The sequence below is a fragment of the Lactuca sativa genome, chromosome 5, assembly GCF_002870075.4.
Source record: "Lactuca sativa cultivar Salinas chromosome 5, Lsat_Salinas_v11, whole genome shotgun sequence".
NCBI classification, from domain to species: Eukaryota; Viridiplantae; Streptophyta; class Magnoliopsida; order Asterales; family Asteraceae; genus Lactuca; species Lactuca sativa.
In genome coordinates this window covers 170,221,093-170,293,181 of record NC_056627.2, presented here as the reverse complement: position 1 = coordinate 170,293,181, position 72,089 = coordinate 170,221,093, and the positions used below count along the sequence as shown (strand labels likewise).

The window sequence follows — 72,089 nt, the reverse complement described above, 5'->3', positions numbered from 1 at the left end:
GGGTAGTTCTTTTCATGCTCTTTGAATTGTCGAGATGCATATGTTATCACCTCTTCTCTTTGAGTTAGAACACATCTCAACCCAACTCTCGACATATCGCTATACACTACGAAGTCTTCAACTCCATCGGGTAGAGAAAGAATCGGTGCTTCACATAATTTCTTCTTTAGCTTCTCGAATGTTTCCTTATGCTTCTCATTCCAAGCATAAGTAGCTCCCTTGTGGGTCAAAGCTGTCAATGGAGCATCTATCGAAGAAAAGCCTTGGATAAATCTTCATAGTATCCACCTAATCCTAGAAAGCTTCGGATCTCTGTAGGACTCTTTGGTTATTCCCACTTTGTTATAGCTTCAATCTTAGCTGGGTCAACCATAATCCCTTCTTGGTTAAACACATAATCTGGAAATTGGAATTCTTGAATCCAAAAATCACATTTGGAGAACTTTGCATACAACTTCTCCTTCTTTCATACTTCTAAAACTTCTTGCAAGTGTCTTCCATGCTCCTCCTGGGTTTTCGAGTAAATTAGAATGTCATCTATGAACACTATCACAGATTTATCTAGGAATGGTTTACAAACCCTGTTCATTAAATCTATGAAGGCTGTTGGCACATTGGTTAGTCCAAATGACATAACCAAAAACTCGTAGTGTCCATATCTGGTTCTGAACACAGTTTTCTCAATATCCTACTCTCTTACCTTTAGCTGATGATTTCCTGACCTAAGATCAATCTTCGAGAAGTAGCTCGAACCTTGCAATTGATCAAACAGGTCATCAATTCTTGTCAACGGGTACTTCTTCTTTATTGTTGTCTTGTTTAGCTCTCTGTAATCTATACACATTCTCATGCTCCCATCTTTCTTCTTCACGAGTAACACTGGAGCACCCCAGGGTGGTGAACTAGGTCTAATAAAACCGTTATCTAACAACTCCTGAAGTTGCATAATAAGCTCCTTCATCTCTGTCGGTGCTAATAGATATGGGGCTTTTGCTATTGGTATCGTTCCTGGTAACAAGTCTATTCTAAACTCCACTTGTCTATCAGGGGGCAATCCAGGAAGATTCTCAGGAAAAACTTCCAAATAGTCACACACCACTAGTATACTTTGCATATCCTTTTTCTCCTTCTTAGCATCGATCACGAATGCCAAGTATGAGGTGCATCCTCTAGATAACATTTTTTGGCTTTCATTAGGGAAATGATTCCATATTTTACTCTATGCTTATCTCTGTATACCATAAACGACTCCTTTCCAGGCGGGTTTACCCTTACTATCTTTTTCTTGCACAATATTTTGGCATCATTAGCGCTAAGCCAATCCATCCCCAGAACAATGTTGAAACCATTTAACTCGATGGGTAACAACTTCTCTTGGAATTAGTTTCCATTCAGGTCGATGAAAATATTCCTAATACAATCACTAATAGGTAAGAATTTGCCACTAGCAACCTCTACAATTAGGGCATCATCTAGCTTTTCTATAGGCAATGCTAGTCTTTTACCAAATTTATGTGATATAAAGGAGTAATTCGCTCTGGAATCAAACAATAAATTGGCAGGAAATCCATTCACAAGAAAGGTACCTGAAGCGACATCCATTGCATGCTTTGCAGCTTCTAATGTCATTTGGAAATCTCTGGCTTTTGGCTTTGGTGGAAGATTGGGCTTCGCTGCCTCTTTCTTTTTCGGGCAGTCCTTTAAAATGTGCCTTTCTTCGTTGCACCCATAACAGAGTTTCTTAACAAAGGTTCATTCATTGAAATAATGTCCATGCCTTTCACATTTGTAACAATTGACTTTCTCGCTACATTTCCTAATATGTTTCTTCTTACACTTGTCACACCATTTTGCTTCGGCTCCTCCTCCGAATTTTCTCAAACCAGATTTCAAGAACTTATTCTTTTTGTTGGAACCTGAACTTCCTTCAGACTTTCTCTTTTCGCCAACTTCAACCTTGCTGGCAGCTCTCCCCTTAATCATATCTTCAACAGACTTGGCAACCCAGATAGCTGCCTCCAGAGTAAGCGCCTGATGCACTGGCACTGCATACTCCCATGGAAGTCCCTTTGTGTACCTGTCAATTTTGGTCAGCTCACCTGAGACAATATGCAAAGCAAACTCCATTTTGTCTTTGAAGTTATTGGTGTATTCATTAGTGGTCATACTTCCCTTCTTTAATGTTAGAAGTTGGTTTTCTAACTCAAGAAGATTTTGGGCTGAGCAACACTTGCGCTTGAATTGCACCAAGAACTCTGCCCAAGTAAGTTGTAGTGGCACATTAGGGCTTAGGGTCTTCCCCAGAGTGCTCCACCAACGAACAACGCTACCTCTGAATTGACACACTGCAAATATTGTTTGTAACTTGCCTTGACAGCCACATGTCATGAAGGCCAATTCTATTTCCGAGATCCAATCCATTACTCTGACATGATCTTCTTTTCTAGTAAAAGTTGATGTCTTCCAAGTCATAAATTCTTTATACTTGCATCCATATTTCTCAAGTCCATCCTCTTGATTGTTTCTCCTAACCACAAGTGGTTCATCTTGACCAACAGATCTACTGTAGTTTCCTTCCTCCGACTGATCGTCATTTAATTCAGGTTGTTGAACAGGAATTGAAGATTCATTCCCGTTGTTCAACAATAGTTGCCTCATTTCCTCCATTTGTTCAGCCATCATTGCCTGAATCATGGCTTGTACTCCAGCCATGCTGACGGGTTCTGGTGCAGCTCCTGCTATTGGCACATATTCCACCCCCTAGGGTTGAGGTTGTTGGTTCCTATTTGCATTTCCAGCTCCACTTCGAGTTCTTGCCATTTTGATCTATACACCAAAATTAGGCGAATTTAGAACTTTATACACGATAGATATTTAAATTCTCCTTAGTACTCCGAAACATTTATATGCTAGTTCTAATATCATAGTCGTATGCTAAGAATCCTAAACACATAAGGTTTCCAGATCCGGTCGGCCATAGACCATAAATTCGAACAAATAATGGCATATATGGTAAACATATAGCATTTAGCACATAAAAGCATTTTAGGCATATCTCCTAAAATATGCTAGTTGCTCGTGTCTAAAATATGGTAGACACTCATCTCACGATCATCACTTAGCATTCTAAGTTTAAGTCTAGAAATCCTACACATTCCTAGATCGCTTAAACTAATGCTCTAATACCAACTATGACATCCCTAAATTTTCTCAGCTAAAAAAGACCGATTTAGTTGATGCTTTTAAAATAAAATCAGAGTAATCTTTTTAAAAGATGTTGCGGAATTTGTCCCCAAAACAAAATATGATAAAAAGAAATTTATCAAAGCATTTCTTAAAGAAATGTATTTTCATTATATAACCAAACCTCGGGATGTCATGTTCCGATACGCACCGAAAGCATAAAGAACATATTATAAGCCTTACAACAGATATTTACAACTACTGGCCTATAATTCAAAAATCCATCGTCATCATCCAACTATGCTCTGGGTCCACTATTTGTAATATAAAAAGCTGAGTGGGTAAGGCTTGGGAGCCTAGTGAGCATATAGGGTTTTCAACCCACAAATAATAATAGATTTATTAATTTCATCAACCAATAATAAATTTATTAATTTCATCAACCAACAATAACCCTGATTACCCGTTCCCATTATCCTCACTTTAGGTCCCTAAACACCTATCATAAGGGACCTAGCCTAACGATCATCATTGGGATGGACACTACTGCTAAGGGGATTTCTCAGCCAGACATGTCTTTAAGGCAACCATGAGAGGGATGGAGTACACCAATCAACATATAGTTCACCAACACCATAGGTTGCAAACCTGCTAGTGTTCCACTGGACTGTCTAGAAAGGTGTGTGGTCGTCATCGATACTGCGCTAGATGACAACAACAACAACAACAACATCATCATCGAGACCTCTCACCATTTTAACACACGACAACTATTTCATCTACCCATGTCTTACCCAACATATTTGTAGATAAAAATACATATACAGTTTAAAACTTGTATAATACATCTATTCAACACGTATCTCAAATAAACAAACAATATAATTATACATAGCACGTATTTTATAGAAAATACTTTATATTTATGTGTAAGAAGAAAGTGACTACACACTCACTTGATAAGATGATAATTGGGCAGCACCTCGTTAGTTAAATTAATCTTCTCTGATGAAACCGGGGTGTTTTCTCAAAAACCGGGTTTCATGCGGACAAAGTTTCAGCTTGAAAATATAATTTTCTCGGGATTTTCGGAGCTTCGGGACTTGCTTCGGGTGTCGGGGATGATACTGGGGATTTGATGGGTTAAAAGTAGGCTAAAATAGAGTAAAGAGTGAAAGAGAATTGAGTTTGTAAACAAAAACCCGTAAGCCATCGGGTGCTATTTATAGGGGCTGAACCATCAGAATACTCTAGGCGTAAATTTAGAGTTCGCTGGGCGTACACTCCTCTTCTAGCAGTATGCTGGGCGTACATCATGGTACACGGGGTGTACTAAGGGATAACTTCAGAGTCGGCAAGGCTATGACATGTGGCATTTATGCAAAGGAGTAGGGGAGGTGATGGACTTCGGGTCACGTACACGAGTACACTGGGCGTACTCCTATTTTCCAAACTTCAAAAATTCATAACTTTCACATACAAACTTCGTTTTTAACGTTCTTTATATCCACACATAGGTGAGACTATTCTCTACAGCTTTCCTTTAGACTCTGTCGGCTAATTTTGAATTAATTTTTAAAGTTATATTTTTAACAGGCTAGGACAAGAAAAGTCTGTTAAAAATTCATAACTTCTTCATCCGGCGTCCGTTTTCATCTGTCTTTTTACCGTTGAACTAATATCGACGAGATCTTCGATTCTCGTTTAGATTGTTTCGGCTAAAAATACTCGATCTATATTTTGAGTTTTGGGTTGCATACTACTAAGTCGAAACTTAGAAAAATCATAACTTCCTCATACGAAGTAAGATTCGGTCGTTCTTTTTATGCACGCTCTCGGTTTAACGAATTATACGACATTCATTTAAATCACTTAGGCTAAAAAGCACTTTGTCGTAAATTCACTTTTTATGTCATATTGCATCGTGTCGGTTCTGTCACTAAACTTTGACAGGTCATAACTTCTTCGTTATAATTCGGATTTCGGTATGCTTTATATCTCCGGAATCCTTGTTCCAACCACAAAAACTTCATTCTTAGATATCAGGTTTATCTAACGTTTATTTTCGACGCTTATTTTTATTCTTAACTTATTAAATCATAATAGTTAAGCAATAAACACAAAATAATCAAATAACACATCTTTTTTATTTCAAAACAATTTACAAAGGTTGACCTAGAATATTACACCATCATTAATGCCTAGCCTAGACACACAGGCGTTACATGAGCCATGCATGGGATTTTGGTCATAAACTCCATTTTGACATAATATGAGTCCAAGACATGCATTGGTCATGTATTTCGAAAAAGCACCAACATTTAAGTTGCTTTTAGTGTTATAAGCTTTTCTGGAGTGAATAGGTGAAAGACTTATGCGATTAAGTGCTTCATGGTTAAGCCCAAGGCATGTTTTTTCCTTTTGATCTAGGAATTGAGATCTAGACCTCTTGGAGAGTCTCAAGGGATACATTTGGAAACTGTATCCATTTATACTACATTAATGACCAGATCTTAGCTTTGGAACCTTTAGAATTGGAGGGTTCAACTTAACCCAATAAGATGTTTTGAACCCAGTGCTCACAGTATAGCCATAGGTTACAAAGACATGACGACTGGGGGAAATCAAGTATGTTTTGTCATTTGATGGCCACGACTTGGCAAGTCATTTACTAACCATTGACTTCTTGACCAAGGTTGACTTTTTGTCAATTGTGAGGGTTTTGGTTCTGATAAGGGGCAAACTGGTATTTTTCCCAAATTATGGATTAGACTCAATTTTGGAATAGTTGAGTATGAAAATTACCTTAATTGTTAATTAGGGTTTTTTGGTGTGATTAATAGGCGGAGTCTAGTTCCAACATTTCGAGTGTGAGTTCTATCAGTCTTCTATGCGAGGTGAGTCTTCTCACCATACTAGTATGTGTGGTAGTATACATATGTGCTGAACCACTGGGTCTATTTGTTGTGATATGTGCTGCTCTATGTACATAGACTTTTGGTAGTCTCCCGAGTTGCTGATAACCCATAGGTTGTGCTATTTGCCCATTGAGACTTCTGATAGTCTCCAGAGTTGCTAATAAGCCATAACTGTTTATTTATGTTGTGTTGTATGTGCTATTTTAGAGAGCTCAGTTAACTTTTGTGCTTACATTTGTTGATTAAATGTGTTTCAGGTACTTCTGATGATCGCAGGAAGGCGAAGACTTGATTGTATATTCGCCTATAGTTTATGATTCTGGATATTTTGGGACACTCTAATATTTTGATGATGATTTGTATTTGATACATGTGATTTTATTGAGATGAATTTTTATGAATAATGTTTCCAGTAATTAAAAATGAAAATTTTGGTTTGAAATTTTGGGTTGTTACAAATTGGAATCAAAGCCTTAGTTTGACGGATTTGGATGAACACTTGTGGGATTCCAAACTCAAACTGAGGATCTAATATTTTTTATAAAAGCTTTTAAAAAAAACACAGAATTTCAAAGGAGAAAAATTAGATGAAGTAGTGTGTAAAATTAGCCAGAGCTTGAGCGGTACTTTCCAAAAAATATCTCTACTTATTTTATGTGTTGTGTTGATCTATTATCTTATGAGTCGATAAAACTGCATGCTAGTTGATAGGCTAAGGATCCCTCAGGAAGTGTGTGATAGAGTTTCCTAATTTATGATGCCTCTATCCTAGGAGGTTGCTTTTACAAGATTAAACTTATGTTTGCTATTTGTTTGGTGAATGCTACATCATTGTACAACAAAGGTAGAATCATTTATTTGACTGTCTATCGAGTAATGTATTGTGTACCATTGGCATGAACGAAGCAGATGGCGAGCATAACAAAGATGATTGCAAGATGGAGAGGTGTTTGGTGATTCGTCTAGGATGAGTGCCTATATGCTTAGTAGTAGTTCTAGGGAACCTGCAGGGTGAGTGTACATATACCCTTGAGTAATATAGTTCTTGTGACTTAGGGTCTTGAGAGGATGACTTGAGGAAAATACGGATTGGTGTGGAAGGTAGTATTAGACCCTTACTACTGAAAGCACCAAATTTGTACGCGACTCAAGAAAGAATTGTAGGGTACTAAGGAACTTGCAGGAGTGTGTAAGTGTTTGTGTATGTGATTTAGCCTAGTTATGATAGTTTTCTTATGTGTGTTTTAGTACGGTGGTTAACCGAGGTTCAGACTCCAACGACACCGATAGGTCGAGTGCCACTGATGATGAGATCCGTAGGATCGGTGCCGCCGAGGTGACCGAGATGATCAGAGAGGTCATACCAGAGATGTTCAGGTCTATTAATACCATGCTAATTGAGACTTTTGACTATCGCTATGTCTCTATCACGTAGGTTGCTACTTCTATAGCCACTACAGTTGTTGCTGCTACAAGAGCGCAAGGGGTGATTCGATATTGAAGGTTTGTATTTGATCGGAGAGACTTCAAGTATTAAAAAGAAAAAGCAAAACTAATCTAAGCAAAATAACCAACATAAAGTTAGTAACACAAAAGTTCTCAAATTGTTCCTTTCACCAAGAAAAGAGTTTTTGTCTTCACCAAGAAGATGGGTTTATCACAATGATGATTGACACAAAGATACGATCACTAATCTGTGACTACTACATTAGGGTTAGCCCTAATGTTATGTGTGTGTGTGTATATATATATATATATATATATATATATATATTTATATTTATATCACTTAATTAAATGGATTGCGTCTAATCTATACTAATGATCAGATCCTTATCACCGAGATTACAGATCTAATATCTATTCTATATTTATCTATAATAACGGCCTAATATACAAAAGATTACAATTGGACAGCTATACTAAAGTTGATGTTGTTGAACTTGAGATGTTGGCGTTGACTAGTGGTAGACGTTGACGTTGATAGATCAGCATATCATATGTTTGACTCCTCAGATCATAAGGTGTGACCTTATAATCTCCCCTATCTGATGATGTCAAAACTAAACTTCTATTGATATGTAAGCAGAATGTGGTAACTTTTGGCTTGTGCTCCCCATTACAATAATAATGAAATCTTGATTTTTGCAATTCTAAAAAAATGCCCCCCTCCTGAGAAGATAAATTGTAGCAGACGTAAGAGCGTTGACATCAGCTTGACTCACTCCCCCTTAGAACGTGCTTTTTTGAGTTTCTTGCTTTAGTAATATTTCTTCCCCTTTTTGACATCACCATGTATCCTAGTAAGATTGTGATGTCTCCTAATAGCCTGGGCTTAAACTACCATTCACTGACATATGTTTGTGAGATTTAATGAGCATGTGGTGTCATATGTTGAATCATAAATCTCTTTTATTAGAAGAGATATGGTAAGAGTGGATAGGTGTGTGTAATATATCACAGAAAATGATATACCCATCAGCATAGATTTTTCAACCTCTCATCAGTGTATGGTACATTACGCCAAATCATAAAGCTTTAAAGAAGAACATAAGGGCAAGAATGGATTGATGCGTGTGATAGCCTACGGTACATAGACTAACCATCGGCATAGACTTTTGAACTTTTATCAGTGTGTGGTTTTACATAGTGAATAATCAAGCTCAATTAAGAGGAAAAAAGAGATAATGGATTGTTTCAGTCAATCTGAGATGAAACCAACGTGAATCATTAACAGTTTAACTCATCAACAACAAGTGGCTTAAACTTATGTATCATAGAGTAATTTCAATATAAAATCAATGATTCACCATTAATTCAATGGTACCGTGTCTACCTCAAACTAGGAGGTTTGGGACATGAACAACCCTTTGTCATTTAAGGACCCGACAAGTATCTTTTATGCTGATGACTATGCAATTAGGGTAAGCCATTGGGTTTTGTTCAATACTTCAACAAAACATCAGATTAGATGCATACGACAAGCATGCTTCCAGGGATAGGGTCAGGTAAAGATGATTTGTAACAACCCAGAATTTCAGGTATTGTTATATTTATGATTTTGGGTGTTTTAAGAGGGGACTCGGCGAGTTGGAGCCTAGACTCGCCGAGTAGGATCGCGGATCTGGTCGCGGGTTCGCGATTGGACTCGACGAGTCCGGATATGGACTCGGCGAGTCTGCACTGTTTAGCGAAAACCCTAACCGTTCAGGTTTGGGACGTATATGAGGGACTTTATGGCCGTCATTGTTCACCCTAGTCCTCTAAGAGAAACCCTAATTCGATTGTGAGCGTCTGGAGCAAGGTTGAAGACCATTGTTGATTTTGGAAGTGTTGTTTTGCAAGGAAGAAGAGGCTTGGTCAAGGGAACAACAAGGGAAGTCACGTTCTGAGGATTGGGGACACAGAGAGCACGTTATTCAGGTAATATTTCGAGTTGCATCCTTTTATGTTGATGTGTATATGGATTTAGGGTTTATTGAACCCTTTTGTGGCTAGATTGAGTGTTACTTTAGTCCCCCAAATGATTGGAACTCTGTATTGGGACCTTTGGAAGTCCAGAATGTCCCATGCCTGAACATTTCGGGAATCAATAGAGGTTTTGGATTGGAATCCTTATGCCTTAGGTCAAAATGTAAATTATGAGTCATGGGGTGTATTATGAGCACCGAAATGAGGACCTTACGTGATGAATCAGTCTAGGAAGGCCAGACCTATGAATGGTCGGAGCAGTTCTGACCTTAGAAAGCAGTTTGAGCGGTTGCATGGCATGGACTCACCGAGTCCGATGAACAGACTCGGCGAGTAGTTTGAAGATTAACTGGGACTCGTCGAGTTGTTCTTCAGACTCGGCGAGTTGAGTCGGGGTGGCCCCGCGATTCTTCCAGGAGAAACTCGTCGAGTCAAGGAGGATACTGGACGAGTAGAAAGGGAATCTTAGAGAATTGGTGAGGACGTCTAGACTCGCCGAGTCGCCCTAGCACTCGCCGAGTCAGGTCAAGTTGACCGTTGACCAGAGTTGACCTATGTTTGACCTCTTAGGGATAGTCAAACTTAGAAGATAAAAGTGTTAATAAGAGATGTATGATGTTATAGGGAGATTGTAGCTCGGCGGATCGAGTACGAGTGACTTCGGGATTTGCTAGTTTTCGACATTCACGAGGTGAGTCTTCTCACTATACTGTACCCGGAAGGGTTTGAATGTGTGACCGGAAGGTCAGATATGATATGTGATATATGTGCTATATGTGATAAGTAATTGTTATACGTGCTATGTATGTTATGGGCCGGAAGGCATTATGTTATGGGTCAGAAGGCATTATGTTATGGGCCGGAAGGCGAATATGTTATGGGCCGGAAGGCGTTGTGTTGTGGACCGGAAGGTCGGCGTGGGTAGGACCGGAAGCTTTACCCAGCAGGGACGGAAGTCCCCTGAGACACATGGACCGGAAGGTCAGCGCCTGGAAAGGCGTATGTGCGTAAGTTGTATATTGGGGAACTCACTAAGCATTTATGCTTACAGTTGTTATGTATGTGTTTCAGGTACTAGCGAGGACCGTAGGAAGGCGCCGGCGTGATCTGTAGACACTGGAAGATGTTTTGTGATCTTGGGATTTAGATGATTTGTATTTTGACATGACGCTTGAAATGTTTATGCCTTGTTTTGAATGAAAATACTATATTTTGAAACGAAAAATTTGTTTGAAAATTCACGGTGTTACAAATTGGTATCAGAACTAGGTTTGAGGGATTCGGGTGCACCTTCGGGCGTAACTGAACTCAAACCGAGGATTTGAGGAAAACTTTTAAAAATAAAGGCATAAACTTTTATAAATGATTTTGTGGTAAACAAGAAAGAAGCAGTGTGTACGATCAGTCAGCGCCCGAACGGTAAAGATCCCCAAAATACCTTACAATGTTATGTTATGAAATAAGTTATGATATGAATTGTTATGCATGCTAGAAGACTAGGTATTCATGATAGGACTAGAGTGGCCTGATTTGTGATGCCTTTGTCTAGGGAGGTTTGTCGATATGAGATGCTTTGATAGCGTGCAGATAGATAGTGCATATCAGAGGTAGAGTACTCACTATCCGGGGTTTGGGGAGGAAGATTTGGGATGAATGCTGATGCGGTGTGGTCGGTAGTATTGGGCCCGTACTACCGAAGACACCGGGTCAGTGGGAGACCCAAGTAAGAATCCCTGGATATCGAAGACTGAGTAGGGTTGCGTTATCGAGTGCAATTATACTCGATGGAGTCTCTGATAGTTTTATGTTATATTTCAGAGACATCATGGTTAGACCACGCCACGAAGCGAGTACGAGCGGTGTGAGTGACGAGGAAATTCGTCAGATGATTCACGAGGAGGTGGCTGCAGCGATCCGGGCTGAGATTCCGGAGATGTTTGGGTCTATTAAGACCACCTTGATGGAGACTTTTGAGGAGCGGTACGCCGCATTGACTGAGGTTGCAGCCGCTGCAGCTACCGCAGCTGTGGCTGCTGCCAGGCCACAAGGGGGTGACACGTTGCTGTTTCGGGAGTTCAGCAACACGAAGCCACCTGAGTTTGATGGGACACAGGACCCGATTGCTGCGATGAGGTGGATCGCTGATATTGAGGGGTGCTTCTACACTTGTGCATGTCCGGAGCATCTGAGGGTACGGTTCGCTTTGAACCAGCTCTGTCTGGGAGCAAAGGATTGGTGGACGTTCGTGACGGCAAACTTCACTTTGGCAGAGTTTTTAGCAGTGACATGGGAGGGGTTTACCTCTATGTTCAGAGACGAGTACGTTCCCCCGGTGGAGAGGGAACGATTGGTTCAGGAGTTCTTGACCCTCAAGCAGGGTACTGATTCGGTTGCGGTGATCACGCGGAAGTTTCATGAGAGGGTGATGTTCTGCCCCGAGTTGGTGTCCACAGAGCAGGCTCGGATGAGCCGGTACTTGGGTGTTTTGAGGAGGGATATCCGGGAGTTTGTGTCAAACTCCACCTATCATACCTTTGCTGAGCTTCAGGCGAATGCCAGGAAGCGCGAGATTGAGTTGGAGACCTAGGCCAGGGAGGAGGCCGAGTCTCAGCGGGTGGACCGGCGGCAGGCTCAGTCTCAGCCGGCAGCCAAGCGGACTAAGTCCGCTGATTCGAGGACGGGAGGTCCGAAGGGCAGCACTTGCAGAAAGTGCAGCAAGGGTCATGATGGGGCATGTCGATCTGGTGCTTGCTACAAGTGTGGCAAGGAGGGGCACATTGCTAGGGAGTGCCCCAAGGGATTTACGGTTTGCTTTCATTGCAACCAGACAGGCCATCGGAAGGCCGAATGCCCCCAGCTTCTTCAAGGATCTGCACCTACTACCAGAGCTACTGCGACTCGACCGGTGAAGGCCGAGGCCCCGAGGGCTCGTGGGAGAGCCTTTCAGCTGACTGCGGAGGAGGTCCGCGCTGCGCCCGGCATGGTGGCAGGTATGCTGTATTTCATGTATTTATTTTTATGTCGAGATGTTATGCTTATGTTATGATATGCGTAGGTACTTTCCTTGTGAACTCTGTGCGTGCTTTAGTGTTATTTGACTTGGGTGTGAGTAGGTCCTTTGTATCCTTAGCCTTTAGTCAGCATATCAGCGTTAGTCGTGAGTCGTTGAGTCGGCCTCTGAGAGTTTCTATAGCTGACGAGAGAGTGATTTGTGCCACGAAGGTTCTCCGGGGATGTGTGTTAGAGATTTTTGGGGTTGAGTTTCCGATTGACCTGATTCCTATTGCGATGGGTGATGTCTGTGTCATTGTGGGCATGGACTGGTTGAGCCGATTCGGCGCTGTCATCGACTGTGAGCGTCAGCTGGTGACTATACGAGACCCTAGTGGGGGAGTTCTTTCGGTGTACGGCGAGGGTACCCGTTCGGGATCAGCTTTTTGTTTGGCCGCTAGGGCGAGGCAGTGTCTACAGCAGAGCTGTAAGGGTTTTGTGGCGTATGTGATGGATACGCGGGAGGTTTCCGAGAGACCGAGATCAGTTGAGGAGATCCCAGTGGTGCGTGAGTTTCCAGATGTGTTCCCCGAGGAGCTGCCGGGAGTATCTCCTGTGAGGCAAGTAGAGTTTGGTATCGATCTGGTTCCGGGGGCCGCGCCTATTGCTAAGGTGCCTTATCGTCTTGCACCTCCAGAGATGCAAGAGTTGTCCTTGCAGCTTCAGGAGTTGTTGGGGAAGGGATTCATTCGGCCGAGCAGCTCGCCGTGGGGAGCACCTATTCTGTTCGTCAAGAAGAAGGATGGTTCACACCGGATGTGCATTGATTACCGGGAGTTAAACAAGTTGACGGTCAAGAACCGTTAGCCGTTACCGAGGATCGATGATTTATTCGATCAGTTGCAGGGAGCATCTTGGTTTTCCAAGATCGATCTGAGGTTAGGGTACCATCAGGTGAGAGTGCGGGATGAGGACGTCCAGAAGACAGCGTTTAGGACGCGATATGGGCATTATGAGTTTGTGGTGATGCCTTTCGGGCTCACCAATGCCCCGGCTGTGTTCATGGATCTCATGAACAGAGTATGCAGGCCGATGTTGGATCGGTCAGTGATTGTATTTATCGATGATATTCTAGTGTATTCGAGACCTAGAGAGCAGCATGAGGAGCATTTAAGGGAGGTCCTTGAGGTATTGAGATCGGAGAAGCTTTATGCGAAGTTCTCCAAATGTGACTTCTGGTTGCGGGAGCTCCAATTCCTAGGACATGTTGTTAATCAGGAAGGGATATTGGTCGATCCGGCCAAGGTTGAGGCGGTGATGAGTTGGGAGGTGCCGAAGTCACCTTCTGAGATCAGGAGCTTCCTTGGGTTGGTAGGGTATTATCGGAGATTTATTAAGGACTTCTCGCAGATCGCAGTGCCGCTCACCAGATTGACCCGGAAGGGTGTTGTATTCTCTTGGGGACCCGAGCAGCAGACCTCCTTTGAGACACTTCGCTAAAAGTTGTGCGAAGCCCTGGTATTAGCCCTCCCGGAAGGGATGGAGGATTTTGTAGTATATTGCGATGCATCAATTACGGGGCTGGGTACAGTGTTGATGCATAGGGGTCATGTGATAGCTTATGCATCGAGGCAGCTGAAGCCTCATGAGGCGAGATATCCCACACATGATTTGGAGATGGGGGCAGTAGTGTTCGCTCTCAAGATTTGGCGTCACTACTTGTATGGGGTTCGATGTACGATATACACGGACCATAAGAGCTTGAAGTATTTGATGAATCAGCCCAACCTAAATATGCGTCAGAGGAGGTGGTTGGATGTGGTCAAGGATTATGATTGTGAGATCCTGTACCACCCAGGTAAGGCTAATGTGGTAGCCGATGCATTGAGCCGCAGGGCGGAGAGCACTCCACTGCGAGATGTATGTTTGAGATTGACTGTGATAGCTCCAGTATTGGATGCTATTCGTGGGGCATAGGCCGAGGTTGCGCGACCAGAGATGCAGAAGAGAGAGCGGGTCGTCGGTTTGGTTTCAGAGCTCGTTACGGATGGACGAGGGCTTATGACGTTTCAGGGTCGGATTTGGGTACCGTTCGTGGGCGGTACGCGTAATACTTTGATGGAAGAGGCTCATCGGTCGAAGTTTTCGATCCATCCGGGGGCTACGAAGATGTATTTGGATTTGAGGAAAGAGTATTGGTGGCCCTGTATGAAGAGGGACGTCGCATGGTTCGTGGAGAGGTGCTTGACCTGCCGTAGGGTTAAGGCCGAGCACTAGAGACCGCATGGCAAGTTGCAGCCATTGGAGGTTCCCGAGTGGAAGTGGGAACAGATCACTATGGATTTCATCACCAAATTGCCGAGAACTGTCAGAGGAGTCGATGCAATTTGGGTGATTGTGGATAGGTTGACGAAGAGCGCTCACTTCCTTGCCATCAGTGAGAGTTCTTTAGCGGAGAAGTTGGCGGAGATATATGTGAGAGAAGTGGTATCTCGGCATGGGGTGCCAATCTCGAGTGTTTCAGACCGTGATGTGCGCTTCACTTCCAGATTCTGGAAGAAATTCCATGAGGAGCTGGGTACTAACTTGCATTTTAGTACCGCATACCATCCCCAGACAGACGGTCAGAGCGAGCAAACGATTCAGACGCTGGAGGACATGCTTCGAGCGTGTGTGTTAGATTTCGGGGGTAGCTGGGATGCGTAATTACCCTTGGCAGAGTTTTCCTACAACAACAACCATCATTCGAGCATTTGTATGCCACCCTTTGAGCTGTTGTATGGTAGGAGGTGTCGGACCCCCATTTGCTGGAGAGAGGTGGGACAGAGAGTGATGGGCAGTACCGAGATCATGCTTCAGACTACAGAGAAAATTCAGCAGGTTAGACAGAGGTTATTGACCGCCCAGAGCCGACAGAAGAGTTATGCAGACAGACGCCGATCCGAGCTTGAGTTTCAAGTCGGCGACTTCGTTCTCCTGAAGGTCTCTCCTTGGAAGGAGTGATTCGATTCAGGAAGAGGGGCAAGTTGGGACCCCGGTATATTGGGCCATTTCGTGTGATTGCAAGGATAGGCCGGGTAGCCTATCGTTTGGAGTTGCCAGCAGAGTTGGGGCAGATCCACGACACTTTTCATGTGTCGCAATTGAGGAAGTGTATAGCCGATGAGTCGGCAGTGGTTCCATTAGAGGATATTCAGGTGGATGCGAGCCTGAATTATGCCGAGAGACCAGTGGCCATCAGGGATTGGAAGATCAAGGTTCTGGGGAACAAGGAGGTACCTCTGGTGTTGGTTAAGTGGCAACACCGGAAGGGATCGGAAATGACTTGGGAGCCGGAGCGTGAGATGCGGGAGCAGCATACGGAGCTATTTTCAGAGTGGGACTTCGAGGACGAAGTCTAGTCCTAGTGGGGGAGAGTTGTAACAATCCGGAATTTCAGGTATTGTTATATTTATGATTTTGGGTGTTTTAAGAGGGGACTCGGCGAGTTGGAGCCTAGACTCGCCGAGTAGGATCGCGGATCTGGTCGCGAGTTCGCGATTGGACTCGACGAGTCCGGATATGGACTCGGCGAGTCTGCGCTGTTTAGCGAAAACCCTAACCGTTCAGGTTTGGGACGTATATGAGGGACTTTATGGCCGTCATTGTTCACCCTAGTCCTCTGAGAGAAACCCTAATTCGATTGTGAGCGTCTGGAGCAAGGTTGAAGACCATTGTTGATTTTGGAAGTGTTGTTTTGCAAGGAAGAAGAGGCTTGGTCAAGGGAACAACAAGGGAAGTCACGTTCTGAGGATTGGGGACACAGAGAGCACGTTATTCAGGTAATATTTCGAGTTGCATCCTTCTATGTTGATGTGTATATGGATTTAGGGTTTATTGAACCCTTTTGTGGCTAGATTGAGTGTTACTTTAGTCCCCCAAACGATTGGAACTCTGTATTGGGACCTTTAGAAGTCCAGAATGTCCCATGCCTGAACATTTCGTGAATCAATGGAGGTTTTGGATTGGAATACTTATGCCTTGGGTCAAAATGTAAATTATGAGTCATGGGGTGTATTATGAGCACCGAAATGAGGACCTTACGTGATGAATCAGTCTAGGAAGGCCAGACCTATGAATGGTCGGAGCAGTTCTGACCTTAGAAAGCAGTTTGAGCGGTTGCATGGCATGGACTCGCCGAGTCCGATGAACAGACTCGGCGAGTAGTTTGAAGATTAACTGGGACTCGTCGAGTTGTTCTTCAGACTCGGCGAGTTGAGTCGGGGTGGCCCCGCGATTCTTCCAAGAGAAACTCGTCGAGTCAAGGAGGATACTCGACAAGTAGAAAGGGAATCTTAGAGAATTGGTGAGGACGTCTAGACTCGCCGAGTCGCCCTAGCACTCGCCGAGTCAGGTCAAGTTGACCGTTGACCGTTGACCGTTGACCAGAGTTGACCTATGTTTGACCTCTTAGGGATAGTCAAACTTAGAAGATAAAAGTGTTAATAAGAGATGTACGATGTTATAGGGAGATTGTAGCTCGACGGATCGAGTACGAGTGACTTCGGGATTTGCTAGCTTTTGACATTCACGAGGTGAGTCTTCTCACTATACTGTACCCGGAAGGGTTTGAATGTGTGACTGGAAGGTCAGATATGATATGTGATATAGGTGCTATATGTGATAAGTAATTGTTATACGTGCTATGTATGTTATGGGCCGGAAGGCATTATGTTATGGGCCGGAAGGCATTATGTTATGGGCCGGAAGGCGAATATGTTATGGGCCGAAAGGCGTTGTGTTGTGGACCGGAAGGTCGGCGTGGGTAGGACCGGAAGCTTTACCCAGCAGGGACGGAAGTCCCCTGAGACACATGGACCGGAAGGTCAGCGCCTGGAAAGGCGTATGTGCGTAAGTTGTATATTGGGGAACTCACTAAGCATTTATGCTTACAGTTGTTATGTATGTGTTTCAGGTACTAGCGAGGACCGTGGGAAGGCGCCGGCGTGATCTGTACACACTGGAAGATGTTTTGTGATCTTGGGATTTAGATGATTTGTATTTTGACATGACACTTGAAATGTTTATGCCTTGTTTTGAATGAAAATACTATATTTTGAAATGAAAAATTTGTTTGAAAATTCACGGTGTTACATGATTAACTTAAATAAATAAACATATTATCCTTTTTATCAATATTTTTTTATTTGGAAATGGCTCTCTCACTTTGAGAGTTTAGACAACGCTAACCAATCAGCGTGAGAGGGTGACTCAATGTTCTTAGCAGATGGACTCGCTGATGAGAAACTTAAAGAGATTTTGTCACATACAACAACATGCTTCTAGGAATAATGATGTGTCAAAAGTTGCATACTAGGCTCAAAATTGCCACCATAGGATTTCTTTACAAAAGAATAAACACTAAGAATACAAACAAAAGAATTAGTCAAACAAGAAAATTGTCTAAACAAAAAAGTGTGCAGCTGTCACACCCCAAAACCAAGAATGGCAGAAACGTTCTAGGGCGGAGGACGTCATGTAATGTATCACAACAAAATAAAGTAGTAAACAAGAAAAAACATCATCCATTGCATTAATAGTATAATTTGAAATACATGTGTGTTCTTTCATATCATAAACAACATAATAAATGTTCAAAATAAAAGACGAGTCTCGACTGCTCCGTCTTCACAAAACCTGGTTGTCGTACCTGTCTATTTGTGACCTGAGAATACAAGTTATTTTGAAAGCGAGCATCAGCCAAAAAGCTGGTGAATTCATAAGTATTTATGTGTCTTTGTCTTGTAAAAATTGTAAAGGAAAGACTTGTAAACATTTGGAGAAAGTTTGTATAAGTATGAAAATGTTTGTAGTAATTCTAAACGTTTGAAAAATCCCATATTTCCTACTAGTATAAAAAGTAGTCTTCTACCAAGACCTAACTGTTTTGAAAGTAGCCTTCTACCAAGACCTAACTATTTTGAAAGTAGCCTTCTACCAAGACCCGACTGTTTTGAAAGTAGCCTTCTACCAAGACCCGACTGTATGACTATTATTATTCAAATCTAATTTACCTCATCGATGATGTGAATATGACACATAGTAAAGGTATTAATAATATATTAACTGGAGTTTTACATTCTTTTGTATTTGTCGTATATACAGTGTAAGTATTGTAGTATTTGTAATAAGTGACTACTTTTGTACTAATTTGCCTTAATTGAGGGTTAAGGCATAATGTGATGGCTAGATCTCATACTAAACGCTCCCCTGTCAAGAGATTTTGGGAACCAAACGCGCCCCTACATGATTGCAAGCCGTGAACATCCGCATTATTATGATCATGTATACCCAATATAACTATCACAATGTGTTAGTGATTCATTGGTATAGTTAGATCCTGTAATTGTTCCATGCTACAGCACCTTGTTATGTCTGTTCTGTTATCATGTATTGTAATCATATTTATGTAAGCGTATCTATGTAAACGTATTCATGTAACCGTATTCATGTAAGCATATCTTTGTAAACATATTCATGTAACATGTAATGGATTAGTATAGACTCATGAATGAACTGACTCTTGTGTGATTCCTTGTACTTGGAATGGTAAGTAGTATCTCCTAACTCTGCCTATTATAGTTACAAGTAATGTACGTGTATAACCGAAAGTATGCCTTTGCTACCCAAAGGTACTGAACTGACTGAGTGAACTTTTATGTCTATATATGTATACATGATATATAACTAATATTTAGACGACATTCAGACGAGCAACCGATGCCCTATGGCCACATCCCAACGAGGAAAAGGAAATAAAGCGAGCTAACCGTCCTAAGTTCTTTAAACATTATTTATATAACTATACATATCTAGGCATGTATTTGACAATATAAAAGCATAAAAAAAATTTTGTAAAACTTTTGAAAAGTTTAATACTAAGAAACGATGACTTGATGTCAGTTTATAAAACGATTAGAAAATATTTTGTTCGATAAGACAATTTAAGTATAAGGAAAACCTTTGTTTGAAACACATTTGTAACAGAGTTTGAAAGGAAACATACAGTATGTAAGACAGTTTAATAAAGAGTTTTAAACATATAAAAACGTTTAAGAGAGTCATTTGAAGAAATCTGTTTGGTAAAACAGTTAACGTATAGTAAATCCACTTGCATGCTAGTTATTAATCACATGTGATTGATATGAAAACTAGCATGATTCAAATTGTATCCCCCCATAAAGCATTTATAAACATTTAGAAACATTTAAAAGGTTAATTAAGGAGTATGAACTCACCTGCAGTGAGTGGATCGTATGGAAGTGTCGGACAAGTGTTTGGTGTTAAGTTAAGACTTAAACACACACAATGATCCTAATAACATATGAAGACATAAGTATATATTTAATTAGTGATTATAAAACTAATTAGACATGTATAAACATCCTAAGGCATGGAAAACACTTTGGTCAAAGTGTTAGGAGGCCATTGGGTTGCAACAAAGGAGTGCAAGGCCTTATAAGGGAGTTTATGGTCCATAGACCATGCTTGTTGGAGTTTACGGCCCAAGAGAGTTTACTCCTGGCCGTAAAATCTCAATTGGGTCTGCAAATGAGGCTCATAGCTATTATGACTTCAGTGGTTAAGTGTTCAAAGATTTAAACAAGAGGTTGGGTGGGTTTAAGGTCCAAGAATGCCCTTGTATGCAGTTTACGGCCTGGGGACCACTTCCCCATGAGTTTGCAGCCGTAAACACGTGGTATGAAGTACATTTTCGTGTATTGAAGTCCCTAGATCAATGGTGTAAGGTTCTATGCTATGTTCCAAGGCTTACTAAGGTGTTAGGGTGTCATTTGCACCCTTAAAATGGGTTTACTGCCCAAGAACATGTCTTGGCCGTAAACTCCTTGAATCAAGTGTTTCCTTATGTTTTCTAAGCCCTAAACATGTTAAACCTAGTGTAAAATGAGTTGGAACAAGAGTACTTACGATCTAGGAGCTTGAATGGTCGTTTTTCACCAAGAACACTAATGTGTGTTCTTGGTGTTCTTGGTGAATGAAGATCTACAAAATGAAATGATTTCAAGGATGAAATCATGTAAGATTACTAGTTCATGTAAGATATCAACTAGTTAGAACAATATACTTATGAGATTTGAAAATTGGGGACGAAGATCGGGATGATAGTTGAGAGGATTTGGGCCAAGAGGAGGAAAGGAATGAACAAAATGGCCAAGACTTCACCTTATAGGAGGAGTTTACGGCCCACATGGAGTTTACGGCCGTAAAATCCCATGTGTTGGCCGTGAACTCCTATTCAAGGTGTTCCAGACTTGTTCTTTGAGCTATAGATTCAACAGATAAAACCCGACACTTATTCCAGAACTATACAAGGCTCAAAACACTCAAATAAACTCCTATTTATGCTAAAAGATAACAACAATGAGTTTGACTTTTAATGAAGTGATAGACTGAACTAAATGGAAAATTTCGGGTTGTCACATCATCCCCCCGTTAGAGGGAATTTCGTCCCGAAATTAGAATTTAGGTAAAGGAGTAGGCATTAATAATCGAGCAAGGACGTGGGGATACTTCCTAACTGATTGGTTCTCGTGCTCACAAGTGAATTCGGGTCCTCGGTTTGTATCCCAGCGAACCTTCACTAATGGTATGCGGCGTTGCTTTGTTTGCTTGACCTCTCGGTCAATGGTCACTACGTTTCTTCCACGAAGGCGAGGCTCTCGTTGATCTTGATCTCGTCGAGTGGGATTACGAGAGTCCTGACGGAAAGGTACGTTTTCAAGTTCGAGACGTGAAGGGTGAATTGTACGTTATTAAGTTCGCGGTGCAAGTTGGGTTTGTGAGTTACAAGGCCGATTTGGGCAAGAATCTCGGAGGTCCTAACTATCTTGGATTTAGCTTACCATGCTTTCCGAGGTGTATCAAGCCTTCCTTGGGTGAGACTGTTGGATATAGTGTCTAAGTCCATAACTATATTTGGTATGTACTTGACCCGACCCGGCATGGTCCATTTGGGTTGCACTTCACCCGAACAATTTATGGATAATATTTAAGAATAGTACAAGTTATGATTAATTAATGTATTATAAGTTCTAATATATTAATATAAGATCATATTATTTAATTAGATGTGATCTATAATTAATCTAGGATTAATTTAGTGATCAAAGATATTACTAATTAAATATGGGCTTTTATATTTATATAGTGTGGGCTTATGCTTATTTGGAATGGGCTAGGCTTGGATGGAGAAGTCCATGGATACTCCTGGAGCTTTAACCCATGGATCTCATGGAAATGAAGAGACATGGGTATTAGGGTTTACATGGATGTAACCCTAATCCACCACACTATATAAAGGAGGCTTTGGCTCTTGAAATCAATCTAGTTGTATCTAGTTGTATCTAGTGGATACTAGTTGACACATGTTGAGGTGAGGGTCGATTTCAAGAGTAGTGTGACTATTCACTCAAAGTTCCAAGTTTGTGGTGATTTGTGACTTTCATTTGAGGCATCCACATTATTGTTGCTAGGCTCTAAAACTCCAAGCAATCAACTACAACTACAAGGTAAGTGTTTCTACTAGCTTTATTTGATTCAAGTTCCCCATGCCATGCTAGTTAGGATATAAGCCTTGGAAAAATAATTATTTGCATGTATCTTAGACAAACATAGATCCAAGGTTTATTAGGGTTGCATGTACACTTAGGAAGTGTTAGAATGCTCAAAACCCAACAGTGGTATCAGAGCCTAGGCTTGTTTGTTTGATACTTGTTGCAATATGCTTGGAAAAAGTCGAAATCTTGCTGTCTGACTGATGGTCTCGCCGAGTCCATGGGGGGACTTGCCGAGTCCACTTGTATCTTCAACCTACTCGCCGAGTAGGTTCATGCACTCGACGAGTAGGGTCGACAGAGTGCAGATTTTCGACTTTAGTTGCTGGAAATGGATTAGAAACATTACCCTAAACTGTTTTGGTACTTGAAAACTTGTTTTAGAAGGTGTAATGTCTTTTCTAACTCATTTACAACAACTAGTTATCAAAATTACAAAGATTAAGTGTGATTTTGATATATGAAAGTGTTCATGTTCATGATCTTGTTCTTATGATGTTTAGATGATCATAGGAATTATTTGTAACCTATGTGGTTGTTTAATTCTTGATCATAACGTGTTTTAATGGACTCCATAACTTGTCCTCAAGTTATGGAAAACCAAAAGTCTCTTGGATTAAAAAACCATTAAAAGAACACAAGAGTTAGAAAAATGAAAAGTCCTCATTTTATTACTCTATTAAACTCATAAGTTACAAGATATGAAAAGTTTTGAAAGTTTACAAAACTTGCCCTCAAGTTTTGGAACAAGTAAAGTTAAGTTAAAACTTTAGTTCCAACCCTTAGAATTTTAAAACTTAAAATTCAACCCTTATACTTATATTATTATGATTTAATAATTATATATATATATATATATATATATATATATATATATATATATATATATATATATATATATATATATATATATATATATATGTATAAGAACAAAGTCGTCTTACCGCTAGTACGCCTCATTCACGAAGCCGGTCTATAAGGTGGGTATAAGGTTGTTGCCTATAAAATGGTGACTTAATGGGTGTCCACTCTCACCCACCGCTTGCTTGACCGGTGGAGGGTCATTAGCCGAACGGGTAAGACAAGGACTTACAAATTCTCATTCAAAGTATGATGAATATTATAAAGTAACTAAATGTTTTATTAAATTCCCAATCTTAGTTACTTTAGGAAAAATGTGAATAAGGTGCTAATCCATGAAATTACACTTTACACTTTGTTTAAGTCGTTGGTGGAGCGTGTGTGGTTAACCGGCACACTAACTTGGACTTAACAAGGTAGGTAAAGGGTGACTTAAAGGTTTATTATAGTATCGATGGAGCATGTGTGGTTTACCGGCACATCGATTGAGTGATAAACTTTAAAGGGTACCAAGTGATTTGCAAGGTTACTTCACACCTCGTTTTGTGATCCTCGACATCCCAGTCACAAAACCTGGAGGGCACACTCGAGATTGAAACATGCCTTTGAAAAGTTCATTAAATCTCAAAGAATCTAGGAATTTCTCAGAACCAATCAAAACCTAATACTTAAATATTCCGGTTTTCGTGGTGGAAATTGGTGAATCGTCATTCACCTACCTTTCAAATATGGTATAGCTTAGATTACGGCATACCTCTTCTAAGTTATATTATATTGTGATTGGATCCTAGCCTTAATATTACATTTGGGTGTTTTATTAAGGACTCTCTTATATCTAAACTAATCTTGTTCTCTTCTCTTCAGAGGTCTTCCAACAATGCTTCTGGCTCTAATCCTAATGGCTCCTTTACCCTTATGAACTTATGTGGGAAAGTCACCTTTGACGGATCCAACTTCAATGAGTGGATCAGAAACATCAGGATGATTACCTGCTACGAGGACAAAGAATATTTCCTTGACAAGGAGCTTAAGGAGATTGATGAGACCACTGCAACACCTCAGGAGATCGCTGAATTTCGGGCACATGAAAGGGATGCTACGAAAGTGGCTTGCATCATGATGGCCACGATGACAGCGGAACTCCAAAAGTCTTATGAGGATTTCTACCCTTATGAAATGCACCAAGATTTGATGGAAAGATACCATCAAATTGCAAGACAAGAGAGGTATGAAATCATCTGCTCCATGATAACAACCATGATGAAGGACGGGGAATCCGTCACGAGCCACATGCAGAAAATGCAAAGGTATGTGGATCGTTTGCTGAAGCTTAATGTGAACTTCCCTGAGGATCTTGCAATAGATATCATTTTGCACTCCTTACCATCGTGCTATGATCAATTCCGCATGACATATCACATGAATAAGGAAGAGGTCACACTCAGCAAACTTCAGGGACTTCTCAAGACCGCAGAATCAGGTCTTAAGGGGAAGTCGGTTGCTATCACTCCTACTCCAAACTCAACTCCAGTTTTGGCAATTGGGAAAAATCGATGGAGGAAGAGAAAGAGGTCCTCGAAGGGTACCAAGGCTCGGACCCTTGATGGCTCTTCTTCAAGTGGAACCAAGAAAGGTTTCGTCACTCCTTCTTTTGACCCAAAAGAGGCTGAATGCTTCTATTGTCATGAAAAATCTCATTGGAAGCGGAACTGCCCAAAGTACCAACAGGATGTGAAGGATGGGAAAGTCAAACCCAACCATGCAGGTACTTACACTATCATTTCTAATAACTCACCCCATTCTAAGTCTTGGGTCCTTGATACCGGTTGTGGTATTCATATTTGTTGTGACTTGCAGGGACTAAGAAGAAGTGAGAATGTGGAGCAAGGAAGAATAAACTTGATCATGGGGAATAGGAAAGCTTTACCTGTTACCAAGATTGGAGTTTATACTTTATTGCTAAGTAGTGGGTTTAATTTAGATTTGAATAAGTGTTGTTATTCGCCAGGAATGGCAAGAAATATTATTTCCTTTCATGCTTTGTACAAACAAGGGTTTACCTTTTCATTTAATAATGAAGTTGGTTCTATAGATGTTTTCTATAATAATGTTTTTTATTTTAAAGCATTACCTTGTGATGGTGTGTATGAAGCTGTATCTGTTATAGATAACTTGGGAAATAATGTTTTGTGTATTGATTCTACTACTAATAATAACTTGGATAAAGCATCATTAATGCATTGTCGTCTTGGACATATAAGCAAGAAACGCATAGGCCAACTCCAAAAGGATGGAGTCTTGGAGTCGTTTGACCTAAAGTCAGATGATAGTTGCGAATCATGCTTACTTGGAAAGATGACAAAGTCACCCTTCACAGGCTCGTGTGAGAGGGGTGAAGGTTTGTTGGACCTTATACACACGGATGTGTGTGGACCATTCAAACATGCCACAAGGGATGCTAATCGTTATTATTTGACTTTTACTGATGATTACAGTAGATATGGTTATGTCTACTTAATCAAGCATAAGTCAGAGACTTTCGAGAGGTTTAAGGAATTTAAACAGGAAGTCGAGAATCAATTGGGCAGGAACATTAAGATGCTTCGATCTGATTGAGGAGGTGAGTATCTTAGTTCAGATTTCCTCGACTATCTTAGGGAATGTGGGATTGTCTCACAATTGACACCTCCCAGGACACCACAGTTGAATGGTGTGGCTGAGAGGCGTAATCGAACCTTGTTGGATATGGTTCGTTCCATGATGAGTCGAGCTACGCTACCAATCTCATTCTGGGGGTATGCCTTAGAGACTGCCGCCCATATTCTTAATCTTGTCCCTACAAAGAAAGTTGCCAAAACTCCTCACGAGATGTGGACTGGCAAAGTACCTAAGCTAGACCACATCAAGATTTGGGGTTGTGAGGCTTTCGTGAGACGCGAGACTCATGATAAGCTCGAACCTCGAAGCGAGAAGTGTATTTTCATCGGCTACCCATAGCAATCCTTTGGTTACCTCTTCTACAGACCTAGTGACAATGTGGTCTTTGTAGCAAGAAGAGGAGTCTTTCGAGAGAGAGAATTTATAAGCCAAGGAGACAGTGGGAGGCAAATTGATCTTGAAGAAATTCAAGAGTCAAGCGGTGAAGGAACTTCGAACACTAGCCCTCAACTTGAGGAGGAAACTCCTGTTGAGCCAGTTGATGAGCCTGTGCCTCTAACGCGTTCCACGAGAGTTAGGAATGCACCTGAGCATTATTATGGCTTCCATATTACTGCGGAAGGTGAGACACTTATTAGTGATGAGACACTAGTAGGTATGGATAAACCTAACAGCTACAAGGAAGCCATGGCAGGCCCTGAGGCTGCTAAATGGAAAGAGGCCATGGATAGCGAGATACAATCCATGTATGACAATCAAGTTTGGAACTTGGTTGAGAATGTACCTGGTCGTAAGACTGTAGGGTGAAAATGGGTCTTCAAGAAGAAGACCGACATGGATGGTAAAGTACACACTTATAAGGCGAGACTGGTTGCAAAGGGCTTCTCTCAAATTCCTGGAGTGGACTATGATGAGACCTTTTCTCCAGTAGCCAAGATTAAGTCTATTCGGGTTCTGTTAGCCATAGCTGCATTTCATGACTATGAAATATGGCAAATGGATGTCAAAACCGCTTTCCTTAATGGAAAGTTGGCTGAAGATGTTTACATGAGTCAGCCAGAGGGTTTTGTTAGCAACGAGTACCCTAATAGAGTGTGTAAGCTCGAGAAGTCCATTTATGGATTGAAACAGGCACCTCGCAGGTGGAATCTTTGCTTTGATGAGAAAGTCAAGGAATTTGGCTTTTCGAGGAGTGAAGATGAATCTTGCGTCCATATCAAGGCTAGTGGGAGCATAGTCAGTTTTTTGGTACTGTATGTGGATGACATACTACTCATAGGAAATGACATTCCAACCCTGCAGGAAGTAAAGTCCTGGCTTGGGAAGTGTTTCGTTATGAAGGACCTTGGTGAAGCTGCCTATATCCTAGGGATAAAGATTTTGAGAAACAGGAGTAAAAGGCTAATTGGACTTAGCCAAAGTACTTACTTGGACAAAGTGTTGAAAAAATTCAACATGCATAACTCCAAGAAAGGCGAGTTACCCATTCATTGTAACGCCAGATTGAGTAAGACACAAAGCCCTAGTAGTGAGGCTGAAATAGCAGAAATGAGTCGATTTCCTTATGCTTCAGCTGTAGGATCGATCATGTATGCCATGACGTGTACTCAACCTGATGTAGCCTTTGCTTTGAGCATGGTTAGCAGGTATCAGGCGAACCCTGGCAAGGAACACTGGACTACGGTAAAGAATATCCTCAAGTACCTGCGAAGGACTAAGGACTGGGTCCTTACCTTCGGTGGGAGTGATGACTTGAGAGTTGTAGGGTATAGTGATGCTAGCTTCCAGACTGATAGGGATAATTTCCGCTCTCAGTCAGGCTGGGTCTTTACCCTAAACGGAGGAGCAATCTCTTGGAAGAGTTCCAAGCAGGAGACAGTGGCTGATTCCACTTGTGAATCAGAGTATATAGTGGCAAGCGAGGCAGCAAAGGAGGCGATATGGCTAAAGAACTTCATCGGAGACCTTGGAGTTGTACCAACTATAAAAGAGCCAATGGAGATTTTCTAGTGACAGCAATAGTGCGGTTGCCTTAGCCAAGGAACCAAGGGATCACGGGAGATCCAGGCACATCAACAGAAAATATTAAAGAAGGACTCCTTGTGGCGAAGAGGGTATCATCGGATGAGAACCCGGCAGATCCCCTCACAAAGGGACTGAGTAGGGTTAAGCATCTCCAGCATGCTCGGAGCATAGGGCTGAAGGATGATATAAGTTTTAGTAGTTAGATAACCCAGAAATTTGTAAAGTGTAATTGACATTTGATGATGAATAAAAGGTTTTTTATTTATGAGTAAAGTGTTACTATCTCTTGTCGATCTTTTACTATATTTCTTTTGCATGTTTTGACTTCCAGAATAATTTTGTTTGGTATAACATATTATTCAAACCTCCACAGTCGGTCATATGTCGGAAGTAGGTATGAATCAAGACTGTCATGATGGGTTGTAGAGGTCTAAGGTGTTGGACAAGGCTACAACAATCATGAGTGCTCATAAGTTCTGAGCATTGGACTCAACCCACGCTCACTGGAACCACTTCATGGAATTTTATCTCGAGTGATCGTGAGACGGTAATATCATATAAGTCTTCAAACCTAGAGATATGATTTGTTACTTACGAGTTGGTTATGCATTGATTGTACGTAAACGCATTGGTAACTCGATGTTATAAAACGTGCCTTTGTGTGTAATTCAATGAGTGGTAGAACAAACATATGAGTTGAAGTTTATCTGTTCCTTCTTGGATTAGAAGCTGATATCTGGGCCCCTCGATGATTTTGTTTTGACCTATGTACCGGGCTCGGTCAGAACTAAATTGATGTGTTCAGTTAAGTTCTATGTCAAACAAATCGGAAATCGGGAAACAAATGTTGGACAATAAGCAAGACAATGTTCCATGTGTTTGTCTGGCTGATATCTAGAACAGAGGATTATATGATCACTTATCTAAATGGCGCGTTCAAGTTCAACAGAGTTTAAAGAGCTACGAGTGCTGATTGGTTCCTGAAGTTATACTTGCAAATATAGTTACTAGACTTATCCAAGTGTGAGACTGTTGGATATAGTGTCTAAGTCCATAACTATATGTGGTATGTACTTGACCCGACCCGACATGGTCCATTTGGGTTGCACTTCACCCGAACAATTTATGGATAATATTTGAGAATAGTACAAGTTATGATTTATTAATATATTATAAGTTCTAATATATTAATATAAGATCATATTATTTAATTAGTAGTGATCTATAATTAATCTAGGATTAATTTAGTGATCAAAGATATTACTAATTAAATATCGGATTTTATATTTATATAGTGTGGGCTTATGCTTATTTGGAATGGGCTAGGCTTGGATGGAGAAGTCCATGGACACTCCATGGAGCTTTAACCCCTGGATCTCATGGAAATGAAGAGACATGGGTATTAGGGTTTACATGGATGTAACCCTAATCCACCACACTATATAAAGGAGGCTTTGGCTCTTGAAATCAATCTAGTTGTATCTAGTTGTATCTAGTGGATACTAGTTGACACATGTTGAGGTGAGGGCCGATTTCAAGAGTAGTGTGACTATTCTCTCAAAGTTCCAAGTTTGTGGTGATTTGTGACTTTCATTTGAGGCATCCACATTATTGGTGCTAGGCTCTAAAACTCCAAGCAATCAACTACAACTACAAGGTAAGTGTTTCTACTAGCTTTATTTGATTCAAGTTCCCCATGCCATGCTAGTTAGGATATAAGCCTTGGAAAAATAATTATTTGCATGTATCTTAGACAAACATAGATCCAAGGTTTATTAGGGTTGCATGTACACTTAGGAAGTGTTAGAATGCTCAAAACCCAACAGAGACTTCCAAAAGGATTTGGTCTCTCATTTGGAATTCCAAGGGTTTCTCTTTCTTGTTTCTCTTCCCTGTCAAGGGCCACTCCTTTCTGGGTCAAAGACGTACGGGGTTTGGTAATCCGCGAAGAGTTCTAAATGAACTACGACAGTAGGTCAGCGAGACCTAGAATTTGGCAAATTTCGTAAGCATCTTCAGTGCTAACAAATTCTCAACGGTTTTGATCTTTGGAAGGTTCCTCAAGAATTCCCATATCACTAATAGTGTGTCTTAGGAATTCGACTCTTCAATTCTAAAACTCGTATTTAGAGAATTTCGTGTAAAGCTTCTCTGATCGTAATGTTTCCATGGTTTGTTATAGATACGCTTTATGATTTCCTTCTTACTACGAGAGTAGATAAGTAAGTCATTTATAAGTACAATGACGAACTAATCCAAGTAAGAATGGCGTACCCTATTCATTAAGTTCATGAATACTACGGCGTATTGGTCCTATCCGAGGGGTATCACTACGGACTCGTAGCGTCCACATCTAGTTTGGAAGATTGTCCTTGGGACCTCCTTCACTAACACTCGTAACTGGTGATATTCGGATCTTAAGTCCATTTTTGAAACGCACTTCGTTCCTTGCGGTTGGTCAACCAATTCATCTATGCGAGGCAGAAGGTAATGATTTCTAATGGAAGTCCTGTCGAGGTCTGCACCATGAGGACTTCTCAAGGTGTTACCCATCCTAGTACTTCTCTCTCCCAAGCATGCTTAATTGCGGAGTTCTGATGGGATCCGGTGCATTAGTGCTGGTATGATCGCACTCGCTGAAGTCTGTCTTTTGAAGAATAAGACTGGAGCTCTCAAAGGTGTGGAGCTTGGTCTTCTCATTCTATTGCTGAGTAGTCATTAAGCTGTCCGGACGATTCTTGTATCTCCGTTGGTGTGAGATTGTAGGGTGATCGGGTTACAGGAGTCGTATTGGGTTCTAAGTTTGTTCGCATGACGATGCGATCACTCGTAGTCTTGGGCAGTCTCCGTCCTGAAATTCATGTTAGAAGTCCTACATGGTTCATCAATCACAGTCTCGTGTATATGAGTCGTATATAATTAAGATTGAAAAGGTAGTCAAATAAATGATTCTTCTTTAACCTCACATCCCAAAGAGGAAAAGAAGTTAAAGTGGAATCATCAATTCTAAGCCTGTAGAACCATGATTATATATCACCCCTATGTATACATTCTTCAGCGATAAATCAACCGTATGGGTCTTTGGATTGAACTTGACGTACTGTACGAGTGGTACTTCGGGGAGGTTTTCTGAGTTTTCTTCAGAAAGGATAAGAAACATGAGGTACTCTATGCATGAGTACATCGGTGTTCTGGAATGACGGCTTCGCTAGAAAGACGTTTTTGGAGAAAGAGATGTGCACACGAAACTGGTATTGTGAGGATCGATTGGACTCAAGTTGTATGACAATATTGGACATACTTGGAAGTAAAGACATTAAATTTGAACATAAGGGCGTTACAGACAAAACACAATAGTGCAACTTTTAACAGAGTTAAAGTAATTTAGAGTAACTACAGGAATACTGCTGCGAACAAAGTATACTACAAAAGACAAGTATACGCAGCTCGAGGGTCCCTTAACGGACGGGATCTCGCAAAAGATAAGACTCGAGTTGCACTAGTTTTAAAAGGGTCTTATGGGTCTGTTACAACGAAACGCCTTAATTACATTAATGTGGGTCTGGAGTAGTCTCTCCTGCGGCAGTGATCCTTAGTATTCTCCCGTCCGAGTCGGAGTTCTTTATTATTGGACAATCCTTCTTGAAGTGCCCTATCTCACCGCATTGGTGACATGTCTGGCTAGTACTAGTAATGGTGGTGGAAGCAATGTGTCGGGTTGGAGTTATATGGACGTGGGTGCTTTCTTTGTTCTTTCCTTTTGGAAAATTTCTGTGATAGTGTCCTGTCTCACCACGGCTATAGCAAGCCTGGCTGGCTCCGGTGGTGGAGGTGGTTCTACAGAAACGGGCAATGTGCCCCAGTCTATTGCAACTGGTACATTGCAATACCCCGCAGGCTCCGTTATGATGATAGCTACACTTGTTACACTTCGGGAGTGTTCCCTCATAATGCTTGGCTAGTGTTGAGGTGGTGGGGGTCGTCACTGGTTGCTGTCGCATGGCAAGCCTTTGAAATCGCTTGCGTTCCTTTTGGGCTTGACGCTTCCGTTTCTTGAACTCTGAGTTGAGGCTTTGGGTCGGATCGTTACAACGATCGGATTTGTCAACCCCTTTGTCAGTCTTGTTCGTGTTGTCAGAGTTAAAGTGTGCAAGGACAGCTGTCAATGTAGCAGCTGCTACTGCGACTTGTAACGTAGCGGCATCGATATGAAAGGTAGGGGTTTCGTTGGTCAGCGGGCTATTTCTGGATGACGACATGATTCTATAATATGAAAGGAAAGGAGTTCGTGAGCTACTACAGTTGAACCTATATTATTTGATTCTTACTAAGAGACGAGTCATTATAAATGAAAACTTAGCTTATACACGTTATGATATAATCAAGATTGGGCGGATAATAAAATGTGTGATTCTACTCTAGTTTCACATCCCAACGAGGAAAAGAAACTAAATTAGAAACGTCACATTCTATTGTCTAACAGGTCTTCGTTATACATAACTCGGGAATGTATAAGCGAGGAAAGTCATAATAATAATCTCCTTACGAATCCTTTTTGATGAACTAGAATTCCTAGTAAAGGCTACCATTGACCCTAGATGTACTTCGATCGTTCAATTAAAGAGTAAGATTATGTTCTCGAAGGTTTGACCTACATCCCTATGATGTAGTCTGTCACACCCCCGAACCAGACGGCGGAAACGTCCGGGGGCTGTCGTGACTCAATTGAATACCATAACATTGAATATATATGAAACAAAACAACATTCGTCACCATTCATCAACATAATACAACCAGTAGTGTTTACATGTCATACATTGTTTGAGATATTACATTTCCAAAAATTAATATTGTTTGGTTCATTCAAAAATAAACTGCGACCGTCACTGAGCATGATTTCCCTTGACTCACTGGTTTCCTGAGAATACAAGTATTTTGGAAAACGTCAACATATGAAATGTTGGTGAGTTCATAAGTAGTGTTTGAAATCGAATGTTTATATTGTTTGAAAAACCACCAGAAAATCCGATATTTTCTGAAAAGAAAAGCTTTCAAAACGTTTGTGAAGATCCATAGGTATGCTTGTTTGTTTCTATACTTGCAAAAATTGTTCATTTAAGATGTATGCGTTTAAAATCTGTATGTGATAAAAACCCTAGGGAAACCCGATGTTCCCCTAATTCTTTTGAAATCCATTGAGTTGCGTTGAAACCATTACAAAAATATAGTAGTATCGGTCCCAAGCGACGTTGGAAGGTTCTCGAGCATTGATTATTTACTACAAACCCGCATTACACAAATGCCCGGTTTATAGATATACCAACGATTCCCGAAGGCGTCGTCAGTACTAATCACGTTATCCAATCGCCCGGACTATGAGTAGCCCCACATCCGAAGAGAAAGAGGTCACGAAGACCCCGGTAACTCTATTAACCGGCTGGGGAAATATGTGTGCGAGGGGTCCCCGACCCGCCTCGTAAAATGTGTAGACTTTTCTAGCAATACCATGGCCCTTGGGGTCCAATGATACAAGCCATTGAAAGTCACCCTACGTTGTGCCAAGTCGGTAAAACTCAACACTTCGTAGAAAAAAAATGTCTTCGGGCCTTAAGATCAGGTCATTGGGCTAGCTAGGCCCAACAAACAAGATTTTACACTTTTGGGGCCCGAAGATGGTGCGTAGACGTCTGTGCACACTCGTGTGTATATGTGTTACCAATCGTTATTTGTATGTATCAAAGAGTTAGTAGTTGTAGATTTCCATTGGCTCGAGACCGAGCCAATTCGTTTAGCAACGACTTTTGGTATTGTAATGAGTTGTATCTCGTTGGTAGTCGAGGTATCGTTATTTGATCAGATTGTACATAATGAATCAGCCTTGAAATATTTCTGTTTTCAGCCCCTCATTATTTGTAAAATTTACATTTTCAACCCTTTTATTTAAATATTTCCCGGTTTGGTCCTTAAACTATTTTTCTTGACATTTTAACACCAAAAATTGTTGAAATTAATATTTTCCAGCATATTTTTCAAAGAAAACAGTTTAAGTCCCTGAAAATGCAGTTTTTCTCGGTTTAGTCCATCTTTTCGCAATTTTGACAATTTTGGCCCAAAATGGAAAATTTTGCAACTTTGGTCCCTTTTAAATTTAAAAAGCATTTTAAACCTTTGAAAAGGGTTTGGGACACTTCTAGTCCACTGTTTTACAGAAAGTTACAGTTTTGGCCCTCCAAAACAGAAAAATTCGCATAATGGGCCTTATTGGGCCGAATTTGCATTTTTAGCCCAATAGGCTTGAAATTTATGTTTTTAATCCACCAATTGAATAGAATTCCAGAAATAGCTTTATTGAAACTGTTTTGACACATTTCAACCATCAGAATCTGTAAAATGTCATTTTGGGCCCTTAATTTTGTATTTTTCACATTTTTGGCCCAAAATATGTGTTTTTAGCTTAAAGAAAATTGTTGCTAACCACTTGGCTATTTATCTAGTACCACTTATTATGTAGGAACATATTTGAAGCTAATATCATAAAACATGAGTTATATCTCGGTTTTGAGGGGTTTAATGGCTAGATCCAACATTAAAACACATATAAGCATACATATAAGCATGGAAATCATACAAGGCATACAAACACATATAGATCTACACTTTCACTTGTATTCCCCCCCACAAAAACTCTTAAAAACAGAAAATAGGGGTATGAATCTCACCTTGAGTGGGTAGTTTCGGTTCTTGAAGAAAAATTGGAAGAAATGAAGTGATTTTTGGCCCTTGCACTCCTTGGTGAACTTTTCGAGATTAGGGGGGTTTCTAGGGTGCAAGATCACGGTTTTTACATGGATTAGGAAGAGATTTTGATAACAAAAGAATTTAAACCATAGATCTATGAATAATCTTACCTTAGATGATGATTTGCTTGCAAAATCCTCTTGGAAAGTCCCTAAATTTCGAGATCTTTGGAGAGGGGAGGGAAGGAGAGTTCTTTGAGTGTTCTAGAGAGAAAGTTGAGATATTTGGTGTGTGTGATGATGCTTAGCCGAGAGCAAGAAGGGAGGAGAGAAAGAAATGACTCTTGAAGTGATACATGCATGGGTGTATGTGATTTGTGCCTAGAAATCCATTAGGTAATAGTGAGGTGGCAACCAAAGTCAACCTCCCCTTGGATTTGGGCCTTGGGCCGAGAATATGAAGGGGAAAGAGGAAAAATTTGGGCTTTTGCCCCCAAGCCCAACATTAGAGGTAATTAGGGTGTGTTTTGAGTCTAAGGAGTGTGGTAGGATTTTTATGTTTTTCTTGAACTAGTTTTAGGTTATTCATGTGTTAAGGCTTTTAATTTATTTAATTCTAGGCCCAACATGACCTAAAATGTTAAAATAAATAAGTGTGGGTCCAATTAGAGCCCAATTAGGGTTCTAAGTCCATGATAGTCTAGTTGGAAGCTTATTGGCCCATTTGGATCCAATAAGGAAGTTCTAGCCTAAATTAGACTTAATAAGAACTTCTAGGGTCTCCAATTGTTTGATGACTATTTGTACTCCTAGCATGTTGTATTTGATTGAAGTTTTTGATTCACATTAACTTGAATGTGTAGATTACATAGCTTAAAATTCACAGTTGTGACATAGTCCTAGTATGGAATAGAAGTATGTTCGCGAAGGTTTGACCTACATCCCTATGATGTAGTCCTAGTAAAGAGTAGAAGTAAGTTCGGAGAATGGTCTCAAGACGTTTTGTCGTTCAAGCCGAGGTATTATTGGTTAGTGGATAATATGATCCAACCTTTGGAAGAGACTTGAAAATGATTCTGGATTTAAATTACTATAGTCCAAAGTCTTGACTAAAGCACGTTTCAAATAGACTCCAATGTAGGTATGATGAAAGTACTTGAACAAAGAGTGACACAGAAGTTAGTCGACTGCCAATATCATCGATGTTTAAGATGTAATAAGTTCGGAAAATTTGACCTTGTAGTAGTCTTACATCACATCTGGAGTAGAAAGGTCCTTGACAGCATAAAGGTCTAATTAAAAGTACTTACACTACAAGGTAGTCACATAGAAAAGTGCTACACAGAACATAGATAGGAACACGGTTCTTTAAAACAAAGAAGGAAAGTAAAGCATCTCCTACTGGCGATGGTCACCCTTATGGTGAACCCTTAGTTCAGCTAGTTGACGTTCCATATCAAGCAGGTATCCTTCATACACCCTCTGGCGTACTCGGAGTTCTATGACTTCGGCTCTAGTTTCAGCTAGTGCTTGCAGCAGAGTCTCATGGTTTCTCTCAGATCTCTCACTTGTGTGATCGAGGCGATTGGTGCGAATGGTGTGCATTCTTGCATTGGCATTAACCTCTTCGATACGTTAGACAGCCGTCCTGCCATGAATTTCATTTCGGGCAACTCTACGGATCAGGATTGGTAGAACTCTGTCCGCTGAGCTCCCTTCGTTTACGTTGTAGAAGCTTCGGTCTCCATTAAACGAAATAGGTTGATCTTACTCTTCGCTCCATGTTTCCAAGCATTCTACCCAAGGACGCGTCGGGCCATGAATAGTCGGATGAGGGTTAGGATTTGGAATGGGAGCTACCGGAGGTAGGTTATCAACCTCGGGTTCGGAGTTATCATCATTCGAAAGGTCTTCAGCATGGTGATCATTCAAAGGGATCGGATAATCATTATCAGGTTCTTCTCCAAACCATCCAACATTGCCTTCGTTCGGAAGGTATGGGTTGCCGTGGGGATGGAGCCCAGCCATGTTATCTACGCGAGAATTGTGGTAAGGAAATAATTATTAGACGAACTATCTTGATAATTATTAGAAAATATTCATTAGTTACATCACTATTTGTAAAGTGCATACCAGTTATATGTAATCAAAACAGGATAGGCCTTCGAATAAGTGACCTTAACTCCAAATTCACAAGGAATAGGGGTAAAGCAAAAATTTCACAGATTCTAAGTCTATGACATCCTAGTTACATATAACTTTGCTGTATCCACTTAGCAACTATTGACCTAGTAATGAACATCCTTTTTAGTTCTCAAGTAAGTAATTATAGTAACACAAAATACTCCTATAGTATCTTAGACTTAGGATCTGTTATAATGTTCTCATTGTGGTAGTGTTGGTAAGTTTTTAGACTTGTTACCATATCACAACCATTTTTGGGCATGTGCTAATCACTCCTCGAACCAGCATAGTTGATCAGGCTATGCCACTCCCAAGACTGACCATACATCCCCGAGCTTACCTGTGATATTCAACAATCGTAATACTTTTGTTCTTGTCATTGTGACATGGATTTTAGTATGAATGCAGGCACGTATAGTTAGTATATCTTTTATGTGTTGATATACTCAATTCACTATAAACAATGCTCTAATACCAATCTGTGACACCCTAAAACAGAGAACGATGGAAATGTTCTAGGTCAGAGGACGTCATGTAATGTATCACAACAATGTAAAGTAGTAAACAAGCGACAACATCATCCATTGCATTAATAGTATAATTTTAAATACATGTGTGTTCATTCATATCAAAAACAACATTATGAATGTTCAAAATAAAAGATGAGTCTCGACTGCTCCGTCTTTACAAAAAGCTGGTCGTCGTACGTGTCTATTTGTGACCTGAGAATAAAAGTTATTTTGAAAGCGAGTATCAGCCAAAAAGTTGGTGAATTCATAAGTATTTATGTGTCTTTGTCCTGTAAAAATTGTAAAGGAAAGACTTGTAAACATTTGGAGAAAGTTTTTATAAGTATGAAAATGTTTGTAAGTAATTCTAAACGTTTGAAAACCCTAGAAAAATCCCATATTTCCTACTAGTATAAAAAGTAGTCTTCTACCAAGACCTAACTGTTTTGAAAGTAGCCTTCTATCAAGACCTAACTATTTTGAAAGTAGCCTTCTACCAAGACCCGACTGTTTTGAAAGTACATTCTACCAAGACCCGACTGTTTTGAAAGTAGCCTTCTACCAAGACCCGACTGTATGACTATTATTATTCAAATCTAATCTGCCTCATCGATTATGTGAATATGACACATAGTAAAGGTATTAATAATATACTAACTAGAGTTATACATCCTTTTGTATTTGTCATATATATACAGTGTAAGTACTGTAGTATTTGTAATAAGTGACTACTTTTGTACTAATTTGCCTTAATTAAGGGTTAAGGGATAATGTGATGGCTAGATCCGATACTAAACGCTCCCCTGTCAAGAGATTTTGGGAACCAAATGCGGCACTTGCATGATTGCAAGCTATGAACATCCTAATTATTATGATAATGTATACCCAATATAACTATCACAATGCATTAGTGATTCATAGGTATAGTTAGATCCTGTAATTGTTCCATGCTACAGCACCTTGTTATGTCTGTTCTGTTATCATGTATTGTAATCATATTTATATAAGCGTATGTATGTAAACGTATTCATGTAACCGTATTCATGTAAGCATATCTTTGTAAACATATTCATGTAACATGTAATGGATTAGTATAGACTCATGAATGAACTGACTCTTGTGTGATTCCTTGTACTTGGAATGGTAAGTAGTATCTCCTAACTCTGCTTATTATAGTTACAAGTAATGTACGTGTATAACCGAAAGTATGCCTTTGCTACCCAAATGTACTGAACTGACTGAGTGAACTTTTATGTCTATATATGTATACATGATATATAACTAATATTTAGACGACATTCAGACGAGCGTTGGGATGTGCCCTATGGCCACATCCCAACGAGGAAAAGGAAATAAAGCGAGCTAACCGTCCTAAGTCCTTTAAACATTATTTATATAACTATACATATCTAGGCTTGCATTTGACAATATAAAAGCATAAAAGAAATTTTGTAAAACCTTTGAAAAGTTTAATACTAAGAAATGATGACTTGATGTTAGTTTATAAAATGATTTGAAAGTATTTTGTTCGATAAGATAGTTTAAGTATAAGGAAAACCTTTGTTTGAAACACATTTGTAACAAATTCTGAAAGGAAACATACAATATGTAACACAGTCTAATAAAGAGTTTTAAACATATAAAAACGTTTAAGAGAGTCATTTGAAGAAATATGTTTGGTAAAATAGTTAACATATAGTAAATCCATTTGCATGCTAATTATTAATCACATGTCATTGATATGACAACTAGCAGGATTCAACTTTTATCACCCCATAAAGCATTTATAAACATTTAGAAACATTTAAAAGGTTAATTAAGGGGTATGAACTCACCTGCAATTAGTGGATCGTATGGAAGTGTTGGACAAGTGCTTGGTGTTAAGTGAAGACTTAAACACACACAATGATTCTAATAACATATGAAGACATATGTATATATTTAATTAGTGATTATAACACTAATTAAACATGTATAAACATCCTAAGGCGTGGATAACACTTTGGTCAAAGTGTTAGGAGGCCATTGGGTTGCAACAAAGGAGTGCCAGGCCTTATAAGGGAGTTTATGGTCCATAGACCGTGCTTGTTGGAGTTTACGGCCCGGGGGAGTTTACTCCTAACCATAAACTCTCAATTGGGTCTCCAAATTAGGCTCAAAGCTATTATGACTTAAGTGGTTAAGTGTTCAAAGGTTTAAACAAGAGGTTGGGTGGGTTTAAGGTCCAAGAATGGCCTTGTATGGAGTTTACGGCCTGGGGACCACTTCCCCGTGAGTTTACGGACATAAACTCATGGTATGAAGTACCATTTCGTGTATTGAAGTCCCTAGTTCAACGTTGTAAGGTTCTATGCTAAGTTCCAAGGCTTACTAAGGTGTTAGTGTGTCATTTGCACCCTTAAAAGGGGTTTACGGCCCAAGAACATGTCTTGGCAGTAAACTCCTTGAATCATGTGTTTCCTTATGTTTTCTAAGCCCTAACCATGTTAAACCTAGTGTACAATGAGTTGGAACAAGAGTACTTACGATCTATGAGCTTGAATGGTTGTTTTTCGTCAACAACACTAGTGTGTGTTCTTGGTGAAACTTGAAGATCTACAAAATAGAATGATTTCATGGATGAAATCATGTAAGATTACTAGTTCATGTAAGATATCAACTAGTTAGGACAATAAAGTTACGATATTTGAAGATCGGGGACGAAGATCGGGATGATAGTTGAGATGATTTGGGCCAAGAGGAGGAAAGGAATGAACAAAATGGCCAAGACTTCACCTTATAGGAGGAGTTTACTGCCCACATGGAGTTTACGGCCGTAAACTCCCATGTGGTGGCCGTGAACTCCTGGTCAAGGTGTTCCAGACTTGTTCTTTGAGCTACAGATTCAGCAGATAAACCCCGACACTTATTCCTTAAGTGTACAAGGGTCATAACACTCAAATAAACTCCTAATTGTGGTAAAAGATAACAGCAATGAGTTTGACTTTTAATGAAATGATAGATTGAACTGGATGGAAAATTTCGGGTTGTCACAGCAGCATTTTTCAGAAAGGTGATAAAGACTTGATCCATCAAATCTTTGGAATTGAATGATCATTAATCCACTTCTATTTATCGAGATATCTACCACTTGAAATAAGATATATAGAAGAGAAAAACCAAGATCAAACATATCACACAAATATAGTATACCAAAAGTGATGAAGCCTTTTCTTATTGAAGCTTTCCAGATGGATTCCATGCTTCATGTTCATCAGGAGAAAGAGAAAAGTAAAGATTAGTATTTTTAACCAACGAGTTGATTGACTCGAATCCATACAACCATCGTGTCTTCAAGATCAACACGAGGAAATTCAAGGTTTTATCATATGAGTTAGTAGATGGAGCTAAGACTTATTGCTTTGATGGTTGATCTTTACAACCATAACAGTTAGTGAAGGATGAAGAGGGTATCATCAAGAAGAAAATGACATGATGCCACTCTTTTTCTCAATACCAAAAGCATTGAGATCCTTTAGGACAACTTCAGTCCGTACACATAAGATGCACATAAATCTTAGATAGGTTTGAAATAAAAATATATGTAAATATTAAATGTAAGATTTTGCATTCAAAATAAATGAAGCATTTGCTTGTTTTCTGAGTTTTTCAAAAGACCAAAAATAAGTTAATTCACAATTAAACCAAAGAAAGCGTGTCGAGATCTGAAATTAATATTCCAACCTCTTTTCATCTAATGCCTTGGGGAAGATGCCAACCAGCTGATCCATGGGTGGAATATGGAAAAATTCCACTTTTCTCTTTTGAACTATGTCCCTGATGAAATGATGACAAATGTAAATGTGCTTGGTCTTGGAATGTTGCACTAGATTTTGTATCATTTGAATGGAACTTGTTTTGTCACAATAAGTGGGTGTCTTTGAGAAGTTCAGACCATAATCCAAGAGCAGATTCTGAATCCATAGAATCTTAGCATATCATCTTCTAGCAGCAACATATTCAACCTCAGCGGTAGAACAAGACATTGATGTATGCTTTTTTTTTTGGACCAACTTACCAATCAATCTATTTCCAAGCATTTGAGCTCCTCCTAAAGTTCTTTTACGATCAATGCCACACCCACCATGATCAGATTCAGTATATCCAACCATATTGAAATCAGAGTCACGGGGATACCATAACCTAAGATTGGGTGTATGTTTTAAGTACTGGAAAATCCTTTTGACATTGTGAAGATGAGATTCCTTAGGACTTGCTTGATAGCGAGCACACAATATGGTGGCGAACATAATGTAAGGGCGACTAACTATAAGATAGATTATAGAGCCTATTGTTCCTTGAAACAAAGTTGCATTCACATCTATGCCGCTAGGATCAGTGCCAATAGACGTTGATGAGGACATTGGAGTTTTTACCGGTTCACAATCAGAGAAACCATACTTTTTCAGCATATTTGCAATGGATTTATTTTGACAAACAAAAATACCATTAGTTATTTGTTTGACTTGCCAGCCCAAAATGAAAGTTAGTTTACCCATCATGCTCATATCGAATTTCTTGGCCATGACCTCCGTGAATTTTGAACTTAGCTTTTCATCAGTGGATCCGAAGATGATATCGTCCACATACACTTCAGCAAGAATGATATGAGATCCTATTTTCTTTATGAACAAAGTGTTATCGATCTTTCCTCATTTGTATCCACTTGAGAGACGATAGCTTGCCAACATGTAATACCATGCCTTAGGAGCCTGCTTTAAGCCATATACAACTTTATCAAGACGATATACATGATCTGGAAATTCTTCATTTTCAAACCCTCGAGTCTATTTAAGAAAAACTTATTCATGAAGATCTCCATGTATAAAGGCAGTCTTAACATCCATTTGGAAGACATTGAAGTTTTCAAAAGCGGTAAATGCCAGAAAGAAACAAATTGAATCAAGTCTTGAAAATGGAGCAAATGTTTCATCTTAGTCTAACCCTTCAAGCCTACATAACCATTGAGCTACAAGCCTAGCTTTGTTTCTTATGACGATTCCATCTTCATCCATTTTGTTCCTGAAGACCCAATGAGTGCCAATGATAGTCTTTCCTTGAGGTTTGAGAACAAGAGTCACACACGATGTCGTTCGAATTCATTTAGCTCATCTTACATGGCCATATTCCAATCATGTTCTTTCAAGGCATCAACAATATTCTTTGGTTCGATCATTGATACAAAGCTTACAAACATGCAAAAGTTGTTTTTGATATAGCTGCGAGTGAGAATTCCAAAATTTACATCTTCAATGATTTGAGATTTATGATGAGCTCGAAGGATTCTAGGAGTAGAGGTTTCATTTCCATTGCTATGGGCAGAACCTGCTTGGCTTTATGAATCAGCTTCTTCATAGACAGGATGCTAATCTTTAGAGATAGGCTGAGAACTGTTGATAAACATTAGGAACATTGGGATAAGCGTTATTTGACAAGAACTTAGGAATGGTTCCTGAAGGATTGTAAGTAAGTTCATTCAGAATTAACGAGCGGTGATCAACTCGGTCATTAATGAATGAGTCCTCATGAAAGGTAACATGAATTGTTTCTTTTACAATTTGCCTTGAAAGATTAAATACTCAGAAAGCCTTGGATACAATAGAGTTTCCAAGGAACACTCCTTCATCAACATTAGCCTCAAACTTCGGACATTGATCTCTTTGATTCAAGATGTAACAAACACATCTAAACACATGAAAATAAGAGATATTTGGTTTTCTTCCATTCAATAGCTCATAAGCTGTTTTCACATGACGTTTAAAAATAATAGACCGATTTTGGGTATAACACATTGTATTGACAACTTTAGCCCAATATGGCAATGAAAGGCTGTGACAACCCGAAATTTCCATTCTGAACAAACCATATCAAGCCAATAGAAGTAGAACAGTTACAGTGAAAATTCAGACTTCGTGTATAAGTTTGGCAGTTTTCAGGAGTTACACTTAAGAAGATATTAGGAGAGCGGATGCACTAGGGTTTTGTGCAACACTGTTATTCCAATACTCTAGGATATTAGAGTTCATTCCAGGAATAAAAATATTTTCTGCCAAAAAATCCCAGGACTATATATAGAAAACTAAACCAAATAGTTCATTAGTTATATTTCCAATTAGAGAAAAGCCAAAATTCGCTCTCACAGATCTTGGAGTTTTTATCCGAAATTGTGAGTACTTCGATCTAGTTATGTTATATAGCTTAGATTGTGTTTGGAAACATCAATTTCATAACAAAAAAACTAGATTCGGGAGTTTACCGCCCAAGAACGTTCTTGGAGAGTAAACTCCAATATGTGGCTTAAATGCTACCTAGTCCTTTCCCCGTGATTTGTAACTACCTTAGACTTGTATGTTAGTGTGTATATGACTAGAAAACATCAAAATCGGAACAAGACACCAAGATTTGGGTGTTTACCGCCCAAGAACACTTGGGGAGTAAACTCCATTATAAGGGCCAAAAGTGTCCCAATGACCATCAAAGCTTTAGAACTCGAACTAGAACCCACCATTGCATGTTTAGGACCCCAAACGCAATTAAAATCAATGATGAAAGTGAGTTCACGACCCAAAAGGTTCTAGGGCCGTGAACTCCATGTTTAGGGGTCAAAATGCCTTGAAACACTTCCTAAGGCTTAGGATTGAATTAGGACAAGTACCCTGGTGTGTTTGGAGCAAGCAAACACCATTAAAACACCAAAAGTAAGGTGTTCACGGCCCAAAAGTTTCTAGGGCCGTGAACTCCATAAAATGGTGCCAAATGGTGCCATAAACTCTTCTAAAGCAAAGTACAAAAGCCTAGTTTAGTTCCTAGTTAAATTAGAGACTTGAAAACACCATAAACACCCTCCCAAGGGAGTTTACGACCCTAAACTCCAAGGGAATATGGTCCCAGGGCCGTAAACTCCTAAATGGAGTTAAAAAGAGGTCCAAACGCTTGTTTAAGACTAGAAGCCCTTCACCGCTTGAGTTGTATTAATTCTAAGCTTCAATTAGATACCTTGTTGAGAGTTTACGGCCAGGAGTTTACTCCCCTGGGTCGTAAACTCCAAAGCATATGGTCATTTGACCATAAACTCCCATTAGGGGCATTGCACTCCTTTGTTGCAACCCATTAGCCTCCTAGCACTTGACCAAAAGTGTTTTCCTCGCGTTTAAATGTTTATACTTGTATAATTAGTGTTTTAATCACTAATTATTTGTATACATATGTCTTCATATGTAATTAGGATCATTGTGTGTGTCTAAAGTCTTCACTTGACCCCAAGCACTTGTCCGATCCTTCCTTACGATACCAGTCCGTTCAATTCCAGTCACTTACTGCAGGTGAGGTCATACCCCTTAATCAATGTATTAAACTATTTTTAAATGTTTTATGGGGGGGGATACATGTAGAATTATGCTAATTATTATATCAATCACATGTGATTAATAAGCAGCATTCAAATGATTGGCTACTCATTAGCCGTTTTACCAAACAGTTTCCTTCAAATGATTTTCATAAAAATTTTATATGTTTTAAAACTCCTTATTACACTGTACATTTTACTCAGTATATTACATTTCAAACTTATTTACAATTGTGTTTCAAACAAATGTTTCTTTATACTAAACTGTTTTATCAAACCCATGCGTTCAAACTGTTTTATAGATTGACATCAAGTCGATCTTTACATAGAAAATATTTATGTTCAAAAGTTTTTCAAATATTATTTTATGCTTTTAAATTATAAATTGCATGCCTCTATATGTATAGTTATATAAGAAATGTTTAAAAGACTTAGGAAGGCTATCCATCCTATTTCCTTTTCGGGCTTGAGATGTGGTCTGGTGGGATATCGGGTACTCGTCCGAAGGTCGTTTAAATATTAGTTATATAACATATGTACATATATAGTCATAAAGGCCCTTCCAGTTCATCCCATGCCCTTGGGTAGCAAGGGTATACATCCATGTCCATACGTACAAGTCAGATTACTAGTAAACTACCATATGGGTAGTTTAGGTAGATACTAGAACTATTACTAGAATGCGATATCATACAATGAGTCAGTTCATTCATGAGTCAATACTTGCTAGATAGAGAGAGATCAAACATTATAGTTAGTACACACGATACATTACTATACATGCTAGATAGAAAGAGAGAACACGCGTTACAGCTAGCACACACAGAACATTACAGTATATTACTATACTATTACTGGGATACATCTACATGAGTACACTCACATGAGTATGTTTACATATATACACTTATATGAGTACTTTTACATAGATATTATAGGATGAGTTCTATTACATTTTATATGGATATACTCTGTTATAAAATCCTCATTTTTATCTTTACCTTGTGATGCAATCACATAATCGACGAGATAAATTGGGTTTAATATTCTAGTACAAAAGGATACGTTTCGGGATTTAACCATTCCTAAAATCTCTGTTAGCTACAGAGGTAAAAGCACATCCACGGATGTCAACGGTTGATACCATTACAGGTATACTTTAAGGGACTGACTATTCCTACACCCACCTGTTAGCAACAGAGGTAAATGTACATCTACGAATGTCATCAGTTAACATTGTTAGTTACCCTAGTACCAAAGGGTAGTACTAAGGCCACATTCAGAGCAGTTAGGTCTTGGTAGAAGACTACATTCAGAGCAGTTAGGTCTTGGTAGAAGACACCTTCATCTAATAGTGGGAATCATAGGGATTTCTAGGGTTTTTCAAACTTTTACAGTTGTCTTACAAGCATTTTCATACTTATAGTTCATATACATTTTCAATACTTACAATTCATACATACAAATTCTTACAAATTAAGACACGAAAATACTTATGATCTCACCAGCTTCAAAGCTGACACTCACTTTCAAAATTACTTGTATCCTCAGGTCATCATAGACAGGTACCGATGCAAGGACTAGGGAAGATGGAGCTTGTTCAAGACTCATCTTTCATTTTGATTTATGCTTTAGTGTTTATCAAAATTTGACAGAACATACTTGTATAATAATTATATTATTAATACAATGGATGATGTTGTTGCTTGTTTACTACTTTACATTGTTGTGATACTATACATGATGTCCTCCGCCCCAGAACGTTTCCGCCATTCTTGGTTTTGTGTGTGACAAATTGGTATCAGAGCATTGTTTATAGTGAATTAAGTATATCAACCCATAAAAGATATACTAACTATAAATACATAAGGGATTAAAAATACTCTGACCAAGAGTTTATACTTTAAATAATAAAATATTTAAGTAAGTATACGTCCTGCATTCATACTAAAATTAGTGTCACTAGGACAGTACAAAAGAATTACGATTGTTGGGCAACACAAGTGGGCTTAGAGACATATCGTCAAAACAGGGAAGATATAGCCCGATCACCTATATTATCCGAGGGTTGACTAGCATGTCCCTAAGTTTAATTGTGTGGTTGCAACAATCTTAAAATCTTACCAACCCTACCATAATGAGAACAATAGAACATAACATTAAAATTTATAATACTATAGGAGTATTTGGTGTTACTATAAGTACTTTATACTTGAGAACTAAACCGGGATCTTCATTACTAAGTTGATAGTTGCTAAGTGGATACACTAAGGCTATATGTAATTAGGATGTTATAGACTTAGAATCTGTGAAAATTTTACTTCACCCCTATTCTCTGTGAATATGGAGTTAAGGTCACTTATTCGAAGGCCTATCTTGTTTCGATTACATATAACTGGTATGCACTTCACAAATAGCGATGTAACTGATGAAGATTTTCTAAATAATTATCTAGATAGTTCGTCTAATAATTATTTTCTTACCCTAATTCTCGCATAGATGACATGGCTGGACTCCATCCCCACGACAACCAGTACCTTGCGAATGAGGTCATAGCTGGTTGCTTTGGAGAAGAACCAGAGAATGATCATCCTATCCCTTTGAATGATCACCATGATGAAAACCTTTCGTACGATGCTAATTCCGAACTAGAGGTTGAGAACCTACCCCAAGCAGCTCCCTTTCAAATTCCTAACCCTCATCCGACTTTTCATGGTCCGACCCCTGAGTGGGTGGAATGATTGGAAACGAGGAGCCAAGGACAAGATCAGCCCATGCCTTTTAATGGCGACCGAAGCTTTTATGACTTAAGCAATGGGGGCTCAACAGATAGAGTCTTGCCAATCTTGGTCTGCAGAGTGGCTCGAAATGAGATTCAAGGCAGGACAACGCTACATCAGATTACCGAAGTTGTCGCTGATGCGAGAATGCATACCCTCCGCACCATTCGTCTAGAAGATACTCGCGGGAGATCAGAGAGAAACCATGAAACCCTGCTTCACGCACTGTCTTAGTCACGAGCCGAAGTCATAGAACTCCGACTACGCCAGAGGGTGTACGAAAGACATCTACTTGATGAGGAACGTCAACTGGCTGAACTGAGAGCTCACCAGAGGGATGGCCGTCGCCAAGAGTAGATGCTTTACCTTACTTTCCTTGGTAGAAAGTAATCGTTTTCTGTCTTTGCCCGATGTGGCATTTTCTAGGAAATTATCTTGTACTGTAAGTACTTTTGTTAAGTCTTTATGCTGTCAGGAACTATCTTCTCTTGATATGATGTAAGACCTGTACAAGGTCATTTTCCCAAATCTTTACATCGTGAATATCAAAGATATTGACAGCCGGCTAACTTCTGTGTCATTCTTTATTCAAGCATTCTTATCATACTTTCATTGGAGTCTATTTGAAACCTGCTTTAGTCAAGTCATTGGACTATAGTAATTTAGCTCCGAAGACATTTCCAAGTCTCTTTCAGTGGTTGGATCCTGTTATTCACCAACCATCGATCCCTCGGCTTGAACGACAAATGTCTTGAGACCATTCTACAAACTCACTTCCATTATGTACTAGGACTGTATCATAGGGATGTAGGTCAACCTTTTGAGAACATACTCTTACTCCTTACTTGAACAATCTAAGTACATCTAGGTTCAACCAGAATCGCTCACAAAATCCTTATCTTTCGTGTAACAGAATCATGTCGTCATCCGGAAACAACCAGCCAAGCAACGAGACCTCTACTTATCCTGTGGACGCTGCTACTTTTCAAGCCACCGTTACAACTGCCGTGATGGCTGTCGTGACAGCAGTCCTGGTAAATCGCAGCACTACCAACGCGAAGAAGGCTGAAAAAGGAGTTGACAATCCCGATCGTGTTAACGATATGAGGAATCAACAAATAGTAACAGTCACCACCACCCAAAACAACAACTCAGAGTTCAAGAAAAGAAAACGTCAAGCCAAAGTGGAACGCAAACGATTTCAGATAATTGCCAGGTAACAACCACAAGTAGAAACCTCTGCCATCCCAGTACCGAGCATACCATATAAAGGAACACTCCCGAAGTGCGACGGGTGCAACCACCACCACAAGGGAATTTGCCGAGCCTGGCAATGCAATAATTGCAACAAGATGCGACACATTGCTCGTTTCTGTAGAACTACCTCCACCACTGGAGCAAGCCTAGTTTGCTCTAGTTGTGGTGAGGCAGGGCACTATTACTGAAATTGCCCAAAAAGGAAGATCAACAAAAGCAACAATGTCCCCATAACTCCTACTCGACACTTCACTTCCTCCATTGATGTGGGTGCTATCCAGATATGTCACCAATGCAGTGAAATTGGACACCTCAAGAAGGATTGCCCGATAACGCAGAACTCTGGCAAAGACGGGAAAATTCTCAGGATCACAACTGCAGGAGAGCCTGCTACGGAACCACGTTAAATGTAATTTAGGCGTTTCATTATATCAGACTTATAAACTATCCCGAACTAGTGCAACTAGAGTCCTATCTTTTGCGAGATTCCGTAGGATTAGGGATGCTCGTGCCGCGTATACTTGTCTTTTGTAGTATACCTTTTTAGCAGCAATAGTCTTGTAGGAACTTTGTTGATGGTTGCACGGTTGTTTTTTGTCTATAAAACGTCTTATGTTCAAATCTAATGTCTTTAAGTTTCAGTATGATTCCGACATTATCATGAGACTCGATTTAATTTGATCCTCACAAAAACAACTTCATACGTACATCTCTTTCTTCTAGATCGATTTTCTAGCGAAGCCGTTATATCAGAACACCGAAGTACTCATGCATGGAGTACCTCATAGCTCTTTTCGTTTTCAAAGAAACCCCCGAAGTACCACTCGTGCAGTACGTCAAGTTCAATCCAAGGATTCATACGAATGATCTATCATTGAGGAATGTATGCATAAGAGTGATATATAATCAAGGTTCTACAGGTTTAGAATTAATGATTCCACTTTAACTTCTTTTCCCGGATGGGATGTGAGCTTAATGAAGAATCAGTTATTCAACTACCTTTTCAATATTAATTATATACGACTCGTATACACGAAATTGTGATTGTGAACCATGTATGAATTATAATATGAAATTCAGGATGGAGAACTACTTAAGCCTACGAGTAATCACATCGTCATGTGAACAAACATAGAACCCAGTACGACTCTTGTAAATAGATCACCCTATAGTCTAAACACCTACGGAGATACCAGAACGGTACAAACAACTTAACGAACTGCACAACGATAGAATAAGAAGACTAGGCCACTCACCCTGGAGAAACCCTAATCTTATTCTCCTAGAGATCGACGGATTACATCGTATGTGCCTCGGATTTTGAGGACTCTGTCAAGATTTTTCATTAGAAATCGTTAACTCTGCCTCGCATAGATGAAATGGTTGAGCAAACGCAAGGAAAGATTTACGTTCAGAAATGGATCTAAGATCCAAATATCACCAGTACGAGTGTTAGGGAAAGATGTCCGAAAGACTATCTTTCGAACTCGATGTGGACACTTCGAGTCTGTAGTGATACCCTTCAGATAGGACCAATACGCCCATAGCTTTCATGAGCTAAACGAATAGGGTATGTCTTTCTTACTTGGATCAGTTTGTCATTTCCCCATGTAATGACTTACTTATCTACCCTCGTAGTAAGAAGGAGCCCCTGGAAACATTTCCTTCAGAGGAACTTTTAGTGAAGTTCTCTAGGCACGATTTTTGAAATTGAAGAGTCAAATTTCTATGACACACTGTTAGTAATGTGGGAAATTTTGAGTACTCTTTCAATTTGTCAAAACCGTTGAGCATTTGTCGACACCAGAGACGCCGACAGTCTTTTGCCAGATTCTAGGTCTTACCGACCTACTGTTGTAGTTCATTCAAAAGCCCTCACAAATTACAGAAACCTATACAACCTTGACCCAGCAAGGAGTGGCCCTTGACTGGGAAGTTAAGAAAGAGAAAGAACCTTTGGAGATTCCAAGTGAGAGATAAAATGCTTTAGGAAGTCTCACTCGGGAACGACTTAATACGCTTCGTAAAGCGTGGAAAGCTATATCCAAGATAGACAGGACCTCCGAGATTCTTACCAGAATCAATCCTGTATCTCACAAACTAGACCTACTCCGCGAACTCAGTAACGTACATTATACTCATAGCGTCTCGATCATGAAACCATACCTTTCCGTTAGGACTCTTGTAAGTCCACTCGTCGAGATCCTCGCCTTCGTATTAGAACCGTAGTGACCCTCGACCAAGAGGTCAAGCGGACTAAGCAACGCCATCGCCCGTTAGTGAAGGTTCGATGGGATTCCAACCGAGAACTCGATTTCACTTAGGTGCGCTAGAACCAATCGATTAGGAAGTTTCCTCCTCATGACTCGATCATTCGTACCTACTTCCCTGCCTAAATTCTAATTTCGGGACGAAATTCCCTTTAACAGGGGGATGATGTGACAACCAAAAATTTCCATTCTGAACAAACCATATCAAGCCAATAGAATTAGAACAGTTACAGTGAAAATTCAGACTTCGTGTATAAGTTTGGTAGTTTTCAGGATTTACACTTAAGAAGATATTAGGAGAGCCGATGCACTAGGGTTTTGTGCAACACTGTTATTCCAATACTCTAGGATATTAGTGTTCATTCCGGGAATAAAAATATTTTCTGCCAAAAAAATCCCAGGACTATATATACGGATGTCATCGGTTAACATTGTTAGTTACCCTAGTACCAAAGGGTAGTACTAAGGCCACATTCAGAGTAGTTAGGTCTTGGTAGAAGACTACATTCATAACAGTTAGTTGTTGGTAGAAGACTACATTCAGAGCAGTTAGGTCATGGTCGAAGACACCTTCATCTAATAGTAGGAATCATAGGGATTTCTAGGGTTTTTCAAACTTTTACATTTGTTTTACAAGCATTTTCATACGTACAGTTCATATACAGTTTCAATACTTACAATTCATACATACAAATTCTTACAAATTAAGACACTAAAATACTTATGATCTCACCAGCTTCAAAGCTGACACTCGCTTTCAAAATTACTTGTATCCTCAGGTCATCATAGACAGGTATCGATGCAAGGACTAGGGAAGATGGAGCTTGTTCAAGACTCATCTTTCATTTTGATTTATGCTTTAGTGTTTATCAAAATTTGACAGAACACACTTGTATAATAATTATATTATTAATGCAATGGATGATATTGTTGCTTGTTTACTACTTTACATTGTTGTGATACTATACATCACGTCCTCCGCCCCAGAACGTTTCCGCCGTTCTGGGTTTTGGGGTGTGACAAAGGCCAACTTCAACAACCATAGTTCTTTCAGGTTCAATGAGAGTTTGGTTTTTTCTTTCTGAAATACCATTTAATTGAGGAGTTCTATCTTCTGAGATTTCCTAGGAGATTCCTAAGACAGAGTAGAAATATTCCAGAGAAGATCTGAATTCAGTTCCATGATCACTATGCAATTGCTTTACTTTGTGATCATAGAGAACTTCCCATTGCTTAATGAGAGAAATGATTTGAATTTTCTTTTTTAAAAACACTACCTACGTTAACCTTAAGAATTCATCCATGTTAACAAGAGTATATTTCTTTACCACTCTTGACTTAATCGAGACTGGTCCAAAAAGGTCCATATGGAGGAGATGAAGAGGTTTATTGATTGGAGAACAAGACTTTGGTTTAAATGAAGACTTGGTTTTCTTCCCCTTTTCACACACTGAGCACACTTTATCCTTGACAAATTGCATCTTAGGAATTCCTCACAAGCTGATTCTCTGCAATCCTTGAGATATTCTTGAAACTTAGATGCAATAGCCTGTTGTGCCATAGCCAATTTAGATGAGACTTAGCACGAGATAAGAAGAAATGACGAAGAGATTTCTGAAAAGAAAACATATCTAGAACACAGATGTTTTTTTTGTCGATTTTTAGTAACAACAGGATGCTCTTTTGATCAATAACTTTTCCTTCTTTTTTGTTAAATAGAACTTCATAGCCAGTGTCACACAGTTGACTAATAGAGATGAGATTGTACTGAAGACCTTTCACATAAGAGGTGTTCTTGAAAACCACAAAATTACACTTGATGGATGCATAGCCCTTTTTAGTTCCCTTGCCATTGTTTCCGTATGTAACTGACAGACCATCCTTCATTATAAAATCTTCCAGGAGAGATTTGTATCCTATCATATGTCTTCAGCAACCGCAGACTAAATACCAAGTATGCTCTTTACCCGGAAACTAAGATGTACAGTAAGAAACAAATGTACAATAAATATACACCGAACCATTTGCAAAGGACCATTAAGAAAAGATGTTATACAAGCATCAGGGAGATAGTTCATCGAGTTTCCCTTTTTGATCCACTTGCCATTTCGAGTTATGATATTATCAGCGCAAACAATGTTCTTTTCAAAAGAGCACTCACTGACTTTGTGAGAGGTATCACCACATCGATAGCAAAGTTTATTTCTAGGATTCTTTCTTTAAACATTAGATTTTGAAATATTTTCAACTACTAAATCTGAAGATTTAAGAGTTCCTGATATAACTTTGGAATAATGAGTGCTATCAACAGTATGCCCATAAACAACCTTGTCATGAGACTCAAGATCCTTGGAAAAGTTATCAGGGGTAGAAGGCTTTGAATGATCTTCAGGTTCAGAATTACTGACTAAGCACTGAGGAAACATGCTAAGAATTTCGTTTATAGAATGAGCTTCACCATTACATATAGGAAACTTCAGCAAAGTCTTAGTGGAGGGAAAAATATACTCACAATGTGAAGGTTTAAGAGAAGGATCAATAGCAGATACTTTAGTAACACATTTAGTAATATAGTTAGAATCAATAGTGCAATGAGTATTGATTAGGGTTTGATTTATAAAGTGATAACTAAAAAATATAATTTTAAAATCTTCCGTTAAGCACTCAGATTTTCAAATGGTTTGCTTAGTTTCAACTTTGGTTAAAGAAACAACACCTTTTATATCACCTCGAAGATTTTTCTTACACTTATCTAGAATCGAAGAATTAATATTTCCTGTGACACTAAAGTGAGAGGATGCCTATAAATTCAAAAATAAGTTGAGCGTGATTAGCATGATCAACAACTTTTTCTTTTTTAGTGTGAAAAAATTATTGGTAAGCGAGATACAAGTTTTATCTTTTTTTTTTTTAAATAGAACGAGATTTTTCTAGAGAAATGAGTTTTTCTTTGAGAATCTTTAGTTCAAGAATGGGAGAAGATTTTTCTTTATTTGAGATCAATAAATTGAAACATAAGAGATTAATCGTGTCATTTTTTTTTATATTATTAGTAGAAGAGAGACTAACATGATTTTTTACATGATATGCTGATGCATCATCCCATTCTGAATTGAGATTATCACTAGTGTGAGGAGAATCAGCAGTAACGATCCCAAGGCTGTCATGTGAAGTGTCAGCGTGCGATTCAACAGTATGAGCCATGAGATACTTAACTTCATCGTCTGAAGAGTTTTCCTTTTCAAAAGCAGATGATAAAGTGATCATGATCTCTTGAGCAGTTGAATAGTTTTGGACTAACCGATAGACCGAGAGAGGTAGTGAATTTCCAGTGTAAATTGTAGCTTTTACATCAAGATTCAACATCCTTTTCTCTTCCTTGTTATAGCAGGGAAAAAACTTCCTTTTCAGCTAAGTGCCAGAAGCTCCATTATTCAATGATTGATATATAACAACTATGGGACCTTTGTTGACAAAGCCGAGCACATCGAAGTCCATGAACTCTAGAACTTTCATGGCCTTTTATTTCCAATCAAAGAAGTTGTATTGATTGAACGAAGGAATCTTGTTACAAACAGATGAATTAATAACAAAGGAAATGGACATGATTGCTTGATTGTATCATATGCCTGCTCTGATACCAATTGAAGGTTTGTATTTGATCGGATACACTCAAGAATGAACAAGAAAATAAAAACTAATCTAATCAAAATAATCAACAGAAAGTAAATAACACCAAAGTTCTCAAAATTTTCCTTTCACCAAGAAAAGAGGTTTTGTCTTCATCAAGAACACGAGTTTTTTACAAAGATGATTGACACAAAGCCACAATCACTAATCTACTACTACTACATTAGGGTTCACCCTAATGTTGTGTATATACTAATCTATACATGTATATCCCTTAATTGAAGGGATTGCATCTAATCTATACTAATGATCAGATCTTTATCACCAATATTACGGATCTGATATCTATTCTATATTTATTTATAATCACTGCCTAATGTACAAAAGATTACAATTAGGCAACTATACTAAAGCTGATGCTGTTAAACTTGTGATGTTAGCGCTGATGACTTGTAGACGCTGACACTAATAGATCAACATATCAGGTGTTTGACTCATCAGATCATAAGGTGTGACCTTATAGATATGATACCGGGAGTTCAATAACACAAATCCACCAGATTTTGATGGGACCCAGGACCTGATTATTGTAATGAGATGGATCTCTGATATTGACGGTTGTTTATACACTTGCTCTTGTTCGGAGAATCTAAAGGGTGTCTTTGGCTAAACCTACTTCGCTTGGGAGCGAAGGTTTGGTGGAAGTTTGTGATGGCTAAGTATTCTCCTGCAGAGCATTCCGAAATGAATTGGGAGAGATTTATTGAGATATTCAAAGATGAGTTTGTGCGATCGATTGAGAGAGAACGATTGGTCCAGGAGTTCCTGTCACTCAAGAAAAAGACAAAGACGGTGACTAAGATCACCAAGATGTTCCATGAGAGGGACCCGTTTAGCCATGAACACGTGTCATTAGAGTAGGCACGTATGAGCTGGTATATAAGCATCTTGAGGAAGGATATATGTAAGTTCATGGTGAACACATCGTATCAGATATTGGCTGAGCTGGAGACCAATATGAGGAGAAGGGAGATCAAACTAGAGACCTAGGTGAGAGAGGATAGGGGGCTCAGGGGAGAGATAGGAGGCTAGTGCATGTAATGCCCCATTTATTTAAATAAATTAGTAAATGTGAGTCCCAGGCTAATTTGTGAAGATTTTTAGAAGTCGGGGTTAAAAGAGTAAGTTCGAGATTAAATTGAAAAGATTTGAGGGCTGAAGGGTGTATTGGTAGTGTAGGGATCTATTATGAAAGAAATTTATGGGATTAGGGCTTAAATGTAAGTTTTGGATTCAGTTTGTAAAGATTTCGCAAGGCAAGGTTAAAAGTGTAAATTATGAACTTATTTTGATAGAAAAGAAGGAAGGAGGGACCAAGATTGTAATTATGGGAAAGTTGTAATAAGGACCGGGTATATATATTCTGATGAATCATTTGTGAACCCTAACACTAGAGAAGTATCGGCCGCCACCCCTCCACTCCTCTAGCCGCCATCACCGGTTTCTCCCTTGCGCTCTGACCAGATGAAGCCTCAAACACCAACGCCTGCCGCCTCACCATCGTTATGCCATCGGGGCCTTGCTGTCGGTGAATACACACTCCTACTATTCCATTGCAGTCGATGTAGGAGTTAAGGACCGCCAAGGCGAGGACCGACGAAGATGTGGGATGTGAAGCATCGTTGTGAACGAGATAGAGTGGTCGGACCGCGACCAACCTTCGATCGAAGATGTTTAGCACTGTAGAGGAAGTCTCCGAGGCTCGGAGCAACAACAATCGGTCGCTTCTTTCATTTCTTCGCCTCCCTTTCTTCTTCTACTCCCAGTTCTTGCTGTCGGCGTCGTATAGAGTCGGAAAAGCACCATGAGCCTCCGTTGCCAGCATGGATGAAGCACCTTGTACTAGTCGACATGTTAGGTGAGGTTGAAGTGTTGTTGGGCAGCGGGTCACGAGGAAACTCCACCACCACCGTGAGGTGGTGGCTATCAAAACAAAGTTGTCGCCATCTTGCGCCTTCACCTCCATGTGCGCCACTAGGAGGGTGGTTGTGTTATTGTTATGGGAAAAGAGTGCTTGGGTATGTTCATTTTAGTGTATTAGGGGTTTTGTTTAGCCGGATTTCTCAGGAAAAACCACCACCACCACCGTGAGGTGGTGGCTGCCGCCAAGCACCACCACCGGCCACCACGGTGTGGTTGTGTGTGTTAGTTAGTTAGTGTGTGTTTATCCTTGAGTAGAGCATTGTAAATTGTAATTTACAAAAGATTCATGAAAGGAAAGTCAAACCACCACCGTAAGGTGGTGGCCGCCGCCGTGTGCGGCCATTGACCACCACTACCTGAGGTGGTAGTGGGTGGTGCCCCGCTAACAAACCCTAATGGGTTTAGAGATTGGTTTTGGGCCTATTGGGCCATGTTTGGGTGGAAAACCCTAATTATGAGTATTGGGCCACTTGTGGGCCATTGCGATTGGATTGTGAATTAAGCCCAAATTATTCCATGCCATTTATCTAGTAGAGTAAAGGACTTAACGAACTAAGTCCTTAATGGGCTAATTGAGAAAAATCTAATATTTGAGAAATTATCAGGACGCACATGAGAATTATTTAATAAGTGAAACATTAAACAATAATCATTGGCAGAAATTAATCTAAGCAATAATGGACTTAATGGATAAAGTCCTTAGTGGATTAAGCCCTTAATGGGTTAAGTGAGAAACACTTAACCCTAATTATCATATTATGTGAAACCCTAATTTCATTGGGCTTGGTGTTGGGCCATCCAAGAATAATCAAATGGACTAGAGTAATTAGTTGTGGTTTAGAGTAAGGCCCATATGAAGGATTGGGCCCAATTTGGAAAGTTGGGCCATATGTGGGCTTTGATCCCTACTTGACTTTGGGCCTATGGATTGGGCCTTAGGCTTGGGTAAGCCAAGCTAAGGGTAATGTAGTAATTACCCAAAGTATGTATTTATAGTTATGTGTTAGAACCCAATTATTAATTAGGTGTTATTTTGGTGTTGACAGTTCGGGAATCTGTCATCTAGCAGCTGGGGTTGAGTTTGCGGGACTTCAGCAGTGTGGGATTGTGTCTACGGGACTTCAGCAGTGTGAGGTGAGTTTCCTTCCGGTAGGAATGGGTGTACAGCCACGATGCCGACCCGTTTAGTTAGCAGTAGTTCCGGACTTCAGTCCGATGCAGTAGTTCAGTATGCTTGGTGTCTTGGTGATGCAGTAGTTCAATATGCTTGGTGTCTTGGTGTCCGATGCAACATGCAGTATATGTGTTCATGTTATACGCTATGATTATGTTATCCTATGTTCAGTTAGTTCCGGACCTCGATTCGATGCAGAATTTAGGGTGCTTGATGTCTTTGTGATTCAAGCATGTTTTGTGGTATGTGTTCCGGACTCTGTTCCGATGCAATATTCAGTATATGTGTTCTTGCTAGTTGACATTTTATGCAATGTTATGATATAGTGAGTTCCGGACTTCGGTCCGATGCAAACAGTTTCGGACTTCGGTTCGATACAGGGGACAAGGTCCCAGTTAGTTCCGGACTTTGGTCCGATGCAGTTTGTTCCGGACTTCAGTCCGATGCAGTTAGTTCCGAACTTCAGTCCGATGCAGTTTCCGGACTTCGGTCCGATGCAGAGGGCAAGGCCCTGGTTAGTTTCTGGACTGCGGTCCGATGCAGTTTCTGGACTTCAGTCCGATGCAATGGGCAAGGCCCAATATTTGATTATATGTTATTGTATTGTATATGGTAGTTTGGAGGAGCTCACTAAGATTCGTGCTTACGGTTTTCAGTTTTGGTTTCAGGTACTCAATTTTTCAAAAGAGGAGCTCGGGAAGATTGCAGTGCACACACCATTTGTTCAGTCTGGGATGTTTATACTATGATATATTTGACAGCTGTTAAGATATTTGAGATACATTCTTTATGATTCTTATATGACGTTTGATGGATATGGTTTTATTACTAATTTAAAACGAAATTTTCAGACTGTATTTTTAGGATGTTTCAGCGCAGTTGCAACTGGAGGCCAAGCAGTTCAAGACCACTGGTTCCAGAGTTCGACGCTAGATGGGTCGTACGTACAACAAGTGCAGAAAGGGTCAAGAGGGATCCTGTCGGTCAGGGACTATTTTCTACATGTGTGGCATGGAGAGGAACATGGCGAAGGATTGACCCAAGGGATTCCGGGTTTGCTTCAATTGCAACCAAACGGGTCACATGATGGCCAAGTGCCCTCAACATGCATCGAGGACAGTTTAGGCTGCTACTCCCATGACCTTGCATATTACTGATGGATGGCAGTACTAGACGTCTTGGCGGGTATGTGTCTCTTTATTATTTTGTTGATTTAATTTATTTTTACTTATGATATTGTTTCTGTTGGGTACTTTTCTTATCAATTATGTACCTATTCTAGTGCTGTTTTGTTGAATTACGTGTCTAAGCCCAAAACTGTAAATGATATATACTTAAATTGATAGTAGCACAATCATTTTGGGTTGTCCTCAAGACTAGCAACTAGGAATGGTGATTTTGGAGAAAGAGTTTGATTTATTATTTTATTAATATATTGAAATAAATAATTTGTTAATATATATTATGAGAAATAGTAATATTCGATTAATATTTAATTAGAAATTAATTGGAATTAATTTTTGGATTAAAGGAATTAATTAAAAGTGTAGGGGCTGAAGTGCAGTTGTGCGATAGTTGAACAAGAGGCAATTGAAAACCCTCCATAGGCCTTGGACAATTTCTTAAGGGTTAATGGATTCTATAATGTTCCCTAATGGATAATCAGGAAAGTGGATAATTATCCGGTTTAAGATAATCTTGGATTTGGGCTTATCTAGGGTTTCCTATCTACACTATAAAAAAGGTCATAACCATATAATTTTCGACCACTTGTTTACCAAGAGATCCAGTTGAAAATTTGAAGCCTTCCTCCTGCTTCTCAATCATCTTCCATTGCTAGTGTTGGGTGTGAGAACTGTGACGCTTGCTCTCAAAGCTTCAACAACACTAAGGATTTGCATTGTTATTTCTATATAACAATTAAGGTATGTTTCAATAACCCTAATTGTGTATTTTAATTATATACTAGTGTTCTAGGGTTTCTACTTTGCTGTTCATATTGTATATTCAATTAGAAACACATAGATCCAAATTATTTAGGATTGCATGCACACATATGATTATATGTTTTGCATAATACCAATTAGCGGTATCAGAGCATAGGTTTAGTTTTCTTTTGAATTGATACAATTGTTGAAATTAAACAAGAAGGAGAAAATAGAATCATCATTTTGTAAGGCACACATGTCGTGGTGTTCTTCCAACACGATGTGTTGTCTTGCGAAATCGTCCTAACACGGCGTGGTGACTATATACCATGACGTGTTGGAGTATCAAATCCACAAATTTTGGTTTTCAGATATATCATGAATTGATTAGGATACCTACCGTTAATAATTTTTTTAACTATATTAAGTTGAATATTTTTAAAATGTAACTTGATATCCTTATCTTGAATTGATGATTGGTTTTATTTTTAATTTTCTTTATTTTTTAATTTAATTAATTGGTTATATATATATATATATATATATACATATATATATATATATATATATATATATATATATATATATATATATATATATATATATATATATATAAGAGAAGTCAGTCGAACAACTACTACGCCTCATTCACAAAACCAATCTATAGGGAGGGTATAAGGAAATTGCCTATAAAATGGTGATTGAATGGGTGTCCACTCTCACCCACCACTTCCTTGATTAGTGGAGGTTCGTTAGCCAAACGGGTTCAATATGACAACCTAATGTTCATTAATAAGTATAATGAATGATAAAGTAACTAAACATATTTTTTATCAAATTCCCAAACTTAGTTAATTTAAGGAAAAATGTGAACTTGTATGCTAACCCATGGAATTACACATTGCACTTTATAAGTCATTAGTAGAGCGCGTATGGTTAACCAACACACTAATAGGGACGGATAAAGAGTAGCAATGGTTGTCTCGAAAATTATGATTGATTAATGGAGCGCATGTGGCTAACCGGAACATTAAAATGAGATGGTAAATGACATCGAGAGTACCAAGTTAATTTGCATGGTTATTCACATCTTGTTTGTGATCCTCGGTATCCCAGTCAAAAATGGAAGCGCATAATCAAGATTAAACATGCCATTTAAAATTTCAATGATTCTCAAAAGATCTAGGAATTTCATTTTAAAACAAAATTTGTTAAAGTTTTGTTTTCGATGGTGAAATTGGTAATCGTCATTTACCTACCTTTATATAATTTACAATTAGATTACGACATCCCTTTTCTAAGTTGTGAATTATTTAGTTGGATCGTAGTCTTGAAAATTCATTTGGGTGCTATATTGAGGATTATTCTTATCTAACTAAAACTATCTTTCTTCTATTTATAAATGTCTACTCCTAACAATGCTTCTGGGTGCTCCTCCTCCTCCAACAAAAACAACAACAACAACTTGTCTCTGTTGAACATCTGCTCAAATGTGTAATTGGATGGCACCAACTACAACAATTGGATACACAACATTAGAATGGTGCTTCGTTTTGAGGATAATGAGTATGTCCTCGAGAAACCACTCGATGAGATCGATGAAATGAAGGATACTCCTGAAGAGATGGTGCGTACGAGAAACACTACAAGGATGCAACAAAAGTTTCTTGCATCATGGTGGCCATGATGACACCAGAATTGTAGATACACTATAAGGATTATTGGTCGTATGAGAGGAACAAGGACCTTATGGAAGAGTACCACAAGCGAGCTCATCAAGAAAAGAACGAGGTGATAAATTCCCTCATTGCAAGCAAGATGATGGGTGGCGACTCTATAAACAACCATGTTTTTAGAATGCAAGGATACATAGATAGGCTCATGAAGCTAAATGTGAATTTTGATGAAGAATTGGAAATCGACAGAATGTTGAAGTCTCTACCAAGTTGTTATGATAAGTTCATATTGACCTACCATTTGAACAAAAATGAAACTACTTTGTCACAATTGCACAACCTCCTGTGAATAGCTAAAGCATGAATTAAGGGAAAGGGTGTTGCCTCCACTCTTGTTGCCCCGATTTTGGCTATTGGTCTAGGGAAAAGGGAAACTGAGGAAAGGTCCTCCCAAGCTGAACTGGAAAGGAAATTCTCAAGCCGAGACATGTAGTAGTGGACCAAAAGGAAATCCAATTTCGATGCTCCCCTTTTTAGACCCAAAGGAGGTCACTTGCTTTTACTTCAACGACAAGGGGCATTGGAAACTGAGCTTCCTGAAATACTTGCAAGATATGAAGGATGGCAAGGTGAAGCCAACCTCAGCTGGTATTTACACTATCTTATCTAATAACTCACCATATTCTCTGTCACACTGCCAAACCGAAACGATGGAAACATTCGGGGCGAAGGACGTCATGCTTGGTATCACAACACATGCATCATAGTAATCAAAGTAACAAACAACCATTGCATTAATATTAAAGTGTTTACAAAGTATGTGATTCACAAAAGATTGACTCCAAAAGTAAATAACAAAACAAGACATGAAGCTACTATACTCCATCTAATTACTGCAATGATGTCTAGTTTTGTTGTTATGTTAAACTGAATAAAGACTTGGTTGTTCTGGATACCTAATACAACGGTACTACCCTGCTATGATTACCTAATACATAAGAGTTGTATATAATCGAGATCGAACAGACAGTTGAATGGGTGAATCTGCCCTAAGCCCACAACCAAATAAGGAACATGAAGTAAGGCGAAAAGCACACATTCCACTGTCTATCAGACTTCTGTTTTATCTAACCCTAAAGTATACATTATGTAACGCCCGCATTTCCAGGCTAGGCATTTTCATTGATGTAATAGTGTAGGTTAACCCTTGTAACTCTTTTTGAAGTATTAATGATGAAATATTTGAGTATTATGTGAATTATGTGTATTTGTGTGCTTATTACTTAATTATAAAGATATAACTAATAAGGGATAAAAATAAGCGTCAAATTTAAAGTGTGGGATAAGCCCGATATCTTTACATAAAGTTGTAGTGGTCAAAACAAGGATTTCAGAGATATAAAGAACGCCGAAATCCGAGCTATAACGAAGAAGTTATGATATGTCGAAGTTTCACGACAGAACCGGCATGACGCCGAATGACGTAAAATATGAAATTAAGTTAGAGAGATATCTAGCCTTAGTGATCTAAACGAAAGTTGTAGAGTTCATTAAACCTAGAGCGTGAATAAAAAGAACGCCCAAAATCTGACTTCGTATGAGGAAGTTATGATTTCGACTTAGTAGTATGCAGCCTGGATCCTCGATTTGAGATCGAGTGATTTTTAGCCGAAACAATCTAAATGAGAATCAAAGATCTCATCGATAGTAGTGAAACAATAAAAGATAGGAGAAAATAGATGTCAGATGAAGAAGTTATGAATTTCTAATGGAGTTTTCCTATCCCGGCCTACTAAAAATAATATAATGAAAATATAGTCAAAATTAGCTCACGACATCTAAACGAGAGTTGTAGAGCATATTCTCACCTACGCGTGCATATAAAGAACCACCGAAAACAGAGCTCGTATGCGAAAAATATGAATTTCTGAAGTTCGGGGCATGAAATCTGATCCTGCGTCAGAAATCACGACGTGAACACTGTGTTCACGACGTGAACTAAAAAAAACGTCACCTGGACTCTGTCAGACCCCACTTGTGATGATGCATACAGTGATAATCAAGCCCCACAACGTGAGCCTTAAAACTCACGACGTGAACCCTGAAATCTCAGCCTATAAATAGAAATCAGGGGTTAGCCGATTTAGGATGCTCATCTCTTACTCTCCCTGTCTCGATACTCTCTCTAAGCCCTATTTTAACCCCCCAAACCCCTGATGTTCATCCTGAGACCCGAAGCTCGAAGATCCCGCGAAGAAAAGAGTTTCTGAGCCGAAGCTCTGCCTGCGAGAAGCCCGATGTGTGAAGTGATCCCGGTTTCACCAAAGAATACTAACATTACAAGCCATAGTGTTGTCTGATCGTCTTCTGATTAACTAAGTGTGTAGTTACTTTCTTCTAATACATAAATACGAAGTATTAACTATGAAATACGTGTTATGTGTTTATATATTGGTGCTGATTTGAAGGGGGTACATAATCTCTTTCAAATGCATGATTTTATACAAGTATCGATCTAACGTACTAAGTATATGTGTTACGTGAGTGTATTGATGTTATCTTATAATCTTATAGATATGATTTATTCTCTATGAAATACGTGTTATGTCTATGTGCCTCATCTTTTATTTGGAATGTGTTTTGAATGAACATACTATACAAGTTTTAAACTATGTATAAAAATGTATATTTTATCTACTAAAATGTTGGGTAGATAGTTGTCTTGTGATAAAAAGATGAGAGGCCTCGATGTTTTTGATTTACTCATCTAGCGGAGTTTAGATGACGACCACAAAATTTTCTAGACAGTCTTGTGGAACGCTAGCAGGCTCGCCACCTGTAGGTGTTAATGAACTTGGGTGTTCATTCGTTGTACTCCATCCCCCTCATGGTTGCCTTATTTGACTTATATTGTTGAGGAACCCCCGAAGCATGTGTTGTCGCCCCGATGAAATATTCTTAGACTAGCTCCCTTATGTTAGTTGTCTTAGGGACGTAAAGTGAGAATAAAGGGAATGGGTAATTGGGTTTTTGTTGGTTGGTGGAATTAAATATAATTATTTATTGTGGGTTGAAAACCCTATATGCTCACCAGGCTCCCACGTCTGACCCACTCAGTTTCTTTGTATTACAGGTAGTAGCGCCAAAGCATAAGTTGGATGACTTGTCAAGTTATTTATGTATTATACACCTGTTGTTGTAAATAACTGTTGTAAGGTCTGTATTGAAATGTTTATGCTTTTGGTCTGTTTATCGGAACATGACATCCCGAGTATTGTAATATAATGAAAAATACATTTCTTTAAGAAATGCTTTGATAAATCTTATTTTATCATCTTTTGTTTTGGGAACAAATTCCGCAACTCTTTTAATCAAAGGACTACTCTGAAATCATTTTAAAAGCATAAATTAAACCGGTCTTTTCTGACCGTGATTTTGGGGATGTCACACATTGGGTAGTCACATAGTTAGTATCCTTTGAGATTTGTTCATGAAAAGTATATTACTACATAAATATGTCATTGTCATCTATTGTTATTTTTACGACAATACTAAATGGACCGGTTAACCACGACATATTGTAGACGTCGAAAAGAATATTACGTTTGTCACCCTCAGACTTGCTGGTCCAACTGTAGCTAACAACGAGGTGCAGGACTGTCAATCCCATATAGATCTATACACAAACTCACGCTCTCCCTCCAGGAGACTATGGTCGTAAGGGTAGACTCCCACTGGTACTTATGTAAGTACTCGAAGACGTGTCTCACAAGCTAGGTTAATGACTTTACAAGTAATAAAGCGGAAATACCCCTTTTATAATTAACGAATAAGTTTATAAAAAGATCTTGTTGTTCCTTAAGCTAAACTTATTAAAGTTTATAAGCTCATTACTATGTTCTAATCGAAGTTTGATGTTCTAAATACATTTTATTGGTACAAAGACATAATAAGCAATTTATATTTTAAAACAGTATATTTCTTGTGTTATACTTGTATCCCCCCTAAAACATTAAAAAGTTGGAAAGAAATATGGGGGTATGAACTCACATTATATGGCTGATTCAATTGAAGATTCAAGTAAGGATGATAAGTTCCACGAATGAAGTCCCTAGGCACAAACGAGTCCTAAATGACATATAATGATACATATAGGCATGAAAAAAGTGAATCTAACTACAAAAGCGATTTGGAAACAACCTAGGATGCAAGAATAACTCACCAAAGGAGTGCTAGAAGCAAGTTAGGAGGCTGAAAGGGTGTTCACGGCTGGGCTTGAGGTGTTCACGACCCAATGGGGTGTTCACTACCCAATTTGATGAGTGGTTCACGACCCAACTTGAATGGTTCACAGCCCAACTGAAGAACACTTGATGATCTTGGTCTTTAGGCAAGTATTTGAAGATCGTAGTAAGCTTCTAAGGATTAGTAGTGAAAAAGGGTGTTTTTGAGTGAAAGATGGTGTTCTTGAGGATGATACTTGAGAGAGAATGGGTTGTTTGCGGCCAAGAGAAGAAGAAATGAAGATAAAATGCATCAAAAACTTATATATAGCGAAGTGATTGTGGCGAGGATTTCACGGCCATGAACTGAGGGTTCACGGTTCGAGGCTTGATCAAGGTCCGAAGGTCTTCACGGCTTCGCAGGTTCACAGCTCGGAGCTTTGGTGGTCAATGCGAAGTCTCTCAGTTCCTAAGGCTTTTTCCCATACAACTACCGCACACTTAGATACAAGGCTTCAAAACTTGTAAACCAATAATGCATCTAATTTAAGATAGATGGAAGAAATAAGTTTGACCACGGTTGAATTTTAAGAATAAATTTTTTTGGGTTGTGACATCATCCCCCCATTAGATGGAATTTCGTCCCAAAATTAGCTTTCGTAGTACTACTCTTGGGGTCCTGCTCCTTTGAATGGCAGGATACCTTCTCGTAGACCTAGGCGACTTTGCCCTAAAATTCATGATAGGATTCATACCTGGTCCATCTATCATCACCTCGTGTATACAAGTCGTATATAATTAGGATTAGTAAGACGGTCGGATGTGCGATTCTACCCCAGGTCCACAACCAAACAAGGAACAGTAGAGAGGGCGGAAACAGACATACTAAATCCACATAATCATAAATATATACCACCCTCACATATACACTTAATAGTGATAGGTGGGTTGTATTCGTCCTTAGCCTCTGTGCTTGAACTTGATTTGTTGGACGAGTGGTTGTTCGGGAAGGTTTTCTAAGTATATTTTAGAAGGGTTTCAGAGAGAAAGGTACTCCTCGCATTAGTACTTCAGGGTCAAGAACATAAGGGAGACGGTTCTGAGGTCTGGGCCGGGCTATCGTTACGAATGACAAGGGTTTCATAAATCGGTCGGTTAAGGCAATGGAATTTCGAAACTCATGAGCTTGGTATGGTGAGGACCATGCCAATCCATGATGAACGATGGCGACAGACTCTTTATAGAAACAAATGTTAGGCCGATTTGAAAGAAACGTTTGTTATACAATGGTGTATCCTGAGTGTTCTTGATGATGTATTCTGTGAGTTCTTTCTAGTGCTTTCGGTTTTCTCCTTGATATTACCATTGCCACAAATCGTACTGCGACAAGCGAGTACTAGCAGTGAAAGTGCTTTGATAACTAGTGTCGATACTTTATATTATGACCCTTCTTGGCACTTCTATGATCGCTTGGCATATACAAGTTATATATAATTAAGATGATTAAGACGGTCGATTGAGTGACTTTGCTCTAAATTCACAACCAGACAAGGAACATGAAATATGGCAGAATCACTCACTCTAGGCTTGTAGAATCTTAGTTATGCATAACCCTAATGTACATACTAATCCATCATAACTAACATGTACAAATCTTTAGTTCTCTTATTGATGTTGTGACTTGTTCAGACGAGTTAATAATTTATAAATACTTTTAAATTTTCCCCAAGTTTTTATATTAATATTAATATAAACTTAAATATTTTAAAGTAATTTTTATCTAGAAGACGTACCGCTGTTCGCTGGTGGTTCCGGGGCAGTTTCCCCTATAGTGATCATCAAAATTCGTCTATTCGCGCCTGAGTTCTTTGTTATCGGGCAGTCCCTCTTGTAGTGCCTAGTCTCGCCACAACCATAGTAGGCCTGGTTTACTTCTACTCCTAGGACTTGGGAGATTGGTTGTGTCAGCGCCCTGTAAAAACAAGCAGTGTGCCTCTTCCTACAGCAATTTATGCACTGCATTTTCCCGGCATACTCTGGTGTGGTGGTAGTTACACTTACCACACTTTGGGAAAGTTCCAACATATCGACTGACCGGTGATGAAATGGCAGGTGTTGTCGCGACGTGTACAGTCACCACTTATTGCTCCTGCGGGGGTTCCTGTGTTGTTCGCTCCTTCCTATTGTTCCCTAACTTTCGTTTATAGCCCCCTCCCTTTGATGGCTCAGGAACGGGGATCACCACACCATGGCGGACTCCATGGTCAATGAGTCGTTGGGCCAGACGTTTGGCGCTATCAAAGGTAGTTGGGTTAGAATACAATACATCCCCTTGAATCTAAGGAGATAACCCCTAGATGTACCTTTCTATCTTCTTAATCTCTGGGGTAACCATCCCGGGGCACAGTGTTGCCAAGTCGCTAAACCTATCAGCATAGGCTACTATATCTGAGCCAGTCATGGTATGATCCCATAACTCTTTTAGGTTCTCCCAGCCCATCATGTTAGCCACTGGTAGGGTTAGTGATTTAACTTGGCCATTCATCCATGTTAGGGCTCTGTCAGAGAAAGTGCAGGAAGCAAAAATTCACTTTGCTGCATTCTGGGTAGAGACAACTTTCGAAAACTGAATCTATTTTCTCAAACCACCGCATCAGAGTAACAACTCCCCCATTTCCATTACAGGATTTGCGTTTGCAGTTCATGAAGTCCTTGTACGAACACTCCCGTGGGTGTCCATGGGTAACTCTGGGGTTAGATAGCTGGGTACCGCTACCAGATCCACTGTTACCACATGCACGGATTTGAGCTATGGCAGCCGTTGTTGCGGCTGTTACAGCTGCTTGGGAAGCAACAGGGTCGGGTTGTGGTGGTGGGTTCTCTGTTATGTTATTGACTATGTGCCTTGCAGGTCTACCATGAGGCATCTTTTGCCAAAATGAATTCAAGATGAAATGGTGATAAGTCTATAGCAGTGGTTATAAGCCAAATGCTGAATAACTAAGTCATCCTAGTTCTGAGTGTATCCAGTTCTGAATTTCATAAGGTTCTGAAAAACGATTCATAATGGGAGTCTATATACAATAAACTTTATGAATAAATAGTGGCTACCCTCGAATGAATTTCTATGAATTTAAATAACTCGCACAATCTATTACGAAAATGAAATATTCCTAACACATAGGGTGAGTAGTGTATTCACTAGCTAACTAAATTATTTTAAATTTTTATTTATTAGTTTGACGCATAGGACATTTGGTTTCTTCAGTTGATCCCTCCTTGGAGAATTCCTCATGAAACTCTTCTTGTTCCTCCTTGACTCCTGTGCTGACTACTATGATGGAGTGGTTACATCTGTCGTGGTTTCTCATGCGAGAATGGAAGTGTCTAGAAAATCTATGGGATTAAGTGAAACATTATGGGGTGATCCTTACTGGGTCCTCCTATAATTGTACAGTGTACACAAGTTGTATATAATTTAAGATTAAATAGACCTTCGAGTAAGTGACCCTACTCTAAAACCACAACCAAACAAGGAACATGAAGTAGAGCATAAATCACAAATTCTAAGTCTATAAAATCTCAATTATATTGAACCTTGGGAGTATACACTCCGGAATTATAGGCCTATCAGTAAAGGTCTTTGAAATTTTCACGTAAGTTATTTATATAGCCTAAAATACTCCTATAGTATTTTAACTTTTATGTTCTGCTCTAGAAATCCTTCGTATAAAGAGTTAGGTAAGTTTTAAGACTGTTTCAACACCAAATCACTCCCAAACACATGTTGGTCATATCTCAAATGAATATAGTTGATCAGGCTATATTGATCACATATATGATTACATAACTGTCTAGGTTTGACCGTAGTGTCCAACCTTTAAATACTTATGTTTTGTTCTTCTTGTCATACTTGTTCTAATATGTATATATGTATACAGGTTTGTATACTTTTATTAAATACTGATATACTCTAAAAATGTACTTTTTGTTGTATATCTTTTATAGGTTGATATACTTAGTTAACTATTAACAATTCTCTGATACCAATCTGTCACACCCCAAAACCGGAACGACGGAAACGTTCGGGGGCAGAGGACGTCATGCTTAGTTTCACAACACATGCATCATAGTAATCAAAGTAACAAAAAACCATTGCATTAATATTAAAGTGTTTACAAAGTATGGGATTCACAAAAGATTGACTCGAAAAGTAAATAATAAAACAAGACATAAAGCTACTATACTCCATCTAGTTACTACAATGATGTCTAGTTTTGTTGTTATGTTAAACTGAATAAAGACTTGGTTGTTCTGGATACCTGATACAAAGATACTACCCTCATATGATTACCTAGTACATATGAGTTGTATATTATTTAGATCGAACAGACAGTTGAATGGTTAACCACGAAGTATTGTGGACGTCGAAAAGAATATGATGTTTGTCACCCGCATACCTCCTGGTCCGACTGTAGTTAACATCAAGGTGCGGGATTGTCAATCCCATACATATCTATATACAAACTCACACTCTCCCTCTAGGAGACTCTGATCGTAAGGGTAGACTTCCACTGGTACTTATGTAAGTACTCGAAGACATGTCTCACAAGCTAGGTTAATTAATTTACAAGTAATAAAGCGTAAATACATATAAGAATGAAATTAGTGAATCTAACTACAAAGGAGATTGGGAAGCAACCTAGGATGAAAGAATAACTCACCAAAGGAGTTCTAGAAGCAAGTTAGGAGGCTGAAAGGGTGTTCATAGCTGGGCTTGAGGTGTTCACGACCCAATTTGATGAATGGTTCACGACCCAAATTGATTGGTTCACGGCCCAAGTGAAGAAAACTTGAAGATCTTGGTGTTTTGGCAAGTGTTTGAAGACCCTGGTAAGCTTCTAAGGATTAGCAAGGAAAAAGGGTGTTTAAGAGTGAAAGATGGTGTTCTTGAGGACGATACTAGAGAAAGAATGGGTTGTTTGCGGCCAAGAAAAGAAGAAATGAAGATAAAATGCATCAAACGCTTATATATAGTGAAGTGATTGTGGCCGAGGAGTTCACGGCCGTCAACCCAGGGTTCACGGCCCGAGGCTTGATAACGGTTCGAAAGTCTTCACGCCTTTGCCGGTTCACGGCTCGGAGATTTGGTGGTCAATGCGAAGGATCTCGGTTCCTAAGGATTTTTCCTTTCCAACTATCATACACTTAGATACAAGGCTTCAAAACTTGTAAACCAATAATCCATCTAATTTAAGATAGATGGAAGAAATAAGTTTGACCACGGTTGACTTTTAAGAATAAAAGTTTTTGGGTTGTGACATTCTCATTCATGGGTGCTTGATACAGGATGTGGGTTTCATATTTATTGTGATTTGCAGGGCTAAGAAGATGTAAGGATGTGAAGAATGGAAGGCTGAACTTGACCATGGGTAATAGGCATCTGTACCAGTTACCAAGATTGGAGTTTATAGCTTAGTGCTTAATAGTGGGTTAGGGTTAGATTGATTGAGTTGTTGCTACTAGTCGTAGATGTCACCAAACATCATTTCATTTGATGCTTTATTTAAAAAAGGTTTTAGATATTCATTTGATGATAATAATGGTTCTATTTTTGATTTTAAAAATGGTGTGTTTTATTTTAAACCTTTACTTTGTGATGATGTGTATGAAACTGTGATGATTGTAGACAATTTAGGAAATAGTGTTTTTCATATTGATTTATCTAATGGTATAGACAAACCGTGCTTGTGGAATTGTCATCTTTCACATGTTAACAAGAAACACATGGCCTAACTCCAAAAGGATGGAGTGTTGGAATCATTTGACCTAAGGTCAGATGATACATGGGAGCCTTGTTTGCTAGGTAATATGACAAAATCACCTTTCACCGGTTCTTGTGAAAGAGGTGAAGAATTTTTGAATCTTGTACACACAGATGAGTATGGGCCCTTCAGATCCACTACAAGGTATGCAAAACGATTCTACGTGACTCTTGTTGATAATTATATAAGATATGGGTATATCTATGTAATGAAGGACAACTCAAAAACCTTTAAAAAGTTCAAAGAGTTTAAACAAGAAGTCGAGAATCAACTGGGCAGGAAGATAAAGATGCTTAGATCCGATAGAGGCAGTGAGTATCTTAGTATCGAGTTCCATGACTACCTCAAGGAATGTGAAACAGTTTCACAATTGACTCCTCCTAGGACACCACAACTTAATGGTGTGGCTGAGAGACGTAATCATACCTTGTTCTACATGGTTCGTTCCATGATGAGTCGAGATTCTCTTCCAATCTCGTTCTGGGGGTATGCGTTAGAGACTACCGCCACATTCATAATCTTCTCCAACTAAGAGGGTTGCCAAAACACCTAACGGAATGTGGATAGGGAAGGTTTCCTCGTTAGCACATCTCAAGGATTGGGATTGTGAAGCTATCATTAGACGAGAGACTCATCACAATCTCAAACCTCGAAGTGAGAGATGTATTTTTATTGGCTACCTACATAAGTGCTTTGGATATTTGGTCTACAAACCTAGTGAGAGCATGGTCTTTGTAGCACGAAGGGGAGTCTTTCGCGAGAGAGAGATCATATGCATAGAGGATAGTAGGAGAACTATTGATCTTG

General features: G+C 39.3%; 1 protein-coding gene and 1 pseudogene across 1 annotated transcript; both read right to left on the bottom strand.

Moving 5' to 3' along the window:
• Window positions 1-30,237: 30,237 nt before the first annotated feature.
• LOC111885470 (5S ribosomal RNA) lies at window positions 30,238-30,356 on the bottom strand (annotated as a pseudogene).
• Window positions 30,357-41,129: 10,773 nt separating this feature from the next.
• Window positions 41,130-41,717, bottom strand: LOC111885462 (uncharacterized). Its single transcript, XM_023881720.1, has one exon. The coding sequence runs from the start codon at window positions 41,715-41,717 to the stop codon at window positions 41,130-41,132; it is 588 nt and encodes a 195-aa protein (XP_023737488.1).
• Between the last annotated feature and the right edge of the window lie 30,372 nt (window positions 41,718-72,089).

Coding starts and splice junctions, on each gene's coding strand:
- LOC111885462 (XM_023881720.1), bottom strand. CDS start 41,717: ATGGCCAAGAAATTCGATATGAGCATGATGGGTAAACTAACTTTCATT.